Source organism: Euleptes europaea, chromosome 19 (genome assembly GCF_029931775.1).
Source record: "Euleptes europaea isolate rEulEur1 chromosome 19, rEulEur1.hap1, whole genome shotgun sequence".
Taxonomy (NCBI): Eukaryota; Metazoa; Chordata; class Lepidosauria; order Squamata; family Sphaerodactylidae; genus Euleptes; species Euleptes europaea.
The window spans coordinates 7,198,441-7,259,388 of NC_079330.1; the positions used below are offsets into that span (position 1 = coordinate 7,198,441).

At 48.0% G+C, this 60,948-nt stretch overlaps 2 protein-coding genes and 1 non-coding gene across 3 annotated transcripts; 1 reads left to right on the forward strand and 2 right to left on the reverse strand.

Moving 5' to 3' along the window:
* Positions 1 to 4,454: 4,454 nt before the first annotated feature.
* LOC130491734 (uncharacterized) lies at positions 4,455 to 14,613 on the forward strand. The gene is made up of 9 exons (XM_056865523.1): positions 4,455 to 4,474; positions 5,794 to 5,914; positions 6,435 to 6,588; positions 7,786 to 7,931; positions 8,918 to 9,094; positions 9,918 to 10,034; positions 11,704 to 11,790; positions 13,690 to 13,837; positions 14,582 to 14,613. The coding sequence occupies exons 1-9, from the start codon at positions 4,455 to 4,457 to the stop codon at positions 14,611 to 14,613; spliced, it is 1,002 nt and encodes a 333-aa protein (XP_056721501.1).
* Positions 14,614 to 23,923: 9,310 nt separating this feature from the next.
* On the reverse strand, positions 23,924 to 60,709 carry NADK (NAD kinase). Its single transcript, XM_056865197.1, has 11 exons — positions 60,534 to 60,709; positions 47,315 to 47,398; positions 35,634 to 35,763; positions 34,014 to 34,122; positions 32,263 to 32,348; positions 30,832 to 30,934; positions 30,078 to 30,232; positions 28,142 to 28,241; positions 26,366 to 26,523; positions 25,281 to 25,363; positions 23,924 to 24,086 (listed from the first exon to the last, which is right to left on the reverse strand). The coding sequence occupies exons 1-11, from the start codon at positions 60,707 to 60,709 to the stop codon at positions 23,936 to 23,938; spliced, it is 1,335 nt and encodes a 444-aa protein (XP_056721175.1). The 3' UTR covers positions 23,924 to 23,935.
* TRNAV-GAC (transfer RNA valine (anticodon GAC)) lies at positions 30,701 to 30,772 on the reverse strand. Its single transcript has one exon. It is a non-coding gene; the product is annotated as a tRNA-Val (tRNA).
* Positions 60,710 to 60,948: the final 239 nt, after the last annotated feature.

Sequence of the window (60,948 nt, forward strand, 5' to 3'; positions counted from 1 at the left end):
GAGCCGGGAATCAAACCCGGTTCTCCAGATCAGAGTCCACTGCTCCAAACCACTGCAACATGCTGGATGGTGGGGCACAAACCCAAGAGGGAAAGGCTGTTACGTTGACACCTGGAAAGAAATCTGGCTGGAAATCGGTGGGGAAAGGATGCTAGATCAGATGGATCTTGGCTGGATCTGGCAAAGCAATTCCTACGGGGTGGGGGATGGTATATCTTTTGTTTCCTGACTCTAGTGCCTCTGTCCAGAACCCTATCACAACACCTTAACAACGACTTTCCCATTTTGAGTTGTTTTTTCGAAGTCACTCATTTTTTTTAATCACAGACTGTGCAAGCCCTTGTGGGAGAATGCAGGATATTCACTTTGGAAGAAAGAAAAGTTAAGCTGAATCCACATTGGGGCAGGATGGAGACAAGTCTGGGAGGCTGGAGTAGGGTTACCAGGTCCCCCTTCGCCACCGGTGGGAGGTTTTTGGGGTGGAGCCTCAGGAGGGCGGGGTTTGGGGAGGTGGGACTTCAATGCCATAGAGTCCAATTGCCAAAGAGTCCATTTCCTCCAGGCGAACTGATCTCTGTCGGCTGGAGACCGGCTGTAATAGCAGGAGATCTCCAGCTACTACCTGGAGGTTCAACCAAAATTCACACAGAAACCATATGCTCAAGCAATCGCAATTATATTCGAATAATTCTATCCCCAACAAAACATTAGGTACAAAAAGCATAATTCAATGTCCAATAGAATCATATCAAAATGATAGTCACATAATACAAGTTCACAAGGTGTAGATTCACAGGTAAGCATATAAATACCGGTAGGTATGTAAATATCTACTTCAGGTATCAATCCATTGATATTCAAACTACCTGGGCTGAATAAAGACCTTGCATTCATGGCTCATTACCAATGCTGATTCCTCCACACCCATCTCTCCCCTGGACATCACAGACTCTTCTGCAGACCACACCTCATCCCATCACGCCTGCTATTCACATTTACACACTATTAACATTTACATACGAAAGCTTGTCTGAATTCACTCTCCTCTACTTAAAGACAGATGGATTCACATTCTAGCTGTATCTGAAGAAGTGAGCTATGGCTCACGAAAGCTCCTACCCTACCAGAAAATATTCTTGTTAGTCTTTAAGGTGCTACTGGACTCTCGCCCTTTTCTACCCACTGTGAGGTATGCATCTAGTAATATTTCTTTCTTTCACAGCATGATAATCATTCATCAGATGTCAGACAGGCGAGGAAGGGCACAGAATTATTAGGATATAATCGAGATTGCTTGAGCATATGGTTTCTGTGCGGATTTTGAGTTGAACCACGGAGCACACAGAAGTGTCTCTCTTTTGCCACCCCCGGGAGGTTGGCAACCCTAGGCTGCGGGGCTGGGACCAAGGCGCGCCCAAAGCAAGCCACAGTCCCTGCAAGCGCCCTGCGGTTCGCGCCGTCCCCCTCCAACCATAACCTTCCACCCCACAGGCAAAAGGTCCGATCCTGCAACGACGGAGCCGCAAACGGGACCCGGGATCGCGTCCCACGACCGGCCAGCTGCATACGCACCTGGAAACAGGTCCCGGGGGCCGAGGGATCCCCACCCCATCCCCCGGGTCCCTTGCAAAGCCCTGATCTGGAAATGCAAATGTTTGTTTTCGGTCCCCAAAACCAGCCGCGCTGGGAATAGACCCCGGGGCGAAGCGTTGCAAAGGTTTCTAGGGGTAACCCCCCTCCCCATGCATGCATGCATGCATGCATGCATGCATGTATGAGCCCTTGCTTTGCAATGCCCCGGACCCCCGACACACCCACCTGCCGCTTGCCCCGCGCGGGTCTCCCCTTCCCCAGCCATGATCGCGGCCGCCCTGGCCCGCACGCCCACGGCTCCTCCTCCTCCGGCCCGGGCGGAGCGAAAGCAGGAAAGCCATGGAGGAGGAAGCATTTCTGCAGAGCTCTCAGCCGCTGGGAGGACCCTGCCTGACTACAGGTGAAGCTGTCTTCTACCGAACCAGACCCTCGGTCCATCAAAGTCAGTACCGTCTACTCTGACCGGCAGCGGCTCCCCAGGGTCTCAGGCGGGGGTCTTTCACATCACCCACTGGCCTGGTCCCTTTAACTGGAGATGTCGGGGATTGAACGTGGGACCTTCTGCATGCCAAGTAGAGGCTCTGCCACTGAGCCACAGCCCCTCCCTATGGCTCTCCAGGGTCTCCAGCTGGAATTGAACGTGGGATCTTCTGCATGCCAAGCAGAGGCTCTACCACTGAGCCACAGCCCCTCTCCATGTCTTTCACATTACCTACTTGCCTAGTCCCTTTAACTGGCGATGCCGGGGATTGAACGTGGGACCTTCTGCACGCCAAGCAGAGGCTCTATCACTGAGCCACAGCCCCTCCCCATGGCTCTCAGGCAGAGGTCTTTCACATCACCCACTGGCCTGGTCCCTTTAACTGGAGATGTCGGGGATTGAACGTGGGACCTTCTGCATGCCAAGCAGAGGCTCTACCACTGAGCCACAGCCCTTCCCTATGGCTCTCCAGGGTCTCCGGCTGAGGTCTATTCACATCACCTGCTTGCCTAGTCCCTTGAACTGGAGATGCCAGGGACTGAACCTGGGACCTTCAGCATGCCAAGCAGAGGCTCTACCACTGAGCCACAGCCCCTCTCCATGTCTTTCACATTACCTACTTGCCTAGTCCCTTTAACTGGCGATGCCGGGGATTGAACGTGGGACCTTCTGCACGCCAAGCAGAGGCTCTATCACTGAGCCACAGCCCCTCCCCATGGCTCTCAGGCAGAGGTCTTTCACATCCCCTACTTGCCTGGTCCCTTTAACTACTACCTACTACATGCTCTACTGCTGGGCCACATCCCCTCCCGTAAAGGGAATATCAGAAAGTTGAGCACATGAAGCTGCCTTATACTGAATAAGACCATCAAACTCAGTATTTACTCTGACTGGCAGCGCCTCTCCAGGGTCTCAGGCAGAGGTCTTTCACATCACCTACCTGCCTGGTCCCTTTAATTGGAGAGCCCGGGGATTGAACCTGGGACCTTCTGCATGCTAAGCCACGGCCCCTCCCCAGGAAGTCCCAACATGAGATGGGTTGACTCTATAAAGGAACACATGAAGCTGCCTCAAACTGAATCAGACCCTTAGTCTGTCATAGTCAGTATTGTCTACACAGACTGGCAGTGGCTCTCCAGGGTCTCAGGCAGGGGACTTTCACATCACCTACTTGCCTGCTCCCTTTAACTGGAGATGCCGGGGATTGAACCTGGGCCTTCTGCCTGCCAAGCAGGTGCTCTACCACTGAGCCACAGCCCCTCCCCAATTATAGAGAATATGAACACATGAAGCTCCCTTATACTGAATCCGACCCTTGGTCCATCAAAGTCAGTATCGTCTAAGACCGGCAGCAGCTCTGCAGGGTCTTAGGCTGAGGTCTTTCACATCACCTTCTTGTCTAGTCCCTTTAACTGGAGATGCTGGGGATTGAACCTGAGACCTTCTGCATGCCAAGCAGATGCTCTGCCATTGAGCCACAGCGGCACAGAGACGTGCTCGAATGCTTTTTCACCCCATGGTCTGGTCCAGTTAACTAGCAGAACTCCCCGCTACCTGATGGCATAATGGTCACAAAATTTCTGGAAGGGTATGAGCTTTCTGAAGAAGTGAGCTGCGACTCACGAAAGCTCATACCCAGCCAGAAATTTAGTTAGTCATTAAGGCGCTACTGGACTCTTGCACTTTTTTTTATTGATTTGATATGAATTTATATTGATTTGATATGAATTATTGCAATATCTTACAGCATCAATATCTATTACAGCACCAATACTATTGATATGAACGACTGCAATCGGTAAGAATGGTTGCAATTGTGGCAGGAGGGGAACCGTGAGCCACTCTTCCCTGCCTGGACTTCCCAAATGCGAAGGAAGAGAGCGCAATCCTTGCACAGAAAGGCAGCCCTGCCCGGAAGTGACGTCAAACGCCACCCGCCTAAAGAAAGGAGAAAACGACGGACCATAAAGTCAGAAGGCTACAGCGGCGCCCACGCCCTACACTTCCGGTAAACGTTTGACAGCAACGTCGAAAACGCCGTTTCCGTTTTATACCGGAAGTGACGATTAGGACGCTGAGGCTTTTTTTCCTATGGTTATGAGCGCGCAGCTGCGCAGAAGCTGGACGGAGGGATTTTTTCATGATAGAGATGCGGTCGCCTAGAGCGCCCACAGGGAAGACACAAAAATGGCGGCTTTCTCAAGCCGTGCGGGGACTTAATGCATTACGGTCATCCTTGACCGAGCAAAGGATTCGCCGCTCTGATCCTGTTTGAAGTCTGTGGTCAGCACACACACACCCGGAAGTGGACGTCCCCGCCGGATGTGGAGCCGGCGCCCGCTCCCCTACCTTCTGGGCCATGTAACCGCCTCCCGTCACCATGGAGCCGCCTGACACTAGGTAGCTGCCGCCTTGGGCCTCGCGGGGATCCGTAGCCAGGGGGTGGAAGGCGGATCTGGTTGGCTGGCAGGGCGAGTTCTCTCTCTGGTCCGGCGGGAAAAGGGCCGGGGCTGACGGAGGGGAAGGCCGCGCTCTGCATGGAGCGTCGCGATGGCGTCACAAACCCTGCTGTTACGTCATCACGCCGCCTTTCAGCTTTCCTCTGACGCGCATCCTTTTGAGTTCAGTGGCAAGGCCGTTGCTGGGACCAATAAAGGATTATGAAAGAATTAATAGCTCATTTTCCCCCCAGTGGTCCAAAGCAGCTCATATTGGGTCACAGATAGATTTACAGAGTTGGAGTGGGGGAAATGAATTAAATATACAACCGAGAAGAGATTATGTCACTAACATTTTCAGTCAAAGGCCCGGCGATGCAAAACAACATTTTTAATCCGTCCCGAAGTGTAGGGCCCACCCCTTAGCAAAGTCAGTTGCCCTTGGTGAACTTGTCAGCAATGCTGATTCTATGACCTTAGGCAGATGATGAGAGGGGGGGTATCTTGGCCATCTTCTGGGCATGGAGTAGGGGGTCACTGGGTGTGTGTGTGGGGGAGAGGTAGTTGTGAATGTCCCTCATTGTGCAGGGGGTTGGACTAGATGACCCTGGTGGTCTCTTCCAACTCTTATGATTCTAGGTGGTATCATCAAGAAATCTTTGTTGGCTGACCTATAGTCACAGGGTTGCCAGCCTCCAGGTGGTTAAACCTGAATAAATTGGTACATGTGCTGTATAAACACTAGTTGAAGGAAAAAAGCAGCACCTCGAAGGCTCTCAAACTCTATGTAATATTTCCATGGACCACAATAAATCTAAGACAAACAAAGATACAACTCAGGTAAGTACTTAACTTGCTATAACCAATTCATTTGAATATTATAGCAAGTTAAGTACTTACCTGAGTTGTATCTTTGTTTGTCTTAGATTTATTGTGGTCCGTGTAAATATTACATAGAGTTTGAGAGCCTTAGAGGTGCAGCCTCCAGGTGGTGGCTGGAGATCTGCTATTTCAACTGATCTCCATGCGATAGAAATCAGTTCTGCTGGAGAAAATGGCCACTTTGGCAATTGGACTCTATAGCATTGAAGTCCCTCCCCTCTCCAAATCCCATCTTCCTCAGACTCCGCCCCCAAAATCTCCAGGTATTTCCCAACCTGGAGCTGGCAACCCTATATAGTGATGAGTAAGAAAGTATAAGGGAAAAATAGACATGTTAGCCACATGTATACATCTTACTGGCTTTTAACTCCAGCCATTCTTTCCCCCCCCCCTTTTCAGAGTTCTCCTTTCCCCACCTGAGGAAACTCTGGCCCCGCCACTGCTAAATGAGACCGTAGAACCTCCCTTGCCAAACCTAACACCGAGACATCAAGAGCTTATCCCTACGCCATGCGGCCCTGTAAGTACTTGAGTCTCTTGCTAGCTATAATTCAGCTGTATTCATTGTATGGAAGTGCTTGGGTTTTGCCCAGTCATATCAAAGTCATTATGTTACTTCTCCAGCAGGTCAAAATCTAGCATTTAGGGCCCGTTTAATCCAAGGGCCCTTGATTGTTACTAAAACCTGGAAACAAATAGGATGTTGGTTCCGGTTGACCAAAACAAAATGTTTTATTTTTGTTTGTTTTTTGCCATCAAGTCACATCTGACTTATGGCGACCCCTGATGGGGTTTTCAAGGCAAGAGATGTTCAGAGGTGATTTGCCATTGCCTGCCTCCATGTCATGACCCCGATATTCCTTGAAGTCTCCCATCCAAATATTTGCCAGGGTCAACCCTGCTTAGCTTCTGAGATCTGATGAGGCTATCTAGGTCAGGGATTTATTTTGTAAAGTGCCACCAAATGTGCATAGGAACTTGTCAGCGTTTCCTTACCCAGTTCGACCCTCAGAGAGCTTGACAACGCCCTCCTGTTGCAGATCAAGCCGTGGTCAGAGCTGTCCTCTCCCGTCAAGATCTACTTCTGCGTCACCATCCTCTCGCTGCTGAGCGTCGTCGGCTTAACTGTGGAGAACCTCGTCCAGCAGACTCACGAAGACTTCACCATCTCTCTCATTCAGCTCATTGGTGTCGGTAAGAAACGGTTCAGCCAGAAGCTGGGGGTAAGGGGTTAGGGGGCATAGATTATATCACCGTGTATCCTTTATACTATCTGTTGCTGTAAGAAGGTTCCTGCGATGTAATTTTTGCATTTGTTTAATGCGTCACGTTAACACTGATGCTTTGCTTCACCATTGTTTCTGATCTCTGGTTGGTTCCAGATGTCTACAATCCAAATTCTATTGCATCATCTACTGGATGTAGACAGTAGACTGGGGAGCCCGCACAGTGTAGTGGTTAAGAGCAGTGGTTTGGAGTGAAGTCTGATCTGGAGAACCGGGTTTGATTCCCCACTCCTCCGCATGAGTGGCGGAGGCTAATCTGGCGAACTGGGTTTGTTTCCCCACTCTTACACACAAAGCCAGCTGGGTGACCTTGGGCTAGTCACAGTTCTAGCCGCTGTTTTGATTCCGTGCTTTATTTCATAGAATCATAGAGTTGGAAGGGACCACCAGGGTCATCTAGTCCAACCCTCTGCACAATGCAGGAAATTTATTTAATTCACAACTACATCCCCCCACACCCCTGGTGACCCCTACTCCATGCCAGAAGATGGCCAAGATGCCTTCCCTCTCATGATCTGCCTAAGGTCATAGAATCAGCATTGCTGACAGGTGGCCATCTAGCCTCTGCTTGAAAACCTCCAGGGAAGGAGAGCTCACCTCCTGCCGAGGAAGTGTGTTCCACTGAGGTCTGGTCCAGCATGGCCGTTCTTATGTTCCACTGTATTTTTTAATGACCCCTCTTCTCCCCTGCACTTGGGTTTCCTCTGCGTCTGCGGCTTCAACTCCTGCGGCAGCCGTTTTGTGGTCACGCCCGCCACCCTGTGTCAGAATTCCAAATGTGCCCACAGGCTCAGAAAGGTTGGGGTCCCCTGGTCTAGCCAGCCAATATTTAGGGACCCCCAAACTCTGCCCCCTACCCTTAGATCAAGAGTAGCCCCTTCCCTCGACAGGCTCATCCACCTCTGAGGAAGAGCTATCACCTACTCCCCGTGCCCTCAAGATAAAGAAACACTATAAATCCAGACAAACTTGAATCTCCTGAAAATGAAGCAATACCTGGGTGGGCGTCAATGGTAAACCTCCCACTCGGCTCGTGGGGGTGGGAGGGTCCTTCCCCCACCTGCATCTCTGCCGCTCACTGATGGATGGATTTCTTCTTTGACAGTCTTCTGCGTCTATTACGTGAGCCGGGGAATCCTACAGGAGAACCGCCAAGAGCTGATTGTCTTCATCCTCTCCATCCTGCTGGTCATGTTGCGTTCCATCATCAACTTCACGGTTCTCTCCTCTGAGCAAAAGCCACAGTTGATCGTGAGTGTCATGAGTCATTCGTTCCCCCCCCCAAACCCAGATCCCAGAGGAAGTTCTCTACACTGTGCCGGTGACCATTACAGATGCCGTTACCAGTCTAGGGCAGGGTGTAAAGATCTTCAGCACATTGGTCCCATGAAGGGGATTCTGTTTCCTGTGTTTCTGTCTCAGTCCTATTGTGGCTTAGAGTTACGGGGGGCTAATTTTTCAGACTGCATGTTAAACTGATAGGAAATGGAGAGCAGTTGCATTGATTGGCAACACACTATGGGGCTTGATTAGCGTTCTCTTGAGCAAGGTAGATGCAACCATCTTTAAATTAAACCACAGTTCAGAAACTGAGAAGTATCTTTTTTTCAGCAATTTCTACTGGAGGAATTAACAAGGTCAGTAATTTCTCAACTGCTGGTTTCATGCCCTCTAGGGCCAAACCACAGTGTTCTCAAAAACTGTTGGTTGATACTTCTTTCCAATGCCTGCCAATGCTCATTTGGTTGGCGGGCAGAAGCAGGCCAGCAAAACGGGGGCAGCAATCTTTGTCTTTGGGGCAGGGCTGTGGCTCAGTGGTAGGGCATCTGCTTGGCATGCAGAAGGTCCCAGGTTCAATCTCCGGCATCTCCAGTTAAAGGGACCAGGCAAGTAGGTGATGTGAAAGACCCCTGCCTGAGACCCTGGAGAGCCACTGCCAGTCTGAGTAGACAGTGCTAACTTTGATGGACCCAGGGTCTGATTCAGTATGTGTTCATGTGACTCCATCAGCATCTCAGTACGGTAGCTGTATAACATTTTGGGGAGGGGCCATGGCTTAGTGGTAGAGCATCTGCTTGGCATACCTGCCTCCCCCCTCTCCCACCGGTTTCCAGGGCAACCGTAACGCTCAGTTCTGGACATTCGAGGTGCCCCAAAGTGACTGTTTGTGGGGGAGGCGAGCCATGGGGGAGGACTGATGGACTGTGGGTAACTGTCCGCTTCGGCTTCACTGCCAGGCCCGCTTCGTGCTGATCCTTCTGGTTGGCGCCTTTGACATCATCTGCGCCGTCGTCCTCATCCAGAGCGAGAGCATGATGGCCTTCCGAGTGGGCGGGGCCTTGGAGAGTCTGCAGGCCCAGTACTTTATGCTGAACCTCTGCTTTTCCATGTTGACTTTCGACCTTCAGGCCCAGGTAGGCGCAAAACCTCAAAGCCCTGCTTCCCAGACTGTGCTGCTGCTTGGCGTGCATCAGTCCGTGTCTACACAACAGACATCAACAGCAAAATATTGTCGAAGGCTTTTACGGTCAGAGTTCAATGGTTCTTGTAGGTTATCCGGGCTGTGTAACCGTGGTCTTGGTATTTTCTTTCCTGATGTTTCGCCAGCAGCTGTGGCAGGCATCTTCAGAGGAATAACACTGAAGGACAGTGTCTCTCAGTGTCAAGTGTGTAGGAAGAGTAATATATAGTCAGAAAGGGGTTGGGTTTGAGCTGAGTCATTTTCCTGCAAAAAGTATCAAAGGTAATGTGCTAATCATTGTCCTGTAAGAATCAAGATAATGTGCTAATGAGGGTGTGGTATGTTAATATGGTTCCATATTAACAATGGTTCCATATTAACATACCACACCCTCATTAGCACATTATCTTGATAATGTGAAAGACCCCTGCCTGAGAACCTGTAGAGCCCAAGTAGGTGATGTGAAAGACCCCTGCCTGAGACCTTGAAGAGCCACTCCCAGTCTGAGTAGATGATACTGACTTTGATGGACCGAGGGTCTGATTCAGTATAAGGCAGCTTCATATGTTCATTTTGGATATTGCCTTTCACAGATTGCTTGTTTAAGAGCCTGGAATAATTCTTGGAACTATGCACTTACTTAAAAAAGAAAAAGTGAAAATCAACTAAGGCGGTACATGTGCCCCACAGCTAAGGAGTGGTGAGCTTTACATCTGCCTCTCCTTTCTCTCTCTTTCTGCCGGTGGCTTCTCTGACCTCTGTCCTCTCCTTTCCAGCTCTGCTTGTGTGTCCTGCTGCTCACAACCCTTCAAGAACTCTCTCTCCTCCACATTATCTTCCTGGTGGTCGGGATTCTCTGGGCTTGCCTGAAAGTCACCTGCGGCATCGTTGCTGTGAGCATGTGTCTAAGGAACGTTGTCGCTCAAACAGCAGTCTCTGAGGACCAGGAGACATTGTTCTGCATGTCTAGTGAAGCGGAAATAGGAAACTGGTGACCCAGGGGCTGGGGCTGGCATGTAGGGGCTTCTTGTTTGCCCCCCCCCCCAATAAGAGCTTTCTCTACCCATATAGAGCAGGAAGTTCAAACACAGTTGTAGAGTGTGGGAGGGAGCTAGTGGGTGGGGGCAGGATAGCTAGGCCAGGAAGGCTAGAAAAGATGACAGTAATCTCCATGATCAGGAGCATGCCGAATATATGAGGTGCTGGGAAACACAGGCAGGACGGTGCTGCTGCAGTCGTCTTGTTTGGGGGCTTCCTAGAGGCACCTGGTTGGCCACTGTGTGAACAGACTGCTGGACTTGATGGGCCTTGGTCTGATCCAGCAGGGCTTTTTTATGTTCTAAAAGGTAAAGGTAGTCCCCTGTGCAAGCACCGGGTCATTCCTGACCCATGGGGTGACGTCACATCCCGACGATTACTAGGCAGACTATGTTTACGGGGTGGTTTGCCATTGCCTTCCCCAGTTGTCTGCACTTTACCCCGAGCAAGCTGAGTACTCATTTTCCCGACCTTGGAAGGATGGAAGGCTGACTCGACCTTGAGCCAGCTACCTGAAACCGACTTCCATTGGGATCAAACTCAGGTCATGAGTAGAGCTTGCAGTACTGCAGCTTGCCACTCTGCGCCACGGGGCTCCTAAGAAGAGTTGGTTTTAAATGCCAACTTTCTCTACCACTTAAGGCCGAATCAAACCGGCTTACAATCACCTTCCCTTCCCCATGGCATCCACAGTCACCACGTTGGGGACCCTGGCTTAGCAGCTTCTCCTAGTTACAGAGCTAGGCAGCAGCCCATGTCCCATTGAAACCTTAATTCAGCCTACCTGTTTGGTTTCTGAGATTTTATCTGTACATTTCAGACACATTCAGACAATCTTAAGGACTAGAAACCTGATATTTTTTAAACACGAAAGCTCAATTCTGCATGTGTTTCCAGGTTCTTTGCCACTCCTGTGCTTGTCAGAACCCCCATTACTTTGCTTATGCTCTTGCCAAATGTCTCTGCCCCACACGGGTGGGGAAGCAGGTATGCCAACTCTGCCCCAGGGTGGAGGTTCTGTAGTGCAAATACAGGGATGCTCGTGTGGCACTATATACCGCTTTAAACAGAGTCAACCAGATGTATAGAGCTGAAATGCATCCAAGACACCATTTTATCCAGAGAACACAGCGCATAGTTAAACTGTGGAACTCCCTGCCCCAGGATGTGGTGATGGTTGCCAACTTGGAAGGCTTTAAGAGGGGGGTGGACACGTTCATGGAGGAGAGGGGTATTCATGGCTACTAGTTAAAATGGATACTAGTCATGATTCATACCTATTCTCTCCAGGATCAGATGAGCGTGCCTATTATATGAGGTGCTGTGGAACACAAGCAGGATGGTTCTGCTGCAGTTGTCTTGTTTTTGTGGGCTTCCTAGAGGCACCTGGTTGGCCACTGTGTGAACAGACTGCTGGACTTGATGGACCTTGGTCTGATCCAGCAGGGCCTTTCTTGTGTTCTTAAACTGATTGTCAGCACGCAATAATTCAGTGCTATCTGCATTTTCTTTTCCCCACCCCAGATACTAAAAGAGTTAAAACTTTTCGCTTGGGTTTTCCTGAGTCAGAATTTACCTGAAGTGGCTTATCTCGCCTACCTGCTCTATACAGTAAGTTGCGCCAGAGGGTTCGTTGATTCAACAAGGAAGATGCAGAACGTTCCTTGGCTTTCTAGGCGCTGCCCTCAGCCTTCTGCTGGAGTTGCATTTGCACAGATGTTGGGAAAGGGGCTGCTCAGAAGGGCGTTGCATTTGCCAAATCTCAGAAAGAAAGGTGACAGGTGTTCCAGGGTGTCTCCGTACCTACCCGCACTTATGAGCCAGCATGGTGTAGTGGTTAAGAGTGGTGGTTTGAAGTGGTGGACTCTGATCTGGAGAACCGGGTTGGTTTCCCCATTCCTGGAAAGCCAGCTTGCTGTAGTGGTTAAGAGCGGTGGTTTGGAGCGGTGGACTCTGATCTGGAGAAACGGGTTTGATTCCCCACTCCCCCAAATGAGTGGCGGAGGCTGATCTGGTGATCTGGATTTGTTTCCCCACTCCTCCACGTGAAGACAGCTGGGTGACCTTGGGCTAGTCACAGCTCTCTTACAGCTCTCTCAGCCCACAACAGGGTGTCTGTTGTGGGGAGGGGAAGGGGATTGTAAGCCGGTTTGATTCTTCCTTCAGTGGTAGAGAAAGTCGGCATATAAAAACCAACTCTTCTTCCTCTTCTATGCTAATTGACCCCTTATGCTGTCTGCAACAAGTTTGTGCTTACCTTTGAGTTTGGTCTCAAGAGCAGTGTTTTAAGACAAGCCTTGAACCCTTCCAGGATCTTGGCTTTAGTTTCTATGCTCCTATGTACTGTCCATTGGCAGGGAAGGGTTACGTCTCCAAGATGCCTCGCCAGAACAGTGTCAGAGAGCCCCAGAGTTTTTTTAATCTCCCGGTCAAGGCAAAACAGAGAGGATATAGACACAACAACCCCATCCTTTTAACAGCTTTGCAGAGACGTTTTCAAAGGCAGCTGTTGGCAGGAGGAGAGCAGGAGAGAGGGAACAGAGACTGCCATGGCAGGGATGCTGGTTCCCTTGCCAGCAGACTTGGATCTTCTCCCCCACAAATAATTTCTGTGAAAAGCAAGAGCTTCTAGGCTCCCTCCAGACCTCCCAAACGGCCCTTGCTTTCTTCATCCCTTTACAATCCCTGTCCTTTAAAAGAAGGTCCTTCCCAAATTCAAAACCTGTGTTCAGAACATATTAAGAAAATGTTAACCCGTCCTAAGTGAGTGGTGCCAGTGCTACCTTTTAAGGAGTCTCAGAGCGGCTTACAATCCCCTTCCCTTCCTCCCCCCACAACAGACACCTTGTGAGGTAGGTGGAGCTGAGAGAGTTCGGACGGAACTGTGACTAGCCCAAGGTCATCCAGCTGGCTTCATGTGTAAAGGTAAAGGTCCCCTGTGCAAGCACCGGGTCATTCCTAACCCATGGAGTGACGTCACATCCCGACGTTTACGAGGCAGACTTTGTTTATGGGGTGGTTTGCCAGTGCCTTCCCCAGTCATCTTCCCTTCACCCCCAGCAAGCTGGGTACTCATGTGTAGGAGTGGGGAAACCAACCCAGTTCACCAGATTAGCCTCTGCAGCTCATGTGGAGTGGGGAATCAAACCCAGTCCTCCAGATCAGAGTCCACCGCTCCAAACCACTACCCCACGTAAGACCTCTCTGCCCGAGACCCTGGAGAGCCGCTGCCGGTCTGAGTAGACAATACTGACTTGGATGGACCAAGGGTCTGATTCAGTAGAAGGCAGCTTCATGTGTTCAATCAGAAGCCTTACTGGGCCAAAGCCCTTCCTGGCCTTGCCCACTTCCTGAGAACATTTTGTGGGCGCCGGAAAACATGTCAGCAGGCCCCACGGCACCTACAGCCACTGTGTTGGGGACCCCTGCTTCAGAACATCTCATTCTGAAGCATCCTGGGAAATGAATCTATTTCTCGTGACAAATGTTGACCTCCCGTTTTCTTTCCAGGTTATCCGCGAGTGGGGCCAAGGGACTTCGTACGCGCTAGAAGCCGCCGTGGTCACCTGCTCCTGCATCTCCGTGGCGATTAAAAGCGTCCTGTTTTGGGCGCTGTTTCACGTCTACCACAGTTTCGGGCAAGGGTTGAGAGAAAGGAGTAAGTATTGGCTGGCTGACCCCCGCGACCCTACTCACGTCGGATCAGGGCCACTAATGATAATCGTCCTCTATGACCACTATATAACACTATATAAATGCAAAGTAACCATATTATCACAGCCCTGTTACTTGCAAACTTGGTCAGCATCTCCGTTTGCTAGAATTAAGGCAGCAGATGCCAGGAAAAAGGAAGGTACTGCCAAGAAAAGGCCGAGGAGTTATTCGACCAGGCACTTCATATGTGGGACAGATGTTGCCCTTCAGGCCCGCTGCTGGATTTTTATGGAGCATTCACCAATCAGAATGAAAAAGCAGAACTGATCTGATCCTGCCGGTCAAGTCTTAGCAGCAGCGAACATCCAACCAGAAATGTTGAGGCGGCCGCCCCAAATGATGAAGTGTGCCCGGATTGGTGGAGAGGCCACCAATCAGAAGAAGAGTTGGTAGGTAGGGCTGAGAGAGCTCTGAGAGAGCTGTGACTAGCCCAAGGTCACCCAGCTGGCTTCATGTGTAGGAGCGGGGAAACCAACCCAGTTCATCAGATTAGCCTCCGCCGCTCGTGTGGAGGAGTGGGGAATCAAACCCGGTTCTCCAGATCAGAGTCCACCGCTCTTAACCAGCACGCATTAAAACACAGCTTCCATTGGTACTGTGGATTCCATTGAGGATTTTTTTTAAACATAAAAAGGCTGACCTTGGTTCTGCTCCTCTCTCTCTCTCTATTCCCCCCCCTCCCATGCAGTGTTTTCTTCCTATGGAAGGATCGATTCCTGAAGCACGGCTTCCTCACCGGGCCCAACGCAGAGCTCTTATAGAGCAACATTGTGCCCAGGAAACTCTCCGTCCTCCCTCCCCAGTGACCAGAGAAGGAGAGACCCAACACACAGGGCAGATCGCAGAAGGGACTTCCTAGCAGCCTGTGGCACTAGGCATCCGCCAGACCTCTCCTGCCTTAACAGCTGGGACTCCTGACCGATCCGCTTGGGGTCACAAGACCCAGCGTTTCACGCTCTTGACCTCTCCACGCCGCTCCCGTCTCTGCCGCTAGTCAGCTTCAAACCAGCTGCGGTGATACCCATTCGGTGGTGGCTTGCATCGTAAGGTCCTGTTGTCGCCCACGTCTTACCTCTTAGGAGCAGCTTGTCCTTTTCTCCTTCTTTACAGAAACATGCATCTCAGTCTGAGAGCTCGAGTATCGGTGTGTTTCTGTGGCTTACAGTTTCAGCCCCGAAACGGCTTGTACAGGTTCACTACTGGCCATATAAAACAAATTCTCCGGCTCCCTGAAGAAACAGCAATTCGCTTGCATCTCCATTAGCATGGCTTACGTCTTGCTAAATCTAAATAACAGACTTTTAATCCTCAGCCTCCAAAGCCCGACCTTCCCCCACCCATAGCTTTCTCCTGCTCTTTCAAAACAACCAACTCCCCTTCCTCACAATCTCAACCAATGTGCTTTTCTTTCAGAAGGTGTTTTCATTTCATCAAATGTGTCGAGCACTGAAATTTTAAAGCTTTGTTATTTGGTCAAGGGGGTTTGTTACCGGCCTTGTATTTTTTCAATAAAGCGTCAATAACAACGGTTGGCAATTTGCTTTTATACTGCCACAATGGAGAAGAAGAAGAGTTGCTTTTTATATGCCGGCTTTCTCTACCACTTAAGGGAGAATCAAACCGGCTTACAATCACCTTCCCCTCCCCACAACAGACACCTTGTGAGGTACGTGGGGGCTGAGAGAGCTGTGACTAGCCCAAGGTCACCCAGCTGACTTCATGTGCAGGAGTGGGGAAACAAATCCAGTTCACCAGATTAGCCTCTGCACCTCATGTGGAGGAGCGGGGAATCAAACCCGGTTCTCCAGATCAGAGTCCACTGCTCCAAACCACCGCTCTTAACCACTACACCACGCTGAAACAGAGGGGGGGGGATGCAAATCTATACTGAAGGAACTTTCCATGACAACAGGGTATATGTCTACCACTTAAGGGAGACTCAAACCGGCTTACAATTACCTTCCTTTCCCCTCCCCACAACAGACACCCTGTGAGGTAGGTGGGGGCTGAGAGACCTCTAAGAGACCTGTGACTAGCCCAAGGTCACCCAACTGGCTTCATTATGTAGGAGCGGGGAAACAAATCCAGTTCGCCAGATTAGCCTCCGCAGCTCATGTGGAGGAGTGGGGAATCAAACCCGGTTCTCCAGATCAGACTCCCACCGCTCCAAACCACCGCTCTTAACCACACCAAAATGCTGGAATCCTTCCAACAAGGTCTACGTGATATTGCACGAAAGAAGCAGAGCCAGTAAATTCAAAAGGATGACTGCAGCCACAAATGATGTTTGGGAAATGGAATTTATACTCTGCCCTTTCATAAATCACTGCTGAATTGTAGAACAAGATCTACTCATTAGTCCTGCTGAAAAAATTACTCAATTTTAATTTTTGAAGAGATATCTATCTTTCCGGGCCTCTCCTGTATTTAACGTGACTTCCCTCCCCACCCGTATTTTATCTTAGAAATGAACAGCCCATGTTCTGCAGAGCTATAAATCTTTAAGAGCAAAGAAGAGCATCATGTCGTGACCACTCATACTATAATTCCAGGAATTGTAAACTTGTGACTTTTAAGGCAGGGAACATGTTCTTATCCTGGACCTTTATGGATAACAGTATTTCAGTCCTCATAAACAGTGCAATCCTAAGGAGAGTTACACTTTTAAAGCAGGGTGGCCAATAACGCATGTACAGCATCCACCCTGCTGCCCCTCCCCCCAGTCAGTATTATCTGCTTCTCTATTGGATGCTTATCCAGGTATAGTAAAAAATTACCCCATAGCTTTGATTTTCAAGAACTGGAAAAAACATTCAGAGAGGTATCGCTTACCTTAATGATCTCGTCTTTCCCGAGATGTACGTACTGATAAACAATGCTACACTGAAGTGTTCTGCTTCCTAAATTATGACATCCTTATCTGAGCAACGGGCTCAATTTTACATGGATCATGGCCTGTAGGACTGAAAGGGTCTGTTTGAGCAGTGTAACACTTCTGAACCACGAACTCGTATCTAGAAAATGGGGGATTTGGAGACCACAGAGGTCTGAACCCAATCCCTGGTGCCAAGTGCTGTGGTTTCCACAACCAGATCTCACGCTGTTCCCCGAGGACCTCCCACAACCTTCAGAGCAGCTTTTCAAAGGCTGCACGAGGCTCTAACAGTAAAGGAGTGGTGGAAAAAGCCAGTTCTACAAGTGGAACTCCTCTCGCAGTGTTCTAGACCTTTCCCTATATAAATGTTTCTATTTTTTTTACATGAACACATGAAGCTGCCTTATACTGAATCAGACCCTTGGTCCATCAAAGTCAGTATTGTTTACTCTATTCAGACCGGCAGCGGCTCTCCAGGATCTCAGGCAGAGGTCTTTCGCATCACCTACTTGCCTAGTCCCTTTAACTGGAGATGCTGGGGATTGAACCTGGGACCTTCTGATTTAACTACAGCAGGGATAGAACTGTCAGGGGGCTACAGCACATTTAGTAATCACCAAACTCTGGGCACGTTAGGACGAGGATTAGATTAAGTGACCCAAATGCCTGTCCACAAAGGATGCCTGTTGTATCTCTGCATGAGTTGCTGCTCTGGGCTAGCTTCCCATATGGACAGGTAATTCTACTGTTTCTCTGCAAAGGGCACAATTAGATCTTTGTTCCAAGAGCAGCCAAGTTACCAGACCTCGAAAGGACGCAGCCTGTTGTCTCTAATTAGGGTCAGTGATCTGGTTTTGCTTCCTTCAGGCTGGAATGGTGACTTCCATGAATATGGCATTGGGAAGATGTTCCTCTCAGGGTAGGCAATTCTCCCTCCTGCACATTCTAAAAGGAAATATTTTCAAAGCGCACCTCCAGTTTTAACTCAGGAATGAAACATGGCCAGACAAGTAGCAACGAGCACAAAATCTTGTGTGTACTTCATACATGAGGTTGGAAGTTGTATCACCATCCAATTCCCTAGCAGAATCAGAAGGCTAACCAAAAAGGGGTCGGAAACTGTTTATTATGGAAAGGTGGTCTAGTTGGATGTTTGATATAATCCAGCAAAGGGGTTTTCATCCACTCACACACCCCTTCCAGTATCCCTAGACTCTCGGGATGTCAATCAAAAGATCGCAAGTCACTGCTTCTTATGACAGTTGATGGGGAAAGCACTACTGCACAAAACCAGCTTCGGGGAAAAAGAGTTTATTGAAAGGATTTGGAAAATAGTTATGTTATCAGAAGCATTTAACAAGTTTTCAAAATATCGACAATAGGAAATGGTAGGCATTCGCTCTATAAAGTTCAGGATTCTTGGAGGCATCACGTTTTGGAGTAAAACAAAAAAGGTTTTCACTCACTGTAAAAACTGGTAAACCAGACCTCTGTTCCTCAAGAAATGGGCCACAAACCACATAGGACCACCTACATTTGTAATCCCCTTCCCCTTCTGTGCCACTCCCCAACCCTGGCCATGCTTTATGGCGCTGAGAATCGCATACGTACACAGTGCTGTAAGGAAAGGTTGTGGCTGACAGGCCCCACAAGCGGGAGGCATGCAAGACAGGGACTGGCTGACTCTGAAGTGGAGAGCTATAGAGCAACCACGAATTTATGGTTGCTTCAGCACCATCTTTTTGAGAAACAAGCCCCAGTGAAGACTGGGGCATGTGATATGTCCTTAGCACATGATACGATGCCTTAACTCAGGGGTCCCCAACCTTTTTGAGCCTGTGGGCATCTTTGGAATACTGACACAGCATGGTCATAGAATAGAATCATAGAGCTGGAAGGGACCACCAGGGTCATCTAGTCCAACCCCCTGCACAAGGCAGGAAATTCACAACTACCTCCCCCACACACCCTAAGTGACCCCTACTCCATGCCCAGAAAATGGCCAAGATGCCCTCCCTCTCATCATCTGCCTAAGGTCACAGAATCATTACTGCTGACAGATGGCCATCTAGCCTCTTCTTAAAAACCTCCAGGGAAGGAGAGCTCACCACCTCCCGAGGAAGCCTGTCCCACTGAGGAACAGCTCTGTTAGAAAATTCTTCCTAATGTCTAGATGGAAACTCTTTTGATCTAGTTTCAACCTGTTGGTTCTGGTCCGACCTTCTGGGGCAACAGAAAACAACTCGGCACCCTCCTCTATATGACAGCCCTTCGAGTTCTTGAAGATGGTCATCATATCACCTCTCTGTCTTTAATTGTGAAGCGCATCCACAAAATGGCTGCTGCAGCTTACCTTCATTCACCCAGTGAAGATCCTTGTGTTGGGGTGGTCAGCTGCTGCCAAAGCAATTTTTTTTAAAAACTTGCACAACTCTCCAACGACAAATCAGAAGCCTTGCTGGGCCAAAGGCCCACGTGGCCCCACCCGCTTTCCAAAAAACACTTGGGGGGTGCCAGGAAAGGTGCCGGCCGGTACCATGGCTCCCACAAGCACTGTGTGGGGGACCCCTGCCTTCACTAGCAATTCCCTCAACTGACCGGATCCACACCCAGCATCTTGTCTGAAGGATCAAGGGTCACGGCTGGCTCCTGGCTTCCCAGCCGACTTGTGAACGACAGCTTCCCAGAAACAGCGCTGTGGTTCACGGCTATGCCAGCGCTCATTTAGCTCAGACAGTTGCTTTTTTTGGTTCCCAATCTAACAGAAGAAGATGATGAAGAAGAGGAGATGGGTTTTATATGCCGATTTTCACTACCTTTTCAAGGAGAATCAAACCGACGTACAATCTCCTTCCCTTCCTCTCCCCACAACAGACACCTTGTGAGGTCGGTGAGGCTGAGAGAGTTCGAAGAGAACTGCGACTAGCCCAAGGTCACCCAGCAGGCTTCATGTGGAGGAGTGGGGAAACCAACCCGCTTCTCCAGATTAGAGTCCGCCATTCTTAACCACTACACCACGCTGGCTCTCAGATGCCCTCAGCAGCTGATCCAAAGGACCAGAATAGACCCAGATGTAGCGGCTTATGGCAAAGGTGCAGCTCAGAGAGCGGTGGAACAAAAGCCGTCGCCGTTGCAGTTAAAACAGTGAAATTGTGGGTGGGAAAAGCTAGTCTGCCACTCGTCCTTGTAAAGAGTCTGGCTGTAACCAATCTGCTATTAGGTCAAAAATGAAAATGGAATGAAGTTTCGGTCGGCAGAGACGTTCAGTACGATCGATGGGTCCATATTAAAGTGACGTAATCTGGCGACAAGAGCAATAAAAGAAGGTCTCTTAGGGAAAGCAATATATAAAATCTTTATTTAGGAAAAAATCCAGATTTTCTTCACATGTCCTGAAAAATTCCATTAATTACAATTTTTTAAAAAATATGAATTTTTGCCGTTCTCTTCTAACCCCCACAACACAATCTTCTAAATCTTTTTTTAATTTCACTTCTCCTTGCCATTCCGCCTCTTCTACTAATCCTTCCCTTCAAATCAATGTACTTTATACAGACAATTTTTTAAAAAAATCAAACGCTTTTACCCTGTACCTTTTCTTAAATATTGCATTTAAGGGGGGGGGGGGAAGCCTTTCTGTTCAAGCAAAGCTCCATTTCTACAGCTCAGGAAGTAAGACTGCTCTTCCAAACAAGAGAATACTCTGCCGTCTAGGAAACCCGTAACTTAAAAACACACACACGCAAGCAGTGACAGCCCACAGTCATAACCATAAAATTCAAGTGAAAACAGAGATCTGAACAGCTAACTGAACGTCCTTCCAAGGGGTGGGGGCTCACCACATTTCGCTTGCACAGACTGATAAAACTCAAAAAAAGAGACAACTCAAAACCGCCATTCTCGTCCACAAGATAGTTACAAGCCTCGCTTTAATACATGCCTGCCGTTTTAACGCAGTTGACGCTAAGGTCGAGTCGCTCTCTGCGAAAAAATATATATCAAACTGACAAAGACAACACCGAAGAGGGGGGAGACGATGAGAAACTCTCACGGGACACTTTGAATGAAGAAAAGGAGGTGGATTACGTTCCTGTCTCCTCGTTCAGAGAGCCGGAAAAGAACCTTGTTCACTCACTGTGAATGTTCCTTCTGCTCGGAGGCAAGAGGGCATCTTGAAAGTTGGGCGACTCCTATCTGGGCAGCTGCTAGGAATCACCCGATTGTCAAGATGCCCTCTGCCTCAGAGAGAGAAAAACGGAGCGAACCTTCGGCTGCCTTGAGAGCAAGCGGCCTGTTTTCGCCTCTCCATCAAATCCATCTGCGCCCTGGAGCTCAAGGCCAGCTGAACACATCCAGCTTCTCAAGAACACAGAAATAATCTATGTCCTACTGTATGGATCAGGGATTGTGTGTGTGTGGGAAGCAGTGTTAGTGGGAAGCACGATAAACACAAATGTAAACTTTTGATGCCCTGCTCTGCTCTAGGACAGTAGGATGGGACCACGCCACTTCAGAATGCTGGAAGGAGATAAATGTTTTCGAAAGGGGCGAAAACACCCTCCTTTTCAAATATGAACACCACAGGCAGAGGGAAGAAGGACTTGAACCTCTTTCACTGACGGGACCGGCTCTGATTTGGGAGGGGGTAGGGACAAGTGGGCTAGAAGCCCTGCATTAGTTCCTCCAAACGTGCCCCCTGGAGGAGGGGGCAGAGAGTGTGTCTTTGATGCTAAGCCCCACTGACACCCCAACAGGCAAAGAAGAACCCAAGAGTGGAATTCTGCTCCCTCTGCGGCCCTTTTCCCAGCATGAAATGGGGAGATTTCCCCAGAGGCCATTTTGGCGTCTCTGGGACGACCTCCCTCCTCGCTTCCTAGTGGATAACTCAGATCTCCATGGTGGAAGAGGCCTCGTCGTGCTGCTCTCTAATGTGCCAGTATCTATTTGCAGCAATTTAGAAGTGTGTGTGTGTGTGTGTGTGTGTGTGTATTCAACAGTGTCACCCCTGCTGCAGTAACCTGAAGTAGGAAACTCTGCTCCGCCATCTCGGCATTCTACCAGCTCATTCCCATTTACGTGTCTCCCCAGCCAGAGTGGCGACCGATTGGGGTTGTGCAGCTGGGGAGGGAAAACCCATTTGCAGAAAGTCCTTCTGGCGTTCTTTACCCATTTTACTTATCTTCATCAAAGCCACGTCCCGTTTTTAAAAATATGCGCACCACACGTCAGGAGCATGAAAAACAACATATCGAGACAACCTCCTTTAAAAAAATAAAATAAAACGAAAGGGGTGCTGAAGGCACCGGAGCCGATATGCTTGGAATGTCTCCTGCTCTTCTCATTGGATGCTCGCCTACTGACAAGATGCTCTGCCGCCCCAAAGGCCATCCTTCTAGCAAAGCAGAGAGCACATCGGCTTAACCTCAGGAAGAGCGGCGAGAGCCGTTTTGTGGGTTCCCATCGGAAGCAGGCAATGTACAAGGTCGCCATGGTTTAGAAGAGGGAGCATCCAAGGAAGTCTGTACTCCTAACAGAGACGTGCAGGCCAAGGCCGGCCTCCCAACAGTGGGGGCAGTAAACATGCTTGTAGGGATTGCTTCTCACATTGTGTTTTAAAGACACAGAAGACACCCTCTCCCCTCCCGTGCACACAGAAACTTTGGAACAGCCACATGCGAGCACAGCTCCAAGATGAGACCAGCAGGATTGCTTATGCAACAGCTGTGATCACGGACTGTGCCTCTCGAGGCTGGTTCTAGGATAACCATGAGGCAGAGCAAAGGTAGAAAGCCAAACAGTCTACACGGAAATCACCATCCACTGCCGGCTCTTGAAGGAGGCCATGGGGCGGGACTCAAACCTGAAGGGCTGGAGAGGAAGGTCCCATGCATGGACTGACATTTCCGGGCCCCTATCACATCTACTTCCTTGGTAGTACCTCTAAAACCACTCTCAACATTTGGAGGGTGGCCCTTTGGAGAAGCCATCATTGCGAGCAAAAACTGATGCAGCCAGAAAAGGAAAACTGCAGAAATTTGCAGTATGCGTGCACGGAATTTTTCAAAAAACTTGAATACTAGCATTTCCAAGGCTCCTTCTTCCACCCTACAAGTTCATCCCATTACAGTTTCGTGGTTTTTTTGCACAGTTCGTGGGGAACATCTTCCATCTTGTAAATCCTGCAGAAACAACGGGGACTCGTACCAGAGCACACAAATATGCTCTTGTACACATTTCCCCAGGATTTGCGCAGGAGGCATTTCCCATGCTCACTTTTTTGTGGTACCGCCTGCATCTCTAGACTCCCGAAAGGGCCCTTGTGTCCTTCGAATGTAATGGGAGAATCTCCTGAGAATTCACAGTCTTTTAATAGTGCCGTGACATCCGGAGCAGAACCTGGAAGGTTCGCCTCGATCGTTCTCTCCATGAATCTGGAAAAGTTCACGAACTGCTTGTTTCAATGATCACCGAGGAGGTAATTTGTACGAGCTACAGGCAGTGTTAACAAGGAGAGAATTACAGCAACCACAAAAACAGACAAAAAAACCCTGTTTCTAAGCAGTGGTCAAAATACATTTATGTTGAAGGCAGAAAACAAACGCAAAGCAGACAACGTATTGTTATCTAGCCTCCCCATTTTGCTATAGGGATGCTGTCTTGTAAGAACACAGAATGACGGGTTTGTCAAGCAAAAGGAAACTCTTTCCAGCGCCGTTTCATACTTGTCCTACATCTTCCTAGCTCACAAAATCGTGACCGATGGCGAAATCTGCGGATTTGCAAAATAAGAGCCCAAGGAACTTTCTTTTGTTTTTAATGAGGCTTCCTCCAAAGTCCTCTCTTGGGAAACGAGTTAATTCAGAACGCACATTGCACGTTTACAGACAAACAAAGAACTCTACCTGCCTGGCTGGAAGCGCCTCCCTCTGCCTTCTAATCTCGCTGCACGCCCTCCCAACAGACAGGAAACACGGTATCTGGTCATCAGCAGAACAGACTGATATGAGGTACATCGCTGTCTTAGAAAATATATATATATGTATATATATATATTTATATTATATTGGTCTACTCCGACGTAGCTACGGGCTTAAAAATATGCTTTGTACAGCAAGGAGGACAGCCACTTGACAGCTCTCCTCTGTGAGCTCCCGCCAGCGCCAAGGCTCAAAACTCTTCTTCCTCATCAATGGCAAAGTTATTTTGCTTCTTCCGGACGTTCCAGTGCAAACATTCTGCGAGGCTTTCGAACCAGTCGCTCACGGGGTCTTGGAAACAGATCGAAGGGAGGGGGTAGCAAGAGGTAGTGATGTTGATGCTGGAAGAGAAAGAAGGCTATCCGTTAGCATGGCTCCAGCGGAGGAGAAAGGATGACACTAGGCCGTCACACCGTGAAGCAGGTTCGAGTTTCACTTCCATTGTGAGCTTAGATAAGTCCCTTGTAGTGCCACCCTAAGCAAAGTTACATCTTTCTCAGTCTGTTGAAGGCAATGATCTCGGAAGGGTGTTAACTCTGCTTTGGAGAGTTATCCCGCCCCGTTTCCTGCCACCTCTCCTCACCTGCTCAGCCCCATTCCCAGTCCCATTTCTCGGTTATGCTAAAGCCGGTGTGGTGTAGTGGTTAAGAGTGGTGGTTTGAGCAATGGACTCTAATCTGGAGAACAGGGTTTGATTCCCCACTCCTCCACATGAGCGGCGGAGGCTAATCTGGTGAACCAGGTTGGTTTCCGCACTCCTACACATGAAGCCAGCTGGGTGACCTTGGGCTAGTCACATAAGAAAGGCCATGCTGGATCAGGCCAAGGTCCATCAAGTCCAGCAGTCTGTTCACACAGTGGCCAACCAGGTGCCTCTAGGAAGCCCCACAAACAAGACGACTGCAGCAGCATTATCCTGCCTCTACTCCAAAGCACCTAATATAATAAGCATGCTACTCTGATCCTGGATCCCAGTTCTCTTAGAGCTCTCTCAGCCCCACCAACCTCACAGGGTGTCTGTTGTGGGAAGGGGAAGGGAAGGCGATTGTGAGCTGGTTTGATTCTTCCTTAAGTGGTAGAGAAAGTCGGCATATAAAAACCAACTCTTCTTCTTCTGTGGCTCACGGAAAGCCACATTCGCTATTACCTTCAAGCAAAAGAGCTTCCCTCTTTAGCATGAGGCCTGTCTCTCAGGGAGGCACACAGCTTTCCTGTTCCTCTGGTGGTGGCTGTTTTAAGGTGGGGATAAATCACCAACCACAAACACTAGGCAAGGGCCTTGCCCGCTTTCCTGAAACATGTGGCAGGTGTCACATGGGGGAATGGTACTTGGAAAAGCCACAGGTGCTGGGTCAAAGAGCAACATGTGGCTCCAGAGCCGCTGAGTATTGCTGTGCTAAAGTGTGACATAACATTGGGGGAGCGAGACAGGACACTGGGAACCAGCTGCAGCGGATGCTGGCTGAAGGAGGCATGAGCGGATCCAACAAAGAAAACCAGGTGCTTTCCAGAACTCAGAAGCAGCACAGCCCTACCTGTCGCCGTGGCAGATTTCCTGCCTCTTCCGCCCATCGAACGAAACCCATGCGGTGTTCCTGGCTTCAGGAGACAGCATGATCTAAGGCAAGATAAAAATGCATGACAAGATTTCAACACTTTTAGAAGAAGAAGAGTTGGTCGGCAACTGGAAGCTCTTGGGGGACACACCTGGCCTCAGGAATGGGAGTGCCGCTGCAGCCTGGCATCTCAGTTGCCAACCTAGAGGGCAAATGCAGCCTGCAGATAGCAATGGCAGAGTCTGGCAGCCTAAGGGGTTCTCAAAACAGATAAGAACATAAGTACATAAGAAAGGCCATGCTGGATCAGAAGGCCCATCAAGTCCAGCAGCCTGTTTGCACAGTGGCCAACCAGGTGCCTCTAGGAAGCCCCCAGGCAAGACGACTGCAACAGCACCATCCTGCCTGTGTTCCACAGCACCTAATATATTAGGCATGCTCCTCTGATCCTGGAGAGAATAGATATGCATCATGACTAGCATCCATTTTTACTAGTAGCCATGGATAGCCCTCTCCTCCATGAACATGTCCACTCCCCTCTTAAAGCCTTCCAAGTTGGCAGCCATCACCACATCCTGGGGCAGGGAGTTCCACAATTTAACTATGCGTTGTGTGAAGAAATACTTCCTTTTATCTGTTTTGAATCTCTCCCCCTCCAGCTTCAGCAGATGACCCCGCTTTCTAGTATTATGAGAGAGGGAGAAAAGCTTCTCCCTGTCCACTCTCTCCAAACCATGTATAATTTTATAGACCTTTATCGTGTCTCCCCTTAACTGCCTTCTTTCCAAGCTAAACAGCCCTAAGCGTTTTAACCGCTTTACATAGGGAAGTTCCTCTAGTCCCCCGGGGCAGATCTCCAAGAGAACTGGCTAAGCAAGGAGAACCCTTGAATCGCTCCTTTTCAGACAGAGCTGCTAATCGCTCCAACGGAACATAATCCTTCTGTGGGATTTAAACATGTTTGGGCACAATACATAAGATGCTTTGTTTAAATTATGTAACACCCGGTTTGGGTTTGCCCAGGTGCATTTTTTTCCACCAAGGGACGAAAATTAAAGGCAAACCTTCAGTTCAACTCCGGCTGGAACCACAATGGGCCGGAAGGAGAGCGAATGCGGGCAGATGGGGGTGATCATGATCGCCGGAACATTTGGGTGGATCATCGAGGCCCCTGCGGCAGCGGCGTATGCTGTGCTACCCGTCGGGGTGGAGACGATGACTCCTGATGCCGAGAAACAAACAAAGAGCTGTTTGTATTTGCAGCCTCTCCGATTCGTTGGGATCAGGGCAGATAAAACCGTCCCCCTTCCTATAAATCTGGCGATGCCACCGAGTCAACGCAGACCACCCACTGCATCATGAGCTTATTTATTTAAAATAAATATGCCCCCTTTCGACCTAAATAGGGTCTCCCCCCTGCCAGGACCTATGAAACTGGCATCAGCGTCTGCCTGTCAAACCCCCAGAAGGCCTCCCTTCACATTGGTGGGTTCAGTTGGGTTTAGTGGGTTGCACACCTGCCTTGAAGGCAAGCCATGCAATTAGCAACCCCCACCAATAAATTTTCTGTAAAAGCAAGGCACTGATCGTTATAGCACGTTTTTGTGTACTGCCCTTTTTATGCTGACATTCGAGTCAAACTCCTTAACCCACTCTTAGACCATTTATGCATGGTCAATTTTGATGCTCGCTCACAGCTCTGAAATTCCACACCCCCCCGCTCCTTCGTTCCTGCTTGCATAGCTATTAGCATGTGCATAGCTAATGCACCACTATTGTTTTGCATGGTTCCTTCAGGAGATTCTTCTTGGCTATGGCAGAGCAAACACAAAAGGTCGCGTTATATATTCAGTAATGCGAAGCAGGTATGCGCCGGCTTCGCAGTCACTTCCAGAATGAGGGTTCAGCGTGAAAAATTCAAAAAAATATGCGGGGCAATTCAGCCTGGAACGCGCTGCTAATTACCATGCAAATATGGCCTTAGTTATTTGGTATGGAGCTTTGGACAAGTGCAAGGTACAACTATTTCTTTCCGGACAAAATCCTGCTACGATAGACAGGGCAGCAAAATTTTTGCAACTGGATACGAGGCTCCGAGAATTTAAATTTTGACTTAGTTGAGTCCTAGTTTTTGCGCTCTATTGTCTTTGCACTTAACATAAGAACATAAGAAAGGCCCTGCTGGATCAGACCAAGGCCCATCAAGTCCAGCAGTCTGTTCACACAGTGGCCAACCAGGTGCCTCTAGGAAGCCACTAACAAGACGAGTGCAGCAGCACCATCCTGCCTGTGTTCCACCGCACCCAAAATAATAGGCATGCTCCTCTGATACTAGAGAGAATAGGTATGCAGCATGACTACTATCCATTCTAACTAACAGCCATGAATACCCCTCTCCTCCATGAATATGTCCACTCCCCTCTTAAAGCCCTCCAAGCTGGCAGCCATCACCACATCCTGGGGCAGGGAGTTCCACAATTTAACTATGCGTTGTGTGAAAAAATACTTCCTTTTATCTGTTTTGAATCTCTCACCCTCCAGCTTTAGCAGATGACCCTGTGTTCTAGTATTATGGGAGAGGGAGAAAAACTTCTCCCTGTCCACTCTCTCCAAACCATGCATAATTTTATAGACCTCTATCATGTCTCCCCTCAGCCGCCTTCTTTCCAAGCTAAACAGCCCTAAGCGTCTTAACCGCTCCCTATAGCGTCTTAACTACTAAGTGTCTTAACCGCTCCCCACTTATTGCGAACATATGCCAGTAAAGGAGTTGTGGTTGCTGTAAGCAAGCCCCTGATCTCCAGTTCCATTCCAAATCCAGACAGCAGAAACAGACTCACCATCCCCTTGCACTGTGGTGATAAGATGCCCGTCTAGGAAGACATCCACGTTGGAAAGATACGATGAAGGGCCCCGATCCACCACAACTTCATTCAGGACCTGCCAACGGCAAAGATATCCCGGTTGATAATTTACATGGGAGAGAACTATTTTGACACTGATGTCTTGAACTCTGAGTTTTGTGCGCTGACTTCATTTGTACACTTCTTTCGGCGTATCAGGTTTTTTTTTTTTTTTTAAATCCTTTTTAACGGGCAGCACTCAAGGCGGCTTGCAAAGAAGCCGATAACATGTTTAAAACGAATGCTAAATTTTCTTTTCATTTTTTACATGGACGTCACTGATTATTTATTTTTTTACATAAAGGCACAAATCAGTGAAAAAACACAACAGGAATAGACGTTATCAGTATGACACACATTCCTAAGCACAGCTCAAAGAGAATATAATCAGATAAACAGAACGAAGGTTTAATTGGTTCTTGTAGGTTATCCGGGCTGTATAACCATGGTCTTGGTATTTTCTTTCCTGACGTTTCGCCAGCAGCTGTGGCAGGCATCTTCAGAGGAGTAACACTGAAGGACAGTGTCTCTCTTCAGTGTTACTCCTCTGAAGATGCCTGCCACAGCTGCTGGCGAAACATCAGGAAAGAAAATACCAAGACCATGGTTACACAGCCCGGATAACCTACAAGAACCAATGAACTCTGACCGTGAAAGCCTTTGACGAAGGTTTAATTATTTGTTTCAATTTTATCCCACTCTTTGTCCAAAGAGGATGTTGTTCAGGGCATGACCCCTCCCCTCCATTTTAACCTCACAATAACCCAGTAAGAAGAAGAAGAGTTGGTTTTTATACGCCGACTTTGGGGGTTACTGCATTTGTATTCCCAGCGATGTATTAAGAGTTTGAAAATGTTATAAAAAATACTGTTCGCACTTTGTTTGGCCCCTTTAGCTGTGAAGACGTCTTCCAACCATTTATAAGCCGTGGTATCCAAAAATCCTTTTAAAGCGATGTTTTTTATAACATTTTCAAAATCTTAATATGTCGCTGGGAATACAAAGTGTGGTAACCCCCTTTCTCTACCGCTTAAAGAAGAATCAAACCAGCTTACAATCACCTTCCCTTTCCCTCCCCACAACAGACACCCTGTGAGGTAGGTGGGGCTGGGAGAGCTCTAACAGAACTGAGACTAGCCAAGGTCACCCAACTGGCTTTGTGTGTAGGAGTGGGGAAACCAACCTGGTAGGTTTGGCTGAAACAGTCACAAGCCAAAGGTTTAGCAGCTGAGTGGAGGATTTGGGAGCCAAGGAGGTGTGGGGGTGGGAGTGTTAGACTGCTTGTTTACAACCCCACTCATTTTTTACTCTCACTGAATTACCTTGGGCCAGTTATTTTCTCTCTCTCTCTCTCTCTCTCTCTCTCTCATCCTAAACTGAATCCCAAGGTTGCTGTGAGGATAACATGCATGCTATTTTGAATTCCTGAGAGGCAGGACAGGATAAAAATGTGATAGATGCCACTTATGCAGACCAACTGATCAACCCTAGATCTCCCCACCCAAGTTCCAAATTCCAACCATACCACCGGCTCTCCGTTTTGAAACTCAGAACTCACTGTTACCTTCCCCAACCAGTGTGAGAGAGACAGTGTGGTTGAGTGGAGAATTCTGATATGGAGAACCGGGTTTGATTCTCCACTCCTATACATGAAGCCTGCTGGGTGACCATGGGCTAGTCAGTTTTCTCTCAGCCCCACCAACCTCACAAGGTGTCTGTTGTGGGGAGAGGAAGGGAAGATGATTGTAAGCCTGTTTGAGACTCCTTAAAAGGTAGAGCAAATCAGGGTATAAAAACCAACTCTTAGCTTTAGGTTTTATTATTTAAAGAGGAAGCAAACCAAAGCCTGCCCCTCCTTTTCTAAGCTGCTAACCTGATATTGCATGATGTCCTTGAACATTTCCTTCTCTAGGCTTGGAGACATTACTCCATTTTCTTCAATCCCGTTCTGGATCATCATTTTCTTCTCTCGGTGTTCCTTGACAACTTTCACTTTAAGCCTACTTCGGAGAACAAGTGCTGCGTTGCCTAGAAATGGGGAGAGGATATATACTGATGTAACATCTTTTTTCAAGTAAAAGAAACCTGAGAATTACCTGCCCTGGCTCTGATGGCCCAGGACAGCCTGATCTTGTCAGGTCTGAGAAGGAGAGAGCACTGAATTTTGCTTTTGAAGCTCAGGATATACATGTATATGGGAGTGGAATTCACATGGCCCCTTTAAATCAAGGGCCAGCATGAACACATGAAGCTGCCTTGGTCCATCAAAGTCAGTACTGTCTACTCAGACCGGCAGCGGCTCTCCAGGGTCTCAGGCAGAGGTCTTTTACATCACTTACTTGCCTGGTCTCTTTAACTGGAGATGCCGGGGATCGAACCTGGGACCTTCTGCATGCCAAGCAGATGCTCTACCACTGAGCTACGCCCCTTCTCCACAGCTCTCCAGGGTCTCAGGTAGAGGTCTTTTGTATCACCTATTTGCCTAGTCCCTTTAAGAGGAGATGCCAGGGATTGAACCTGGGACCTTCTGCATGTCAAGCAGATGCTCTACCACTGAGCTACAGCCCCTCCCTCCGCCCCTTTACAGCATAAAGTTATGTCTTTGCAAGATCGACCAAAGCACTTACCTTCTATAACCTGAGTGACTTGAGACTGAAAGTTCTCAAAATTGAACGGGGTAAGAAATCCAAGCGACCCCAGGTGGAAAGCCATGACCGGAGGCACACTGCCCTGTTCCGCAAGAAGATGACAATGGTGGTCAGAAACAGTAGAAATGCCACACGAGCTGCATGCAAGCAAAAAACTCCTCTCTGCTGGAAACCCTGAACCTCATAGGCTGACTTCGTATATAATGCAACTTCATAGAACATAAGAAAGGCTATGCTGGATCAGACCAAGGTCCATCAAGTCCAGCGGTCTGTTCACACAGTGGCCAACCAGGTGCCTCTAAGAAGCCCACAAACAAGATGACTGAAGCAGCATTGTCCTGCCTGTGCTCCAAAGCACCTAATATAACAGGCATGCTCATCTGATCCTGGAGAGAAAAGGTGTACATCATGACTAGTATCAATTTTTACTTCATACAATTGTTCCCACTTCTGGAGAGGAATTGGGTGGCAACTGGAAGCAGGGCCTTCCTTCATGGTGGCAACCAGACACCCTCCCCGCCAACGCATATGCCCACGCTGTAACCCACATTGTTACCTTCTAGGTGTTAATTAAAAGTTTTTCATTTCCCCATCTTAATCTGATCAGGGGCTATGAGAGCCAGTGTGGTGTAGTGGTTAAGAGCGGTGGTTTGGAACGGTGGACTCCAATCTGGAGAACTGGTTTTGATTCCCCCACTCCTCCATGTGTGTGGCGGACTCTAATCCGGTGAATCGGGTTGGTTTCCCCACCCCTATACATGAAGCCTGCTGGCTGACCTTGGGCTAGTCACAGTTCTCTCCGAACTCTCTCAGCCCCACCAACCTCACAAGGTGTCTGTTGCGGGGAGGGGAAGGGAAGGTGATTGTAAGCCGGTTTGATTCTTCCTTAAGTGGTAGAGATAGTCAGAATATAAAAACCAACTCTTCTTCTCTATGACTGACTTCCACTGAATTTTTATTGGTTGCCAGAACTGCTTGTTTTTATATTGTTCTACTTTATTGAGATGAATTGTTTTTAAATATCTGTTGCAAGCTGCCTTGAAAATTGAAACTTGGCAGAAAGACCTGCTATAGCGGAGGGAATCTGAGGATAGCAGACTGCGAGCTATTGTGTCTTTGTTCTCCTCTGTGGTTTGAACACTGCCAACGCTGTGATAACTGTATCATTTGATTATGTTTTTGAATGTTTTAGATTTTTTTTGGTAGCATTGTGAATCACAGACCATTTCAGAAGACAGATCACGATGGGTAGCCGTGTTAGTCTGTTTGTAGCAGAGTCCAGAATCTCCTTAAAGACTAACAAAATTTCTCTTTCAGAAGAGAAAGTGGGATGTGTTTGTAAAAAGACAGAAATGAATTATCGAGTGGAACGGGCCCCAGGAGAGGGAAGGGTGACTGCTCTCAACTCACCGGAAAGAGCGAAGAAGCATACAGCAGGGTCCCGTCGCCTCCCAGGCAAATGATGAAATCTATCTGATTGGAGATATCGTCATAATCTATAATAAGAATGTTTACAAGAAACTGTCCCATTCACTGATAGAAATACAGTACTGTAAATTGAGGAGGGGAGGGGGAGAGAACGCTTTTTGAGTACCAGTAAACTTTTAGCCTAACCTTTTCATTTAACCAAGAGCCCCGTGGCACAGAGTGGTAAGCTGCAGTACTGTAGTCCAAGCTCTGCTCACGACCTGAGTTCGATCCCAACGGAAATCAGTTTCAGGTCGCCGGCTCAAGGTTGACTCAGCCTTCCATCCTTCCAAGGTTGGGAAAATGAGGACCCAGCTTGCTGGGGGTAAAGGGAAGACGACTGGGCACTGGCAAACCACTCCGTAAACAAAGTCTGCCTAGGAAATGTCGGGATGTGACGTCACCCCATGGGTCAGGAATGACCTGGTGCTTGCACAGGGGACCTTTACCTTTTACCTTATCATTTAACCATGCCAACTCAGTAGTGTCCCTCTCATTTACGGAGAGCCAAACTGATCCATCTAATCCAGTATCCTCTTTCCCATAGCGGAAGCACCAGATGCTCCCAGAACCACAACAAGAAGCATACAGAGGCCCAAAGTCTCCCCTTGTTATGGCCTCCCTCCCCAGTGCAGGTATTTGGAAAGCTTCTGCCTCTGGACATGGAGGTTCCATTTCATCCATCTGGATGACAGCCATTGATGGACCTCTCTTCCATGGATCTGTCTAATCCTTTTTAAATGCCGTTTCTAAGGGCTAAGTGACACGTTACATATTCAATGCGAAAGCTACAGGGACTTTCAGTGGGAAACTCCACTGACAAGCAAAGCAGGGGCCCGGCTTGGACTGAGGCTGGACCACGGGGACAAGTGGCTCCTGCTTTTCCCCTTGCTCCATTTCCCCAACCTTAAACAGTCCTGAGGAGTGTTATTTGTCCACTGGAAGACTCTGTGTGAATGTTCAGCTCGCCACCCCCCAGAAATGAATATCGCCACCCCAGGCCCCGCCTCCCCCTGTGCCAAGGTCCTGATCTGAATCGGGTCCCTGAGGCACTTCTAAATTGAGTTTACACAGGGAACTCAACACTGGCATCTTGCAAGTCCCCACAGTGATCGCATGGAAGATGTAACGGTAGTTTGGAGCTCAGCTAGTGCACATTGCTATAGCTTGTGGCAGGGGTTTCCACACGAACACATGAAGCTGCCTTATGCTGAATCAGATCCTTGGTCCATCCAAGTCAGTATTGTCTACTCAGATCGGCAACGGCTCTCCAGGGTCTCAAGGTAAAGGTCTTTCACATCACCTACCTGCCTAGTCCCTTTAACTGGAGATGCCGGGGATTGAACCTGCGACCTTCTGCATGCCAAGCAGATGCTCTGCCACTGAGCCACGGCCCCTTCCATAAGCAACTTATTTTCAGTGATTAAAAAAAAAAAAAACTTGCTTTCCCCCCCCCCCATCCTGAATCTATTTTCCATCAACTTCCCTGGTTGACCCCGAGTTCTAGGGTTATATGAGAGGGAGCAACCAGCTGTGATGAATACTTCCAAGCATGTACAGAACGCGTTCCCCTCGCCACTGAACAACTGTAGCCAGTCCCTATATATCTGGAATTGAGGAGGAAGGCGCTGTTCCAGCAAATGTGGGCCAGGGTCATGACTCAAGGCAGTGACGCCAAACAACGTATTAACTACCTTCGCTGAAAGTGCAAAACTTTTTCTTCACTGGTCCAAAACTGTCGTCATTTGCGATGGCCGGGTCTTCCAGCACCTTTTTCTCTACATAAACGATCATGTTGTTCACCTAAGGAGGGGAAACGGAGGGAGCAAACTAGTTGAATCACTTTAACAAATGAGAAACGGCCCAGCCACTTAAAAACAGGGATTTCTGGCCAGAAGTGATGCACCCCCCCCTGAACAACCCAACTTCTTTCCCTTTGCCCCCTCCCCAAATGTTAATCAAGATATGGTATAAATATTGCTCAAGATGAAGGTCCTTTTGCCTGGAGATTGAACCTGGGACCTTCTGCGTGCCAAGCAGATGTGCTACCACTGAGCCACAGCCCCTCCAATGTAAATTATCCAAGCATCAACAGGGAGAGGTGCCAGAAAATAGAATGTCTCTCCCCATGGGACATAAATGGGGCTTCTGGGTATGGTTTGATAGGGCAAGCTTATGGAAACTAAGGAGAACTGTGTCTGGTCACTGGCTGGCTGGCACACTGGCTGGGAACCCGCTGAAGGCTGCCATGGGGGAGGAAAGGCAAGATACTGGTATTAAAAAAATAAATAAATTCAGGGCACTGAAGCACGGGCACAGCCACAAAGGTAAAACCAGTCCAACCAGCCCCACGTGATTCTACGTGGAGCAATAAGCTCTGTGGATTTCATGAGAACTTAATGAGAAGGTGCACGTGAAATCTCGGATCAGGATCTCCTGCAGTGTCTTTAAAAAAAAAAAAAACTAATTAGCAGCCCCATGTGGCTACTTTGAAGAATAAGGAAGCATGTGCGTGTGGGGGCGGGGGAGGAGTGTTAACCCTTTCTTCCCTTGCAATTTCTCCAATGTAAATTATCCAAGCTCCTTGAATCTGAAAATAACTGGGAAGAGATAGGGGGAGATGCAATATCCATCTTCCACCTCTTCTCAGAGGGGGCGGAGATTTAACAGGATGGAAAAGGCATGGAAGGAAAGAGCCCAAACACCCCGGCTATAGAAGAAGGTTTTTATATGCTCACTCAAGAAAGAATTAAACCAGCTTACAATCACCTTCTCTTCCCCTCCCCACAACAGACACCCTGTGAGGTAGGTAAGGCTGAGAAAGCTCCAAGAGAGCTGCGATTAGCCCAAGGTCACTCAGCTGGCTTCGTGTGGAGGAGTGGGGAAACAAATCCAGTTCACCAGATTAGCGTCTGCCACTCATGTGGAGGACTGGGGAATCAACCCCAGTTTTCCAGATCAGAGACTCTGATCTGGAGACCACTTCCCCAATTCTCAAGCAGTTGTGTGGGCACTGCTGATAAGGTTGGGCTTCATTTTGTTTTAAAATGGGAAATCCTAGCCACACCCATTGGTCTCAACTTTATCTATTTCACAGGGGTTTTGTAAGGGCGGCAAGGTGGAGAGAACCACGTACGCTGCCCTGGTCTCCGCCAAAGAAGAACAGGATAAAAAAGAATCAGGGTTCTCAAGATTCAAGGCCAGCTTCGCATTCATAAGGACCAGAAACCTAATTGTTATTATTTCAAATGAAAGCTACAGTTCTCGGGACGTTCGGGGTTTTTAGCTTGTCATGGCAAAGGAGCTCAAGCTACCTCGGAGAGATATATGCAGAGGTCTTTGAAGGGTTGCAGGAGACTGGCGTCGCGGATTTTTTTGATAACAAGGACGCTCTTGGGAGGTTTGTTCCACGTCAACCGCTGGCTTGCTGGGTCTTGTATGTGCCTGCAAGTACAAAGCAGAAAAGACGGACCTGAGACATTGGAAGAAAGAGGAGCAGATATGGGATGGACCATGTATGCTGCTTTGCTTCTCCTGGTCTTTACTTCTGCCCAGACACGCGTACCTGGCTCTCTCGCAATCAACAATTATTGCCTTAAACTCATAAACAACGCAGTCTTGCCCGCTGTTTTCCATTTCATTTTCTGAGCGTCTGCAGGGCTAATTCAATTAAAAACGTGCATGGAACTTTTCATTTGTTCATTCGCTCGTTCCATTGATATCCTATCTTTCCCCCCAAGAGCAGGCATGGAAGGGATGATAGCCTACCTTGCAGACTTGTGAGCAAAGTCCAAAGATGCCTGAGCTTTCTAGCCCAGATACAGAACTGAGGTTATCAAGTTACCTAGACCTGCGGTTCCCAAACATTTTGAGTCATGGAGCACTTTTCAGGACAGAAATCCATCACGGAGCACTAATTGTCACCTAGCACCTATATACTAAACTGAATAACAGTAGTATTTTTCTTTTCAATCTCTTCATGGAGTGCTAGGAGATGTTTCGCGGAGCACACAGTTGGGGAACCCACTGACCTAGACCAAACCCATATCCTACCTGACACCGGCTCCTTATTTTACTTGTCTTGTCTTCCCTTTACACTTTGAAACCCACTCCAACAAGCAGGGGAGAAGGTGGCTACGTGACAGACTCAAAAAACAAGCCAATCCGCACTTTGCAAAGCCAGCTTCCTTTCAGTGTGGCAAACAGATGTGCCCCCCCCTGCCTGCAACCTAACCCTGCAGAGAAAATCTTCAATATGCTGCAAACGCACGGAGTGTGCTTCTATAGCAAGCTCGTTGCTGAAAATGCATACGCCAATATGAACCCTAACACCACTTGGAAAGGTGGATGGATCAGTGTAAGCATTCAGCAGAATTAATACAGTTTCTCCTGAACTGCATCCATTTAAGATGCAGGTAGGAGCTGATGTAGTGTAGAACCTAAGAGAAAGAGCTGTGAGGAAGGGGAGGGGTTGCAATTCAGATCATCCCCTTTGCCAAGAGCTCTGTAGGTGGCCTCAGCAAGGGTCACTGGTTTGGCTTCAGCTCCCCCATACCCAGTATGACATTAATAATACCAGGTTGCTATGACCATATATTTGAGGCACTTTGAAAACCAAAAGCGCTGTATAAATTCTAAGTATTATGACCATCATCAGATGGCTTACTGCTTATATATTTTTTTTAAGTAACCCTCCCCTGCACAGAGAGAATTCACTTGTTGGGGGAAAGCAGTCTATCCTCTTTTTTCCATGAAATGCTGATTTTCTATACACAAGGAGTTTGGTCCATGAAGAAGAATTCTAACGTGTGATTGTCCACCTGCAGCAATACATTCCAGTAAAAGTTCAGTTACCTGACTCTGCTCAATAACCAGAAGCGTAACCCCAGAAAGCGAGTTATTTGCAATAAGAAATACGAGTTACCGTATATCGGAACTTTCAAATATTATGCAATAAAGTCTATAACTTTCTTCCTCTTGTGGCAACGTGGGAAATCCCAGGCCTTATTTTACGTTTCCTCTTCTGGTATATTGGCAACTCAACTGTTCAGAAAGCACCAGGCTAAATTTATTAGATTACTCACATTAAGACGGGGGCGGGGGGGTGACACTTGTGTGCAACTTGTAGTTTCAACTGCACTTCCCCACATTCATGAGCAATGCTAGCACAGGATTCTACGCTGTGCTCTCAAAGTCAACACGCTGTCGGTTCTAGGTTGTTCCACAAAATACTCTTGACCATGGGGGAAAAAAACCAGTAACACCAAGAAATCCTTCAACTGGGGAAACCTGATGTTTTTGATCTCGTCTTGGTAGTTTCTAAGAAGCTCCAAAGATTACAGTAGGTGGGATACTGGCAGAAATTACTTGGGGAGGGGGAGATTTGCAGCGCAGAACGCACATCAGCAGGGACGAAGGAGCAGAACCTCTCCCCACCCCCCATGTTTCCTCTCCAAAGCAATTGCCAGGAAAAAAGGCTTTAAAATTGGGGAGGGGTCAGCTCCCCCCTCCCAACCTCCTAGGCTGCCCTTTAAGGCCCCCCCATACCTCCATGTGGGTTCTGCTAGTATTATATCTACTTCTATCTTCTTTTTTTGCCGTCAAGTCACAACTGACTTATGGTGACCCCATAGAGCAGGGATGTTGAACTCAACTGTTACAAGGGCCGGATATGACATAAATGTTACTTGGTTGGGCCGGGCCAAGCCTCACTAGCCCAGATCGATAGTGGGGTGGGGGTGGGGTGCCTTGGCTGGCTCGTGGTTGGATAAGAGCTCTCAAGGGGCCCGATCCAGCCCGCGGGCCTTGTGCTTGACACCTCTGCCATAGGGTTTTCAAGGCAAGAGATGTACAGAGGTGGCTTGCCATTGCCTGTCTCCACGTCATGACCCTGGTATTCCTTGGAGGTCTCCCATCCAAATACCTGCCAGGATCTAGGCATACATCCATATGGAGAGCCAGCATGGCGTAGTGGTTAAGAGCGGTGGTTTGGAGCAGTGGAGTCTGATCTGGAGAACCAGGTTTGATTCCGGTTTGATTCCCCGCTCCGCCACATGACAGGCGGAGGCTAATCTGGTGAACTGGCTTTGTTTCCCCACCCCTACACATGAAGCCAGCTGGGTGACCTTGGGCAAGTCACACTCTCAGCCCCACCTACCTCACAGGGTGTCTGTTGTGGGGAGGGGAAGGGAAGACAACTGTAAGCCGGTTTGAGTCTCCCTTAAGTGGTAGAGAAAGTAAGCATATAGGGCAGACAACAGGTGCATGTCTACTGAAAAGGCTCCAGCTTTTGCCAAAAATGCAAACACCTTAAAAACCAACCCTAACTCTAGTTCCAAAATTCAGATGTGAAAGGAGGGAGGAAGTTTTTTTTTTAAAAAAGGACATTCCTTTGGAGATTAATTTTTTAAGCACTGGAGGGGAAGGGGATGAAACCAGCCAAGGGAGAAGGAGACTCCAACTTCAGAGCCTAACATGCCCAGCAAAAGCAGCCGTGACATTGCCACGAAGCAAGTTTAAAAAGCGAAAACCATTTCCTCGCACCTGGAACCAGGAAAGAGGGTTCGAACGACAGCAGCCCGAGCGTGTCAGATTTAAGCACTGGAGAACCTCCAACAGCAATATTTCTTTGAGAAACTCAAAACGCATCGTAGTTTTTTAAAATGAGTGAATCCTTTCTTCTTTCACGTCACTTACCACTTCCAAGTTGTGCCGCCGAACGAGCGATCGCTCATAATACGCTGGAAAATCTTCATGGCTCTCTCCTTTGCAACTCACAAACGAGCAGTGAATGGCAGGAAAAGGCCTTGGGGAGGAGGGGAAAAATCACGCTTCAAGCCAACAGCTACCTTAGACAAAACATCGTGGCCCCGAATTAGATAGTCACTGTTTCAAACAGCCTTGATTAAGGGAAGAAGAAGGAAAAAAAACCTGTTCCATTTCACTGGAGGGGGGGGGGAATCCACTTGTTCAAAGAACAAAGCCAAAAAGAGGTCAAAAGTTCCTAATGAAACGATCCAGAAACTCCTAGGAAAAAATGTGCACGCAGCATATTCGTTAAATATTCCTTTTTGTTCCCTTGGGTTGGTTTTTGCATAACAGCAGCTTACAAAAGCTTTCAAATCCGCACCAGGGTTCTCGGTTCACTCTCTCCGTTCCAAGACGAATCTTGGACTTCCTTTAAATTTTCTCATTAATTAAAAAAAAAAGTGCTCTTAAAGTGGCAGGCGTTTTTTTTAAAGAAAAATTAAAAACAACACCGGTTGCAACTCTCGGGTGAAATTTAAACGCGCAGCCTCCTTCCCTTCTCTTGACAGAACCACTTCCCTGTCATCCTCTCGGGCTGCTGGGGATGTTGGTTTTCTGGCTGGCCTTGGCCGTCTATCCGGGTGACTCGCAAGCCTCAAACGCCTCTGGGGCCGGGACTAATCTCAGCATGCTGTCATTATATTGTACAACCCGAGGGGGAGGAGCGGGTGGCGGGCAGCCGCTCAGCTGGAGGAGCCTGGTGATGAAATGCATGAGGTAAGTCCAAAGTTGAACAAGCTGCAATCGTCCCTTAACCCATAGGCTTCCAAGCTGTGGGTCGGGCCGTCCGGGGCGAGAATGGAACCTCCATGTTCAGAGGCAGAAATCCAGCGTGGTTAAGAGCGGTGGTTTGCAGCGGTGGAGTCTGATCTGGAGAACTGGGTTTGATTCTTCACTCCTCCACATGAGCGGCAGATGCTAATCTGGTGAACTGGGTTTGATTCCCCGCTCCTCCACAAAAGCGGCGGAGGCTAATCTGGAGAACCAGGCTGGTTTCCCCGCTCCTTCACATGAAGCCAGATGGGTGACCTTGAGCTAGTCACAGCTTTCTCAGCCCCACCTACCTCATAGGGTGATTGTTGTGGGGAGGGGGAGGGAAGGTGATTGTAAGCCGGGGCTGCGGCTCAGTGGTAGAGCCTCTGCTTGGCATGCAGAAGGTCCCAGGTTCAATCCCTGGCCTCTCCAATTAAAGGGACTAGGCAAGCAGGTGATGTGAAAGACCCCTGCCTGAGACCCTGGAGAGCCACTGCCGGTCTGAGCAGACAATACTGACTTTGATGGACCGAGGGTCTGATTCAGTATAAGGCAGCTTCATGTGTTCACGTGTGTTCCTTAGGTGGCAGAGAAAGTCAGCATATAAAAACCAACTCTTCTTCTTTTTCTGGACCCTGGTTGAGTGGGAGGGGGACTGGAGGTGCACCAGGGAAACATCTCCATGCTGGGCTCGCAGGCTTTCCCTGGGGCACCTGGTTAGGGTCGCCAGGTTTCCCCCTGGCCATCGGCAGGGGTCGTGGGGGTAGCATTGCCAGATCCAGGCTGCGAAATTCCTGGAGATTTAGAGATGGAGGACTGGGACCTCAGTGGGGTGCAATGACATAGAGTCCACCCTCCAAAGCATTCATTTTCTCCAGGGGAACTGATCTCTGTAGTCTGGAGATGAGCTGTAATTCCAGGGGAACCCCAGGTCCCACCTGGAGGCTGGCATCCCTACATTCCGTAGGGAAACAGGATGTGGAAAAGATGGATGTTTGGTCCCATCTAGAAGCGCTCGTCTTTTGCTGTTACTGGGGGGTAGGGAGAATGAGTGTCTGCAGGATACTATAAGTAAGATCACAGCAAGCAGGTCCTAAAGGAAATGGGAGGCCGCTCAGTTCCTGCCAGCATGGCGTAGTGGTTAAGAGTAGTGGTTTGGGGCGGTGGAGTCTGATCTGGAGAACCGGGTTTGATTCCCCCACTCCTCCACAAGAGCGGCGAAGGCTAATCTGGTGAACTGGACTTGTTTCCCCACTCCTCCACACGAAGTCAGCTGGGTGACCTTGGGCCAGTCAAAGCTCTCTTCGAGCTCTCTCAGCCTCACCTACCTCATAGGGTGTCTGTTGTGGGGAGGGTGAGGGAAGGTGACTGTAAGCCGGTTTGATTCTCCCTTAAGTGGCAGAGAAAGTCGGCATATAAAAATCAGCTCTTCTTCTTCTGCCATGCAGAGCTCAGCTGTCCGGATAGGGCAGGTCTGCTCACCCAGCCACCTGCAATCTCTGCCAGGAAGAGACAACTCCATTCTTCGTTTCAGACTCAAATTGGCAGGAGGCGGGGGTAGGGGGAGTGATTAAACAGGAGGAAGAAGGGTGTGTGTGCACACCCCTGCAAAAAACAAATTAATATCCCTCTACCGTAATCCACAGATCTTTGCACACAGCTGCAAGCATGTTATTGCATGCTGAGATACCTTCGTGGTCAGCCCCAGAACGGAGCGTTGGCACGTGCCTGTTGGAGTGTGCGGGGGGGTGGGAACAGCAGGTAAACAAGGATTGGAAAAGGAGAGGGGTTCCAACTTCAGGAAGTTTGAGAAGCGCTGCCTTAGCCACATCTCAAAGATCTGGCAGAAAGAGGGTGCAGCAACCTTGTCTCTTCTCTGCATCCCACACCTTTGTGTTTCGAAAAAGTTAAACTGCGACGAAGAGGAGAAAAGTGGGTGGTGGCGGAATCCACTTGCCCAGAAAGTTTGGAAACACAGCTCACTTTGTTCAGTTAAGTGCTTTTTAAATCAAACATTAACAAAACCTCTCAGGCTACATTTGAGGTGGTGCCGATCAGATTCCTGAACCCATCCTTACAGCCATCTCCTCTGCCTTCGCTCCACACCAAAAGTTCAGTTTTCAAATACTTCTGGCGGGCCCGGATCCAAGTCAGACCCAAATTACCAGCCACCAGCCCACATGAAAGCGGCGCCTTCCCCTAACAGACCTAGCAGACCAAATGGGTCCCACGGGTCAGGGCCGCCTCAACCAGGAACTGGGTGCGATTTCTGCAGCAGACCAAATGCCACTGAGGGGACTTCCCTGTTAGTGCCCTGAGGTTTCGCCAGGCTTTGGTGGATCGTTGGAACTTGGCGGATGTTTAGAACCTCACTGTCCCTGAGCTGGATGAGACAAGCGCTGGGTACACAGAACCTCTGCGCAATGTTTCACAGCTTGGAGACTGTGACCTTAACGGTGAAGACAGACATCCCTCAAAGAAAGGTGAAACGCAAATATGCTTTGAGCTCTCTTTTTAATCTGCACACTAGTGAAGTGTCAGCTGTTACATTAAAAGAGACACCATTGCAGTCACATGCACACCTCCTGTGAATGGGAAAATCTCTACACCTGTGTGGTGTAGTGGTTAAGAGTGGTGGACCCTAATCTGGAGAACAGGGTTTTATTTCCCACTCCTCCACATGAGCGGCAGAGGCTAATCTGGTGAACTCGGTTTGTTTCCTCACTTCTCCACATGAAGCCAGCTGGGTGACCTTGGGCTAGTCACAGCTCTCTCCACCCCACCCACCTCACAGGGTGCCTGTTGTGGGGAGGGGAAGGTGATTGTAAGCTGGTTTGATTCTTCCTTAAGTGGTAGAGAAAGTTGGCATACAAAAACCAATGCTGCTTCTTCTTCATATCAGCGTCTGATTCACGAATAGGCTACTGGTCTTAGGTGCAGAGCACTTTTCACAGCGCTGTTTTTGATGTACATCGCTCAGAAAACTGGTCTTCTGTGCGAGTCATGAAGTTTCTGAAGGATTTAACACCTGTTTCAAACCGCTCATCAAGCCGAGCAAGGGAATGGATGGAAGCTGCAAAAATATACGCCTTCCGCAGAGGCTCCAATTCTCCAGCTTACCCCTGCCTCCCTGGCAACCTGAAGGCGTAAAAAGGAACAGGAGGCACCCATGCGACTGTACACCAGCCTATCCTCAGCCTCTGTGGAGAATCAAAACTGAAAGCATCAGTTCCTCGTTTCGTCCTGCAGAGATTGATTTCCCCGGACTGGGCACAGCCACCTGCTGCCAGAGCAAATGAGGAAATAACGCTGGCCAATTCTAGCCACAGCAGTAGAAGGGATCTGGAGGAACCGGGTTTGATTCCCCACTCCTCCACATGAGCGGCAGAGGCTAATCCGGTGAACTGGATTTGTTTCCCCGCTTCTACACACGAAGCCAGCTTGGTGACCTTGGGCCAGTCACAGCTCTCTTAGAGCTCTCTCAGCCTCACCTACCTCACAAGGCGTCTGCTGTGGGGAAGGTGATTGTAAGCAGTTTGATTCTTCCTTAAGTGGTAGAGAATGTCAGCATATAAAAACCAACTCTTCTTCTTCTCCTCTTCCTCTTGGTATGGGCAGCAGCGACGGCTTATGTGGTCAAGGCAGTGATAAGCTATTCTTGCACTGGCTGACTGACCTGACAGCAAGCCAAAGGGCACCCTTCACCTCTACAGAGGTGAACAACGAAAGGACTTCCACCCAGATGCACAAGGCAATGTGGATTCCAGTCCAGTAGCACCTCAGAGACTAATAAGATTTTTGGGGTATAAGCTTTTAAGAGTCGAGGCCCCTCCATAAGGTAATCTTGCTAGTCTTTAAGAAGAGTTGTTTTTTATATGCCGACTTTCTCTACCACTTAAGGGAGACTCAAACCGGTCTACAATCACCTTCCCTTCCCCTCCCCACAACCGACACCCTGTGAGGTAGGTGGGGCTGAGAGAGCTCTTGCAGAGCTGTAACCTGCCCAAGGTCACCCAGCTGGCTTCGTGTGTAGGAGTGGGGAAACAAATCCAGTTCACCAGATTAGTCTCTGCTGCTCATGTGGAGGAGTGGGGAATCAAACCCGGTTCTCCAGATTAGACTCCACCACTCCTGGAGTGCTCCTTTAAGGCATTCCTGGACTTGAATCTTGCTTTTCTGCTGCAGACCAACATGGCTACCCAACTGAAAGTGTAGAGTAGATGATGTGCATAGCATAACACAAACATCAAACGTGAAATGCTCCAACACAATATGTTCTGTAGCAACTTGGTATGGGACAGCCTGGACCGAAGGCCAAAAACCAGAGCCTTACCTGTCTTGGATCGCAAGAGAAGGCCACAAGTGGATCAACATGTCCTCAACTCTTTCCCAACCAACTCCGCTTCCTCTGATAGCAACTATAAATAGCCAGCAAGCACCTACTCATATGGCAACACCCCGTTACCTTTTAAGAGGCGGCCGCCTGCCATTGGATAAGAACCCCATGGTAATCAAAGGTAGGTGTGTGTGACTGTCCAATTATGGGAATGCACTGTACTAGAACCAACCAGAACTCTTCGATCCAGGCTATCTGCAGAGCTTCCTCTGGTCGCCAAAGGCCACACCCTGCTACCTTAAGAGTTAGCCACACTCCATTGGTTCAGAACCTTGTTGTACTCAAAAGCTGGCAACTAGATTGCGCATTTAAGGCAACCTGCTTTGCTACAATGAAATGGGGGTACAGCCTTTACTCACCCAGTGTTTACAAAGCAATAAGGAAGCTGCAAACCAAACAGGACGCTGTTGGTTCTGGGCAATAAGGAGACTTTACGACAGAAAAACCGAAGCAATTAAAACACAATTCAAACAGACATGGATCTACCCCATTTCAGAGCACTGCCATAGATGGACAGTCAAGATGCAAGTCCTGGGATATTGCAGGGCTCTGAACCAACAGGAAGGCAGTCATCTCTTAAACGGAAGCATGATTTATCCTCGTGAACAAGCTATGGGTATGGTTATACGCTGGCGATCAGCAGAAGCTCTGCTGGGCCTTGAGAAGTACTCCGGAGAATCACCCAAATGTGGCCTTTACTTGGAATGCAAGGAAGGAAGCATCTGCCCTCAAGTCCAGGATGAGTACTACCAAACAAACTATTTAGGAAATGGGTATCTTTGGGCATTTGAAAATTGACTTCTGTTTTATTCTGCATCTGCCATCTGCTTTGCAGTAAGAGAAGCTGCAGAGGTATGGTCAACTGAATGTGACCGAATGTCATGCTGTCTTTGGATGGAGGAATTCTTTTTTGTTTTGTTTTTTGCAGACTATTATTCTTGATGGGAACAGGAACTAAGCACAGGCATCAAAAAAGGTGGGCATAACTGGAAAAGAAAAGGAGATGAATTGAAATTCAAATCCTATGCTGGCCATAATTAGACGAGGAACAGAGAATAAAATGGCTGCTATCATACTGCCCTTGTACAAATCTCTGGTGAGACCACACATGGAATACTGTGTACAGTTCTATTCACCACACCTAAAAGAGGATAATGCAGAGCATGCCTATTATATTAGGTGCTGTGGAACACAGGCAGGACAGTGCTGCTGCAGTCGTCTTGTTTGTGGGACTCCTAGAGGCACCTGATTGGCCACTGTGTGAACAGACTGCTGGACTTGATGTGCCTTGGTCTGATCCATCAGGGCCTTTCTTATGTACTTATGAAACTACCCACAAGGGCACAATCCTCAAAGACATCCTCTGGGCAAGCCATGCTAATATAAACAAAGCAAACATCAAAACACAACAGCGGTCAGGCATAGCTCTGGTTCATTTCAATACAGACTATTTCAGAGGGCTTCCCAGAAGATCAGGCCTCATGCTAATTTGTGGGGCTGGGATGCCATATGGATTGTGACTCCCTGCCTTTAAAGATTTCTTAGGGTTTTGCCGAAGAACAAGAGGGCTGTTTGGCTTTCTTGCCATCCCCCTAACATATCTATGGTAAGTTACACATCCTCAGGCTACCTGTGGAAGCCCAAACTGATCTTCAGCCTAGGGACAGTTTCTAAATTCTCATCCCTGTCGTTGTGCTTCAGAAGCCCCATCTTGTGCAAACCAGACCTGAGATTATTTCACATCATTTTCTGTTTCTTCACACCAAATATTTCTATGCAAAATGTACCCATAATTTTAACATTACTTGTGCGCATTAATGCACTTCACAGTTTACATGTAAATTGCTTGCACTGTACTTCCAACTTCCATAAAAAATAGCATATAAAAACTACCCAACGTCCAAACAACAATACAAAACCGTTTGTGAGGAGAACCAGAATCATTGACAAAAGGAGAAACAAATAAAAAAAGGGGGGGGGAGAGAGGCAATATTTGCTCATCTCTACTTTCAAGCCATTCTGTGGAATGATGACTACATCACTTCAGAGGTGAAATAGCACACAGCAGAATGGGTTACAATTGTCTGGGAACACCCAGATAAAGGAGAAGCTTCCACTAAGGGATTCAGAACAAGCACTGTCTGGGTTGTGGAAACTTTATGGCTTATTAATCAACAAACCGATAAAAGGGAGGGGGAGATGCAAGGTGACAGCTTTATTGTCATGTAAAGCCCCTACGAGCTTTGCTGTATAAGCTTCACCAGAGCAAAAATTTCTTTTTGCTCAACCTTTCCACAGCAACTGAGTTCTATTACCCTTGCATCTTTTTTCCTTTCTTGCTTTGCTGCCACGCTGCTTGATGTAGCCCCATTTTTTCCCCTTATTAATCAACATGCTAATTATCAGTAACATTAAGTTGTATAGTTTCGGGTATGCAAATAGGCTCTCTTCTTCATTGAACTCTTGCTCTGAATTTGACATCGTTCAGTTTTCTTAAAAAGGTTGCAAAGTTTATATTCACATGGCTTAAAGAGACGAGAGGAGTAAAAAAAAACACCTCCTCTGGGGAACCCAAAACCTGGCCTGCAAGGAAAAGTTCTGGAAGACAAAACCAGCTACACTGATAGTGCATTTTTTAAAACTCACTAAATCAGCTGCATGGTTTGACAGCACAAACAGAGTCAATGGTGGGCAAAATACCTCCTCTCCTTCACTCCCATACTCAGCTGTTGGCAACAGGCAACAAATGAACAGGGCAGAAACAAACAACAGAAAACTATATAGGTACAGAATAAGAGCCTGACTTTACTTACTAAGCCACAGATTGTCTAAATACCGTAACATTATTTTTGCCTCTTTTGAAATCCATCAAATTCAGTTCAGCCAAGAGAAAGCTGGCAAAGACGCCCAGATCTATAACTGAATTGGATGGAGGCATGGAAACTGATATGGATGGAAGTGAACGATTATGCTCAATGAGTCAACATTTAATTCACCAGAGGAATAGGATCAGGCGTTCCTGAAGGCAGAGGCACTCACATGATTGTTTGGGGGTTCTGCAGCATGCAGGCTTTTGGTCCGAACGTGGTTACGGGGCATGGTCCATGCAAGGAGCGTGTCCTCCTGCAAGAGAAAAAGAAAAACACAAGAGTTTCAGTTCTTTGTTACTGTAATGGTTCGCTAGTGGAAGCACTCATGGAAAAGCACGTGGACCTGAAAAGAGACCGTCAAATTAGCTGCTTCGGCCATAGAAATGAAATATGTTTTTGTCTCACCCTTCCTCTAGCAAGCTGCATTACTCATCACCACTCTTTGCTGCCAAAATCATGCCTCTGCCTCATTATTCTATGTGACCCCCCTCTTTAACTCAGTTTCTACATAGAAGAAGAGTTGGTTTTTATATGCCGACTTTCTCTACCACTGAAGGGAGACTCAAAATGGGTTACAATCACCTTCCCTTCCCCACAACAGACACCAGGTGAGGTAGGTGGGACTGAGAGAACTCTAAGAGAACTGTAACTAGCCCAAGGTCACCCAGCTGGCTTCGTGTGTAGGAGTGGGAAACAAATCCAATTCACCAGATTAGCCTCCGCCGCTCATGTGGAGGAGTGGGGAATCAAACCCGGTTCTCCAGATCAGAGTCCTGAATCCAGAAAAACTCTGTCCTTACGTTCAAAGCCCTTCACGGTTGTGCCTCCTCCACACACCTTTCTCCTCTAGCATTCTAAAACATCCCTTCAAAGGTTGAGCTACAAACTAAACAATATAACAAACCACCTCAGCTTTCTGTTTCCTCGCCACCACCTTTTGCAACATTACCTGTGCATCCATAAATCAGCATTGTAAGCGTATCATACGTATAATGATGCACAATCATAAATTGCATATAAAAACCTCACAACATGTAACTTCAATGAATGGCCAAATGCAACAGCCCTGACCAGGATGGCAGAGGCAAGCTCAAATCTCATCAGATCTCAGAAGCTAAGCAGGGTTGGCCCTTGTTGGTACTTGGATTGGAGACCATCAAGGACAGCTATGCAGAGAAGAAGAGTTGGTTTTTATATGCCGACTTTCTCTACCACTTAAGGAAGAATCAAACCGGCTTACAATCACCTTCCCTTCCCCTCCCCACAACACACACCCTGGGAGGTGGGTGAGGCTGAGAGAGCATGACTTGCCCAAGGTCACCCAGCTGGCTTCGTGTGGAGAGTGGGGAATCAAACCCGGTTCTCCAGATCAGACTCCACCGCTCCAAACCACCGTTCTTAACCACTACACCCCGTTCTTAACCACTACAGAGGCAGGCAATGCCGAACCACCGCTGAATGAAAACCTATTCAGTTGCCATAAGTCGGCTGCAACCTGACAACGCTTCATACACACATTCACATACGCACACAACTGAAGTGAATGTGAGCTCTTCATATATTTGGGTGCTGTCAAGTATACAGCTGCTACAGAAACAAATAGCAAGAACGGTATTATTAATGATCATCATAACAAATCACAACAACTATTATGTGCAGGATCAGACTAGTGCCTCTTAATTAATATTAAGAGGTACCTAGCTGCTGCTGTGTGGCTGAATAGCCGTAGAAGTGATTCAGCCAGAAAAAAATAAGAGTTGTGTCATCTTGAAACACAAGCTATATTTTTAATGACTAAGAAACACACACTTCTTGTGAGCGTAGTGCTCTACAACTAATACTCGGAGGTCAGCTGAGAGACTAATTATATCATTAGAGCTTCACAGGAATGTCAGGCAACTCCGGTACATTAACACAACACCTACACATACTGCCCCAAACCACAACAATAACAAGCTGAGTTCTGCAACTTGCAAATGGTATGAAAATTCAGATTTCACTCGAAGAAGAAAAGAAGAGGAGGAGGAAGAGGAGGAGTAGTTGGTTTTTATATGCTGACTTTCTCTACCACTTAAGGGAGACTCAAACCGGCTTACAATCACCTTCCCCTCCCCTCCCCACAACAGGCACCCTGTGAGGTTGGTGAGGCTGAGAGAGCTCTAAGAGAGCTGTGACTAGCCCAAGGTCACCCAGCTGGCTTCGTGTGTAGGAGTGCGGAACCAAATTCAGTTCGCCAGATTAGCCTCCGCAGCTCATGTGGAGGAGTGGGGAATCAAACCCGGTTCTCCAGATCAGACTCCACTGCTCCAAACCACCGCTCTTAACCACTACACCACTAGCTCTTCCACACTGGATGCTATATAAGTCACCAACACTTTACCATCCTGGTTTCCATGATTATCAGCAGGCATTGCCAGTCTTCGTATCCTTCTATCCCATTTCTATCCCCCAGGTTAGAGTTTGTGGTTCCCCTCACCCATTTCATGAGGACTACAACCTTTCTTTTTTCAATGGAAATTTCAAAAAGCTGAGTTCTGCATTCAATGAGCGCTTAAATTACTACATAAGAAGCTGCCTCATACTGTTACTCCATCTAAAACAGTACTGTCTACTCTGATTAGCAGTAACTGCCGGGAACTGAATCTGGGACCGTCTGTGTGCAAGACATGTTCTCTGTCAAACTCAGCCACAAGCCCCTCCCTTATGGGCTTGTCCAGCCAGCATGGTGTAGTGGTTAAGAGCGGTGGTTTGGAGCGGTGGACTCTGATCCGGAGAACTGGGTTTGATTTCCCGCTCCTCCACATGAGCGGCGGAGGTGAACCGGGTTGGCTTCCCCACTCCTATACATGAAGCCAGAGGCTAATCTGGTGAACTGGATTTGTTTCCCCACTCCTCCACACGAAGCCAGCTGGGTGACCTTGGGCTAGTCACAGTTCTATTAAGAGCTCTCTCAGCCCCACCTACCTGTTGTGGGGCGGGGAAGGGAAGGTGATTGTAAGCCGCTTTGAGTCTCCCTTAAGTGGTAGAGAAAGTCGGCATATAAAAAACCAACTCTTCTTCTTCTTTATACCAAATCAGAGTATTGGTCCACCTAGCACTGACTACTCTGTCTGGCAGCAGCTCTCAAAAGTTTTATACAGGATGTTTCCCAACATCTGCTACTTGAGATCCTCTAACTGAAGATGCCAGAAAAGACACCTGGACTCTTCTGCAGTCTCACGGAATCTTAGCATACACACCACCTTCGGTATGATGCTAGGAGGCAACCATGAGTGTCGTTCAGGCCACAAACAGCCCTTTACCCAAGCATGAGAACAGAAACAGACCCGTGAGGAGAGATTGAAGGAGCTGGGGATGTTTAGCCTGAAGAGGAGAAGACTGAGAGGGGATATGATAACCATCTTCAAGTACTTGAAGGGCTGTCTCATAGAGGAGGGTGCTGAGTTGTTTTCTGTTGCTCCAGAAGGTTGGACCAGAACCAAAAGGTTGGAATTAAACCAAAAGAGATTCCGGCTAGACATTAGGGAGACTTTTCTAAGAGTTAGAGTGGTTCCTCAGTGGAACAGGCTTCCTCGGGAGGTGGTGAGTTCTCCTTCCCTGGAAGTTTTTAAGAAAAGGCTAGATGGCCATCTGTCAGCAATGCTGATTCTGTGACCTTAGGCAGATGATGAGAGGGAGGGCATCTTGGCCATCTTCTGGACATGGAGTAGGGGGTCACTGGGGGTGGCGGGGAGGCAGTTGTGAATTTACTGCATTGCGCAGGGGGTTTGACTAGATAACCCTGGTGGCCCCTTCCAACTCTATGATTGTATGAAAACATACTCCAAGGCACAAGGCGCTGAATGCATCCTAAGGTCAAAGCTAGAAAGACACTATCAGGACAGAAGTAGGCAATAGAAGAATCACATGGCTACCATCAGCAATACTCTTGCCCTCTTCTCTCCCTGCAAAAAGAAGAATTAGGCAAAACATGTGACCTGACTCTCATCACATAATGGAATTTCTCTGCCTCCAGCATGATCCCCACAATATGATGGAATCATGTCATATGCTTTTGTATGATGATGGCTACGAAGAGAGAGAGAGAAAGCAGTACACCCGCAACGACCGTGGAAATCATTCTGCGAACCTGAGCCATAAAGAATGCTTTCAGTGATCACATCGGTGACAGAACTCATTCCAAGAAGCCAAGGGACATACTCACACCAATACGCGCTTCACCGAACATTTAGCAATTGAGCAGGCATGCAAGGTTTAAAATGTAAATACTCATGCGGTATCCTCCTGGGTTCCTGAGAAGCCTTGTTTTAAGGCAAGCTGTGCAGCCTCGTAAAATTAAAATACACCAGAGATACAGGAAGTAACAGGTATGCCTAAATTAGCCTTGTAGGTAAAGTTCTCACAAGTTACTAGTCCACAATAAAAAAATTTACTAGCCCATATCTTCATACATGACTATCTTAGCCTTTTTGGCAGTGTATGAACTGTCTCAGAAGAAAAAAAAGAAAGCCCGCTCTTTTTATTGCCCAGACTGGTTGCCTGAAAGCAATTCTGGCACATCTTAGAGAACCAGCGTGGTGTAGCAGTTAACAGTGGTGGTTTGGAGCAGTGGATTCTAATCTGGAGAACTGGGTTTGATTCCCCACTCCTCTATATGAGCGGCGGAGGCTAATCTGGTGAACCGGGTTTGTTTCCCCACTCCACGTGAAGCCAGCTGGGTGACCTTGGGCCAGTCACAGCTCTCTTAGAGCTCTCTCAGCCCCACCTGCCTCACAGGGTGTCTGTTGTGGGGAGGGGAAGGGAAGGCGATTGTAAGCCGGTATGAATCTTTCTTAAGTGGTAGAGAAAGTCAGCATATAAAAACCAACTCCTCTCCTTCTTCTCATGTATTTGTAATCCTGGAATAAGTGCACGAATAAACCCAGAGCATGCACTCTAACTCCAGACAGAGACTGTAGTAACTGGTAGTTTGTGCAATTAGAGATCTGCAAGCCGGCTGTCTTGGATCTGTTCCCAAGGACTGCTGTCCTACCGCTGCCAGCATATCTATCCTAATCCAATTCTTCCCCCTGCTATCAACACTGATATTTTCCTCATGGCCAAAGCAAAACAACAGAGCTTTTGGCGCCCTGTAATATTTAAAGGGAGGAACCGTGAAGGTGAACAATGATTGAAGACGAAGAAGAAGAGTTGGGTTTTTATATGCCAACTTTTCTCTACGGCAAACTTGAGGGATAGTCACTTCACCCATCTGCAAGCTTTTAATCCTAGCATTTTGAGCTCGGAAAGAAGCCAGTCATGTACAGACCAGAAGAAGAAGGGTTGGTTTTTATATGCCGACTTTCTCCACCTTTCTAAGGAGAATCAAACCGGCTTACAATCTCCTTCCCTTCCTCTCCTCACAATAGACAACTTGTGAGGTAGGTGAGGCTGAGAGAATTCAGACAGAACTGTGACTAGCCCAAGGTCACCCAGCTGGCTTCATGTGGAAGAGTGAGGAAACCAACCTGGGTAGTAGTAGTAGAAGAAGTAGAAGAGTTAGTTTTTATATGCCGACTTTCTCTACCACTTAAGGGAGACTCAAACCGGCTTACAATCACCTTCCCTTCCCCACAACAGACCCCCTGTGAGGTGGGTGGGGCTGAGAGACTGTGACTAGCCCAAGGTCACCCAGCTGGCTCCGTGTGTAGGAGTGAGGAAACAAATCCAGTTCACCAGATTAGCCTCCGCTGCTCATGTGGAAGAGTGGGGAATCAAACCCAGTTCTCCAGTTCAGAGTCCACCGCTCCAAACCACCGCTCTTAACCATACACCACGCTGGCTCCGCCGCTCATGTGGAGGAGTGGGGAATCAAACTCGGTTCTCCGGATTAGAGTCCACTGCTCTTGACCACTACACCATGCTGGCCCCATCGTTCCAATTCACGTGACAAAGCAGCAGCCTTCAAACATGTTATGCTCAATGAAAGCGAGCCATGCTGACATGTCCGTTAAAAAAAATGCCTGTGTACTGCAGAGGATTCTGGGGCACATTCAGCAGCACAGGGTATAGTTAACACAAGGCATATACTTTAGCCATGCCCGCTTGGCCTCTTCATGGAGAAAACACCCGGCACGCTCCTGCAATCCTAGATTGCAGGGGAAGATAGACAACTGTGAGAAAGGAAAGTTCATCCTTCATTACTGGCCTTGTAATTCAAGGGACCTATGATTAGTTTCTGAAGTTCTCCCTACATTTAGAACACAACTGAAATAAAATTGTGTGCGGCTCCCCCTATGTGTTGAGTGGATGTGCTGATGGGCCGGCGGACAATCTCTCTATTTTGTATCATTTCTCCTTAAACTGTACAGAGATGGTTAAGATTCTGGAGCAACTAGTATCCTTGAACTAGCATCAATATTATGATGGGGTGGTGTCTCATCTGCTTGGCATGCAGAAGGTCCCAGGTTCAACCCTTGGCATCTCCAGTAAAAAAAGATCAACTGCTAGAAGAAGAAGAGTTGGTTTTTATATGCTGACTTTCTGTCAGATAGGCTCTCTGCCGGCCCGGGATCAGAAACAAGATGGTTCTCCCCCACGGACAAAATGGAGTTTTTGTGCACTCCACTCCTTCCCCTTTTGCACCCGGTCTCCTGACCAAGATCTGCACCTCAATGGAGACCCGCCCAGGTAATCGCTGATCTGATACCGGGTCCCGCAAAACAATGCCGGGAGCCCGGGAAGATCAGCCAGTTAACGCACGCATTTATTTTCTGTATGTGTTGCCTTAAGTCATTACCGGTAGTTCACTTCTGTATTATTCCTTTGTTTCTATAACCTAATCAACCCCATTGTATTTTCCCTATATATGTACCAATACTCCCCCATGTCTGTATTCTAGCCTTAAGTCTTTGACCTGCTGAAATCGCTGACTTTCTGAAATAAACTTTTAACTCGCTGCACCGTCTGGAGAAAAGTTATTGCCAGGAACGCATCGGATTGCTAAAGCCTGACACTTTCTCTACCACTTAAGGAAGAATCAAACTGGCTTACAATCACCTTCCCCTCCCCACAACAGACACCCTGTGAGGTAGGTGGGGCTGAGAGAGCACGACTAGCCCAAGGTCACCCAGCTGGCTTCATGTAAAGAAGTGGGGAAACAAATCCAGTTCACCAGATTAGCCTCCGCTGCTCATGTGGAGGAGCGGGGAATCAAACCCGGCTCTCCAGATCAGAGTCCACCGCTCCAAACCACGACACCAAGCTGGCTCTCACCTCTGCTAGGGCAGAGGTGTCGAACTCATTCGTTACAAGAGCCAGATATGACATAAATGTCACTTGGTCAGGCCAGGCCAGGCCTTGCCTGCCCAGATCGAGAGTGGGGAGGGGGGGTGGCTGCCTCGGCTGTCTTGCAGGCCGGATAAGAGTACTCAAGGGGCTGGATCTGGCCCCCGGGCCGTATGTTTGACACCCCTGTGCTAGGGTGATGTGAAAGACCTTGGCCTGAGACGCTGGAGAGACGCTGCCAGCTGACAGTACTGACCTTGATGGACCAAGGGTCTGATTCAGTATAAGGCAGCTTGAGGTGTGTTCAACTGAATGACAAAACTGATTAGACCATACAGCAAATGAAACTTCTGGTCAAGTCAATTTCACTTATAAGGGACGTTTTTTTAAAGACACACACAAATGCAGATTATCTGCTACTAATTTGGTACAAGAGATAAAAAGCGACATGCTTCAAGAGGTCTTGCCCAGTTGGTATGGGCCACAGAGATGGTGTGGTAGACCATATAAGGCACAAGAGTGGTTCAGAGTGGCACTGCAGAAGTGGTACTCTGACTCAATCTTTTCAGGTCCACCTCCTTTGTCAGAAACTCCAGCCCTATGAGGAAAGGCTGAGGGAGCTGGGAATGTTTAGTCTGGAGAAGAGGAGGTTGAGGGAGGACATCATCGCTCTCTTTAAGTATTTGATGGGCTGTCACTTAGAGGAGGGCAGGGAGCTGTTCCTGTTGGCAGCAGAGGATAGCGTTTGCAATAATGGGTTTAAATTGAGGGTGGAAAGGTACCACCTGGATATTAGGGAGGAAATTTTTTACAGTAAGAGTTGTTCGACGGTGGAAACAGCCACCTAGGGAGGTGGTGAGATCCCCCTCACTGGAAGTCCTTAAGCACAGACTGGACAAACACTAGTCAGGGATGCTCCAGGCTGATCCTGCATTAAGCAGGGGTTGGACTAGATGGCCTGTACGGCCCCTTCCAACTCTATGATTCTAGTGTTACGAAGAAGCTTCTTTTGCTTACAAGAGAGCTATTCTGTTGCATTTATGTGATCACACAAGCCCAGGATTAATTACATTTTTCTGTTTCTCTTATATATGCATCCTGCTGTTTTTCTAGTGAGCTTGGGCTATTGTCACATGCAGCTCTTTCTATTTCCATAACTACCTTCAGAAGACAGGAATATTGCCTTGCAGGGTTAGCTCATCTGACCCATACAACGTGCAATCCTCCTAAGACCATTAAGTCAATGGGCTCTGAAAGGTGTAACTCTGCTTAAGACAGTACAGCTAGTCCAGAATCCCACTTCTCCGCTGTGACAGTTTCTAGAGGAGATGAACCAGTGTGGCGTGATGGCTAGAATCTTGGCTGGGGAGATCCAGGTTCAAATTCCCCACTTGGCCACAAAGCTCTCTCCATCCAGCCCACATCACCAGGCCACTGCGAAGATAAAATCAAGGGAGCACGCCACACCAAGCTTCTCGCAGCAAGGGAGAGATAAAAACGAGACAGCTAGCAAAAAAGACAGGCGAGTCAGGTGCAGCTTAATGCTCCTCTTGTTCCTCTGCTTGCCACCTGCAAACAGTGTTCCGGAAGTTATGGTCCTTCCACATCCTGCTTTCCCCCTTGAAATCCCTCCTCCTCTGCTGGTGAAGCTTATTTGCAGTGGGGAAGCACAGGCTGATGACATGATGTCTTGATTCCAGCCTCAGATGCTTCCTCTGGCGCACAAAAACGGGCACGATGCGGCACGTCATGCCTCGAGAAGTGGTTGTGTAACTACGTGCCTGCCCCGAGAGATCCAATCAGGACTGCAAAGGAAAAGTGGGCTTGCTCATGCCAGAATGATGGGGACAGTCAGGCATCCTGCAATTTAGGATATCAGCAGGAGTCACAAGAGGTTATCCTGTCCCTTAGCAAGAGCCTGCGGCAGGGACTTGTCCCTAAGATGGTGCCAACTGGCAAGAGTTCGTCTATATTTAACAATCCTCGGATTCTACAGGCGTGGCTGAACTGGTTTGATGACAAGACACTAGATCATTGGGATAGAAAAATTTCCCGCTGACCCTTCCCTCGGCATCAACCACTTAGCAGGAAGGCCTGCTACTGCACTTTGACGAGGGAGACATGTCCGTGACACTAGGAAGAATTTTCTAACAGTCAGAGGGGTTCCTCAGTGGAACAGGCTTCCTCGGGAGGTGGTGAGCACTCCTTCCCTGGAGGTTTTTAAGCAGAGGCTAGATGGTCATCTGTCAGCAATGCCAACTTGGAAGGCTTTAAGAGGGGAGTGGACATGTTCATGGAGGAAAGGGGTATTCATGGATACTAGTTAAAATGGATATTAGTCATGATGTATACCTATTCTCTCCAGGATCAGAGGAGCATGCCTATTATCTTAGGTGCTGTGGAACACAGGCAGGATGGTGCTGCTGCAGTCGTCTTGTTTGTGGGCTTCCTGGAGGCACCTGGTTGGCCACTGTGTGAACAGACTGCTGGACTTAATGGGCCTTGGTCTGATCCAGCAGGGTTTTTCTTATGTTCTGATTCTATGACCTTAGGCAGATGATGAGAGGGAGGGCATCTTGGCTATTTTCTGGGCATAGAGTAGAGGTCACTGGGGGTGTGGGGGGAGGTAGTGGTGAATTTCCTGCATTGTGCAGGGGGTTGGACTAGATGACCCAGGTGGCCCCTTCCAACTCTATGATTCTATAAGGGAGACCAGGAAAAGGGTGGGGGGGATCTATAACTAGCATGTGAGACAGAAGAGAGGCTAGGACCTGTCTCAGCCACTCTTCAGCATGGTTACATAAGCACATTATGACACTCCCTTGTCTATTTATCTCTTGCCCTCCTAAAACCTGGGCTCCACCCATTCCTTTCAACACCACCTTTCACCTGCTTCCAACCCCACATAATCTGCCCTTGCATTCATTCCCTCTCTCTCCCCCCTTTCAGTCAAGCTCAAGAAGCACAGGGAGGGAGGGAGCAGGCGAGACAGGCAAGCCACTGTGGAGAGGGCCAGGTTTAGATCGCGGCCAGCAGATAAAAATCTTGATGTTAGCCAGCCCAATTAAACCCGGCAGGACAAGATCTTCCAAAAGGGTCGCAAAAGGGATAAACACACACACACCCTTCCCTGGTTTTCCACCAACAGGTTGGCTAATGTCAAGGAGAGCCAGCGTGGTATAGTGGTTAAGAGGGGTGGTTTGGAGGGGTGGACTCTGATCTGGAGAACCAGGTTAGATTCCCCTCTCCACATGAGCGGCGGAGGCTAATCTGGTGAACTGGATTTGTTTCCCTGCTCCTACACGCGAAGCCAGCTGAGTGACCTTGGGCTAGTCACAGTTCTATTAAGAACTCTCTCAGCCTCATCTGCCTCACGGGATGTCTGTTGTGGGGGAGGGGAAGGGAAGGTGATCATAAGCCGGTTCGATTCTTCCTTAAGTGGTAGAGAAAGTCAGCATGTAAAAACCAACTCTTCTTCTTCTTGGTCTGCCCTGAAGATGAACTACACCAGGACCGGCAACTCAGTCAACTGAAATATTATCGTCTGGCTGTCTAGTACTTGACAGTAGTCAAAATATTCTCTGAAGCCACAAACACCAAGGCAGGAGACAGCTCACCCATTTTAATTCATGACGTAGTCAGCAAAGGGTTGCTTGCCCTCTGGCCTGGTCATTCCAGAAACAGAGCAGAGCAGAGCATCCCCTATAAAAGCAAATGCTTCCAAAAAAGCTGCAAAGATCACAGCGAAGGCCTGCCCGCTGTAAAATTAATTACACTGCCAGTTCGTCAACTTTCAGAAGGATTGTAATGCCCTTGTTTCCCAACAGTAGTTAAAATTAATCTTGTGATATAGATAAGGCCTCCTCAAGGTTTGTTATTGTAATAAAGATAATGCAGTGAAAATATTTGGCCATAATTTAATGGGGCATAAGATGACGGGGCATGCTGACCATAGTATGTTTGACCCGTGACTGCTCCACTCTGGGTCATTTGCCATCTTTTATTTGTCTTTAGACTGTATGGTCTTTCTTTCTTTCCTATTACTAGATATATATAGATAGATATATATATGGAAATTTTTTAATTCTTTAAATTATTTTACTATTTTCTTACATTTATTTTGGTGGAATTTTTACCTTATTCTGTATTGTTGCTATGGCTTTTTTATTTTTATTTTTGCTAATGCAATAAAGACTTGATGATGATGACAATATTTGATCAGTCACTTGACCAAGCCTTTTTTGGGGACTGGTCAATACCCAACCCTAACCACCTCTTCATTGTTAAGTATTTTTTAAGGAAAGGAGATCAAAGGAAAAACAGAAGGAGCGACAGAAAAAGAAGAAGAAAACAAAGAGAGGGGGCAACAGGGAGGGGGGGAAGAAGAAAAGTTTTTTAAATGTACAGAATATTATGCAGGCTGGGCTGAACACAGAATCTCTGGCTGGAACACTGACTATCTTATACTCCTGAACTCCTAGCTGCCTTTGTTCAAAGTCCCACTCTGCAGCCATCGGCTACTACTTAGTAGCATTGGATGAGAGAAAGAGAGAGAGCTCTACCTGCCAAATAGTTCCATGAGCACAAGCTATGCAAAGACAGGCTCAGCAATGAAAGGTCTTCCCTCTTGCGACAGCCCTGAAGAGTAAAGGCAAGGAATCCACCACACACAGGCGTGGGCACACAGCCGTCCGCATGTTCTGAAGCAAGCCTTTCATGCAAGGGCTACCTTTGCACGAACACCACCGTGAGTCATCAAAGAGCTCATGTCAGGAAGGACACACCCTGTTTTGTTTACGGAGTGAGGCAAACAGCCTAGAACGAAAGACTGCCCTGCTTCCCTGTAAGAAGTACAGCTCCTCTTTCAATTGACCCAAGTCAGACCTGAACGGCTTTTCCCACATTTTGTTTGGCAATGTACAGCAAGGTACGGATCCTCAACACATGTAGCGTTTGGCTATATTTGCCTGTTCTTCATGCTTTTCCATTCGTTCTCCCTCCTACTTCCTGGACTGAAATTTAGACTGTAGCACCCTTGAGGCAGAGACTTAAAAAAAATATATACCACTGAACAAAATGTGTGGAGTCCATTAATAATTACAGCTTGGTATAGGTTTACTGTACACGGCCATAGGCCTTTACAATCTAAAACATCATTACTACGAGTTAAAAATTATAAAACTAATTAAATACAGAAAACGATAAGATCCTCAAATTACACCCAACGTTCCATTTCTCATTAACATCCCTAGGAGGTAGGTTAGTCGAAATTTTATGCAATGTGGGGATTTGAAACTGTATCTCACAGACCCTGGTCCAACATTCTACCCACTACACCATACCAGCTTTCTCACCACTAAAGTGGTTAGAGTGCCAGACTTTGATCAGGGAGACCCGGGTTCAAACCCCCAGTCACACACTCTTAGCCTAACCTATCTTGCACAAGAATTAATGGTGTGGGGGGGATACTTCACCCCGAGCTCTGTGCAATAAAGGCAAGATTACAAGAGTAAAATGAACCACCCTACGAAAGGGCAAGGAACTAAATAGACCGCTGATGTTCCAGTCCCTGCAAACATATCTTCAGAACCATAGAAGCCACAAAACTGTTTTTTTTTAAAAAAGGCTGGATAATATAATGTCAAAACGGGAAATGAACAAAGTCTGTTGTTTATCCCACTCTGTGGGATGGGCAACATGAAACCACAGGGGAAATGGTCCTTTCTGTACCAGAAAAGGGTAAGGCAAGCTTCCAGCAGTTCAACAAGTTGCTTTAAAACAAAAACAGCTCATTAAACTTCCAGCCAGTTTGATGGATGGGCTGCCATACTAGCAGTGATGGAAAGAGCCATCAAATCGGAGCCGACTTACAGCAACCCCACAGGGTTTTCAAGGCAAGAGATGAACAGAGGTGGTTTGCCATTGCCTGCCTCTGCATAGCAACCTTGATATTCCTTGGTGGTCTCCCATCCAAGTGCTAACCAGGGCTTAGCTTCTGAGATCGGGCTGGCCTCAGCCATCCAGGTCAGGGCCTCACACTTGTACCTCTGCATAGATGCTGCGTTGACCCAGCCAACAGCCACCATCAAACTCAGACATTCAAGTCATCGTTTATTTCGTACCTGAATTCTTTGGTGCTGCCTAAGGCCGGAGAAGCAGACAAGCTGCGTGTCTTCGCCCGACCCCGCATGGAGCTGGCGCAGCTCCATTCTTCGTCAGTGTGACACGTGGAGCACCGGAAGCAGGCTGATTCGGAGCTCATGTCTTCTCCAGCGGGGCCAAAATTCTCTGGATCCATCGTCAGTCGGGGGGAAATCACTTCCTTGGAAAAGGGAGAAAAAAACAGTTTCTTTTTAAAGCCTGAAAACCCACAGTCATACAATTTCTTTGCTGGATTAGACCACGTAATTGAGCATTTTCTTTCCAGCAGTGGCCACCCGGGAGCGCATAAACAGGGTGTGAAAACAACAGAGCCAATGTTCAGTATCCGGTACTCAGCTTTTGTACATTCCATTTAGAGCAGGGGTGGGGAACGTC

Excerpts from the sequence above, each read along its gene's own strand:
- LOC130491734 (XM_056865523.1), top strand. The coding sequence starts at position 4,455 with ATGGAGCCGCCTGACACTAG. Across the intron at positions 6,589-7,785 it reads CATTCAGCTCATTGGTGTCG|TCTTCTGCGTCTATTACGTG; the intron begins GTAAGAAACGGT and ends CTTCTTTGACAG. Across the intron at positions 11,791-13,689 it reads TCGCCTACCTGCTCTATACA|GTTATCCGCGAGTGGGGCCA; the intron begins GTAAGTTGCGCC and ends TTTTCTTTCCAG.
- NADK (XM_056865197.1), bottom strand. The coding sequence starts at position 60,709 with ATGGATCCAGAGAATTTTGGCCCCGCTGGAGAAGACATGAGCTCCGAA. Across the intron at positions 34,123-35,633 it reads TCTGCATATATCTCTCCGAG|GTGAACAACATGATCGTTTA; the intron begins GTAGCTTGAGCT and ends TCCCCTCCTTAG. Across the intron at positions 32,349-34,013 it reads GTTTTGCACTTTCAGCGAAG|ATTATGACGATATCTCCAAT; the intron begins GTAGTTAATACG and ends TTCTTATTATAG.